We start from the raw sequence: 71,057 nt of genomic DNA on the forward strand, positions 1-71,057 counted from the left end.
GTTACCTATTTGGGGACAGGAGTTCAGATGGCGCCGTCGTTGGGCAGCTGATGTGTTCAATCGCGGAACCAGAATGTAAGGAATATCCTCACAAACCAGCATCCTGGCACTTCTGGAACAGCCCCCAGCAAGCCAGTGTGCATTCTTCCAACACCATATAGGTCACAGGCAAAGAACACAGGCTGCAGAATGGCCATGCATGTATGTCAGGTATCTCTGAGGAGCCCCGCAAGCAGGAGGGGTGCTGAGGGGAGCAAAGTCCTCAATTCCAGACCAGGGGAGTCCTGGATGTGATCAGCGGGTACATCCAGGTCAAGCAGGAGGTTGGTGCCTCTGGGGACGTTCACCCGAAAGCTTTCCTAGAATGACTGGGTGGGGGGGCACCCAAGCCAGTGCACAAAGGGAAGCAGGGCAGACCTGTACCCCCCAACTGCTTCTACTCCTCATCGTGAAGTCATCGTTGGGAGGTTCCCTTTGTCAAGATTTTTTCCTTTATTGTTTTTGTTTTTCTTTGGGGGACAGTGATGCTCAGGGTTTGTTCTTTGCTTGGTGATACTTTTTCTTTCTTTCTTTCTTTCTTTCTTTCTTTCTTTCTTTCTTTCTTTCTTTCTTTTTTGGTCTTTTTAGGTCACACCCAGCGATGCTCAGGGTTAGTCCTGGCTCTGAACTCAAGAATTACACCTGGCGGTACTCAGGAGACCATAAGGGATGCCGGGGATCGAACCTGGCTCAGCTGCATGCAAGAAAAACTCCCTACTGCTGTACTATCATTCTGGCCCTTGTTTGGTGATTTTTTTTAAACTTATAGTTTTATTATTTTTTTAATTGAATCACCATAAGATAGTTAAAGCTTTCATGACTGAGTTTCAGTCAATGATCGAACACCCATCCCTCCACCAGTGTACATTTTCCACCACCAATGTCCCCAGTATTCCTCTCACCATCCCCATCCCATCCCACCTCCTGCCTCTATGGCAGACAACTGCCTTCTTACTTTCTCTCTACTTTTGGGCATTATGATCTGCAAGACAGATATTGCGAGGCCATCATGTTTGGTCCTTTCAGCACACATCTCCCATCATGAGTGATCCCTCCAACTATTATTGACTTAGTGATCCCTTCTCTAACCCAGCTGCCTTCTACCCCAGCTCATGAGGCAGGCTTCCTACTGTGTAGCAATCTTCCTGGCCCTTGTCTCTAACTGTCCTTGGGTATTAGTCTAATATTATGTTATTTATATTCTACAAATGAGTCTAGTCATTCTATGTCTGACCCTCTCTTTCTGACTCATTTCACTTAGCATGACCACGCACTTAGAATGCTTGTTGATTTTTCTTTCTTTTTTTTTAGGGGGGTCACACCCAGCAATGCTCAGGGCTTACTCCTGGCTCTGTATTCAGGAATTACTCCTGGCGGTGCTTGGGGGACCATATGGGATGCTGGGAATCGAATCTGGGTTGGCTGCTTGCAAGGAAAACACCCTCCCCACTGTGCTATCGCTCCAGCCCGTTTGGTGATTCTTAGCCATGCTTGGGGACCATACATGGCGCTGGGGATCAAGCCGGGGTCAGTAGAGTACAAGGCAAGTAAGTGCCTTGCTTCTGTGCTATCTCTCTGGCTCTTTTTTCTTTTGATATTTATTTTTATTGGGGGGGGGGGTGGATGGCAGGTCAGGCACACTCAACAATGTTCAGGGATTACTTCTGACTCTGCAGTCAGGACTTACTCCTGGCGATGCTCAGGGGACATTATGGGAAGCCAGGGATCAAACCCTGGCTGGCCACATGCAAGGCAAGTGCCTTACCCACTGTACGTTCTTTCCAGTCCCTATTTTCACTATTAAGTTGTGTCAGTGAACAGGAGTTTTACCCACATAAACAGAACTTATGAAGAAGACATCCCTATCTGTCAAATTAAGAACAACTGAGTGTCTTCGATTGCTTTACTTTATGGGTGGCATGATCACACCTTTTTCCCTTTACCCAAAAGAACTGCACTGGTTTCTAGCACCCTCTCCCTACACACTGTGTATCTGCTGGTATTTCCTCTGCAGTCCTCGCCCACACCTGTCTGGGATGTACAAGTCCGGAGTAACGACAGGATATATCTTATTTGAAAAGAACTCACAACTGTCCAAGAAGTTGATGTCCACCCAGTTAGTTGGAAAATATTTCAAACACATGAGATCCTTCTAGAGGCTGCAGAGGGCGCCTTGGAACAGATTACAGGAAAGGCGGAGGGAGGGGGCTGAGTGCTGGCCACACTCAGAATGGCAGAGGCCCTGGGCTGGGGTCACTGTCACTGAGTAGAAACAAAAGAGGCACTGTTGGGGGTCACGGGGTTGGGGGAGGGACTTCTAGTGAAATGTTTAGTATAGAACTCATGAGTGCGAGTAGGCCAGCGAGATGTCTCAAAGAGCTGTGTGGGGGGGAGGCTACATACCCAGCGAGGAGCAAAAACCAAGCACTAAGCAGAAGGTCTGAGCACTAAGTCCCCCCAAAAAACCAGCACCACAAGTGTGAGGGTGTGTGTGTTGGCAGGGTGGGGGGAAGGGGGGATTAACCCTGCAAATCTGCAGGGGCAGAGGAAAAAGAGTATAGGAGGGAGTTGGAGGTAGAAAAGGACAAAGGAGACCATGGGTGTACGGTTGGTAGGCACGGACTTACTTGGGCAATCATCAACATCTGGAATCAGGTAGCCCCAGCCAGTCCCTGTGCTCAGCTCTGTGAGTGGCTGGTCACCAAGCCTATGGGATACAAAGGGTTCCCTGGACTGACCCTTGGAAGAGGATATGACGGATCAAACCAGGAGGCCCGGTTAGTGTTGGGTTAGTGTTTAAGAAGTCAGATTCATTCTTGTTGGAGTACGTGGCAGATGGAGGACCGAGTTCAAGCCCCCAGCACTGTAAAATAAAGACCCCACAAATTTGGTGTCATTAAAAAAATATGGTATTTATTTCAGAGAGGTACCTTATGCCACTGCTGTTACATGTCATTATAAAAAAAACAAGTAATTCCAGGTGGGTGGCATCTAGCCTTGCTGGTTTCCACCACTCCTGCTCCCCAGCCTGCCCCAGCCCCCCTCCCCCCCCCCCCCACTTACCTGAACAGGTTCTAGACTCCTGCTTCCACCAGGAAATGTCGATTCATATCGGACACAGAAGAATAAGATCGCAAGCTTTAAAATTTAACAGGCTGGATGTGGCCACAAAGTAGATGATTCCTTCCAAAGGCCCTGGGATTCCCGTCACGCTCGGAGCGCAGTCCACGTCCTCTTCCTCAGCGGCCCGAGGAAAGCTTGCCACAAATTGCACGGGCGCGCGTGCACGCAACCTATGTAAGCAGACACAGATGCACGTAATACACACGCTGGCACGTACATCATATACACACGCACGCACGCACGCACGCACGCATGCAAGCACACACAGTACGCAAACGGGCACGCACACACTGCACGCAGACGGATGTAGGCACGTCCCTCTCCGCCCCCCTCTACCCCATCCAGTGCCATCGACCCCAGTGCCACAGTTCGCCCCGGAAAACCACTGTTCCTGCTGCACGCCTTCCGCATCTGCCTGCCTGAAATCGGCTTTCTGCCTTCACCACGGCCGGCCTCCAAATGCTCCGGAACCGGTGCTCCCCACTTTTGTTCTCTGCAGCGTAGCACGGGAACCACCGCTGTAGATTAGCTGGTTAGGCCCGAACCAGCAGGCCCCGTCTGCAAGGAAGGCCTGGGCCACATCTGCGTGGTGGTCGTTATCTCACAGCACCTGGGGCAGGAGGGACACAGGAGGGATCTCAGCAAACAGTTCCCATTAGCTTCACCCCCTCCTCTTTGGACCCGGGCCCTTTCTGCCCAATCACAGGAAGGGGGCTCGGCCGCTCCAGAGTCCCACTTCCGCTGGAGCCAATCAGACAGCACCGCCGCTTCGCCCCGCCCCGCCCCGCCCCCCTCAGCACGTGTGAGCACAATCAAAGCTTGCCTCCGTTAAACCTCTTTATTTAGGGTAAGACAAAAGAAATGCAATGCGGCTGTGGGCCAGTGAAACCCTGAGTGGTTGAAATGTGACTTTTGCATCTTTCCACATGTCATCTGGTTCTGTTCCCGAGGCGCCTATGAATACCCTTCCCCGATATGGGCAGGCATGGACCGAGGTGGGCCAGGCTTCCATGCCTGCCCTTCCCCAGAGCGGGACAGTGGGCTCCTGACTGATGAACCGCAGTCAGCTTCGCTTCCAAGCTATGTCAGATAGTTTTATTTGTTTATTTGGGCCACACCCAGCGATGCTCAAGGGTTACTCCTGGTTCTGTGCTCAGGAATTACTCCTGGCAGTGCTGGGGACCATATTTTATGTCAGGACCTTAACCCAAATTGGCAGCGTGCAAGGCAAATAACCTTCCCTGTTGTACTATCACTCCAGCCCCCACAGTTTATAAGATAAAATGTTTTCCTGATGCCCTGTATAAAGCATTGAGACGTAGAACAAATCTCCACAGCTGACCATCAGCTTTTTGCCCCATTTTATATTTCTTGAAAAACCCTTTCTTTTCCATTAATAATCTTTATTGAGTCTCTCAAATATCAAACCTGTACAAACAAATATGCAGATGCCAGTGGAAGAAGGTAGGATGGGTCTGAAGGGAACAGGGTGGGACTGAGTTGTCTTTTTTTTTTTTAATGTTGGGGGCCACAACAGGTGGTGCTCAGGAATCACTCCTGGCAGGGCTGAGGGCCAGATATGACTGTGACAGAACCCAGGTTGGTCTGCAGCATGCAAGCCAAGCACCTTACCTGTTATACTATTGCTCTGGCCCCCTAGGGTCTCGTTTTTAGAAGAAAACTGCTCTACAGTTCACTGAGAGGTACACAACTCCAAGTAGTCGTAAAAAAAAAAAAATCACAACTGCAAGATCTACCTGGGTAAACTGCATGCCACGTATTTATATGCTATATAGGATAACATGTTTTACTCCAACAAAACTGATTAAAAAAAACATATACCAGGTACTGGTCACCTGTATCAGGATATATTCTTCTCTTTTAGTTTTTGGGCCACCAGCAAGCAAGGGTCACCCTGGCAGTTGAGCTGGGCCCTCCAGTATGCAAAGCATTCACTCCAACTGCTGATAGCTAGGTTCAGCACCTACATTAGCCCAAGGCAAGATCTCCGAGGTGGGTCCAAGGGATGAACCACAGTGCACAATAGCACGACTGGGTGTGGCAGAAACCTCAGCTCTCCTTTCGGGAATCTTCCTATCTTCCATTTCCCACCCATATAATCAGCTACTGTTCCCTACATTCCCAGCATTCCAACTAATTCAGTGTCGGGGCTGGAGCAATAGCACAGTGGGTAGGGCCTTTGCCTTGCACGCGGCCAACCCGGGTTCGATTCCCAGCATCCCATATGGTCCCCTGAGCACCGCCAGGAGTAACACCTGAGTGCAGAGCCAGGAGTAACCCCTGTGCATCGCCAGGTGTGACCCAAAAAGAAAAAAAAAACTAATTCAGTGTCTGCCACCCTCCTCAGCCTGTCTGATGCAGTGCTGGCAGCACAATCTGACTAAGTGGGACCAAATTAATCCTGTGGCCAGCAAATAAGAGGCTCTGACCCATAAGGGGTCCTAAAGCTACGATGGTGAAAAGGACAAAGTGCAGAATAAACTCCCTGCCACTCTAGGCAAACAAGGTCACAGATTTGCAGACAACTCACTCACAGCTGCTTCCCAGGGACAGAATAACATGCAGCTTGTGAGGGGTGGGAGGAGTGTTAGGTGGTAAAGGTGACCATGTGTGCCAGTTCCAGTTATCCTCTCACCGATGTATTTCTTTAGCATGATAGACTTGGGCTGGAGCAATAGCACAGTGGTAGGGCGTTTGCCTTGCATGCAGCTGGCCCAGCCAAGCCGGGTTCAATTCCTCTGCCCCTCTCAGAGAGCCCGGCAAGCTACCAAGAGTATCTCGCCCACACAGCAAAGCCTGGCAAACTACCTGTGACGTATTCAATATGCCAAACACAGTAACAAGTCTCATGATGGAACACTACTGGGCCCACTCAAGCAAATCGATGAACGGGAAGACAGTGACTTTATATTTGAGGTGACATTATGAGAATCCTAAATTGTCCTATTATATTGGGCTGGAGTGATAGCACAGCAGGTAGGGCGTTTGCCTGGCCTAGAGTTCGATTCCTCGTATTCAATATGCCAAACACACACAATAACAATTGTCACATGGAGATGTTACTGGACCCGCTGGAGCAAATCGATGAACAACTGGAAGACAGTGACAGTGATAGACTTCCCTGAACCACAACTAAAATGGGATTTATCCTCTCCTCAGGAATTCAGGCTGTGGCCAGAAGCATCAACATTTTTTCAGCAACTGTGCTAGATTATTCCTTTATGAGTCTGGGATGTGTGGTATTTAGGTATGACAGAAATAACCAAGGCCCATTTCTCTAGAGACGAGCTTTTCCTTCCTATGTGGGTTCAAGCCTGTCTTCATGGCTTTAAGGAAGCCAGATGCCCCAGACTCACTGTTGTCACCTCCATCTCAGATCATCCTCAAACCAAAAGCAAATCCTACTAGTTCTGGCTGGAACTGAGGTTGTCACTGCAGAGTCCATAACTCTAATGATTGTACCCTGGGAACAGTTCATAGTAGATAGCCAAGTCGGTACTGGGAGACAATCTTGAGATAAAACAGACCAAAAGCAGCCCTGTCACCAGCTTGCAAGCTTGCAGTGTCACCCTGAAGCAGTAGGTCATCTTACATGCCCGCCAGTAACAGCAGCCACTTCCAACTTGGCCAATTCAACATGTGGGCCCGTGACTGCACCTTCATCCCCTGGACACTGTAGACCCATTTCATCAGTTTCCTGTGGGCCCCATCTTACAAGGCACAAGCTCATGGATATAACAATTTTACTATGAACAGAGTATTTTTCTTTCAAGTTCAGACTTCGTTGCTATTGTTGGAGACACACCTGGCAGTGCTGATGAGTGGGAGGTACAGTACTGCAGGTCAAATCCTGGACCCTTAACAAATCCAAAGCAAGTGCTGTTCCACTGGGCCACTCATCCCTGGCCCCCACCAGCTGGGATGATGGACCTTGAGCACTTCTGCACCCCGTCCACTTGCCGCATGTAGTTGGAAAATGAAACTCTTCCTTTTCAAACTCGGGTAGTGTATGTGATGCTTGGGGTCACTGCTTGTCAGGACCACCCATGGGTCCTTCAGACAGCTGCCAGGGGCAGGCACGCTTCCTAGGGAACTCAGGCTTTACAGTTCTTTTTCTCTCATCCCAAGTTGAAATTCATATTCTTGAAAAGCTTTAATTTTAAACTGATATTGCAGTTTCTTCCATTCTCTAATGGAAGAATCCTAAAATCAACCTCCACCTCCCACCTTACAAGGCAGTGTTTATTTTTACATACATTTAAGAAACACATAATACAAATTTTAATTTAATAATTTAGAATATTACAGAAATTTTAAATGGGTAAATCTGGTCTTGAGTAGGAAACATAAAAGTAGTTGTGTTAATGTGTACCTGTTGTGTATCTGTTACACTTCCCTGCAAATCAGTCTATGAAGGAACACACATTAATGGCACACATCTCCTACTCAAACTCAAGATTCCCAATATATCTATGTTAAATATAAATGATGAATTTGGCCTGTATTTATATACTACAAAATAAAAAGCAACACATTTAAAGCACCTTATTTATACAAGCCAAATTTTTACCAACTAATATTTTAGGGCCATACCCAGTGATGCTCAGGGGTTATTCCTGGCAGTTAGGAATTACTCCTAGCAGTGCTTGGGATGCCTGAATTGAACCTAGGTCAGCCAAATAAGTGCCCTTCTCAACCAAGTATACTGTCACTTTCACACCACTTTTAAGGTTTTAGCCAGTACCACCGGATGCATAAACTTGTTGTACAAAATGCAACTCATTTGACTACTAAATATTGAATAAAGATCTAAGAGGCAAGGAAAAAATCTTAGTGGGTCAGTTGTCTATTTCTTTGCTTTGGGACCACACCCACCTCAGGGCTCAGGGGCTGCTCCCAGAGGATTATAGACTGTCCCTCAGGGAGCAACCTCTGAGCACCAAGCCAGGTGTGGCCCCAAAACAAAAAGAAATAGATGATCCACTAAGATCTTAACTAAAGGCCAAGTGAAAAATCAGCTTTGATCAGCTGAGATTCCACAATCAAGGATTTGTGGAGACATGCATGACGAACCATCACTCACTTCTGGGCACAGGTTACCAGCCGGCACAACTTGCTTAATTTCTGATTTTGAGGTGGAAGTTCCACTCTCCATTTCTTATTTCACATCATTCCATATTGCCCCCCATCCCACAAAACACAACTGCCCACAGGGTACCACAGCTGGCACATACCTGCATGGACCATCGAAATAACATTAGCGATTACAGTGTACTTCAATTATTTCAAGGAAAAAAAATCTTAGCAGGCATTTCACTGTTTTTGGTCAAGTAAAATCCAACTTGCTCCAAATCCAGATAACGTAATTCTGCTTTGAAGCAGTGAGACCAATACACCTGTGACCATTGCCTGTGACCCTGTAAGAGTCTTGGTAATGGGCCTTGCATGTGGTCTACCTGGATTCAATTCCTGTCACCACAATGGTCCACCAAACTCAGCAAAAGTGACCCCTAAGCTGGGTATGCCTCACAGAAAACATAACAAAAAGTCCTAAACTACAAAAACATACAATGACCAAAATGGTTTTTTGTTTAAAAAATGCACCTTGGTTCCTTTAGAAGTCTGCATCCAAGGTAAAAGAATTATCTGTTGGACTTGACATCACTCCCATCCTCTGATACTCGCCTACTCTCTTCTCAAAGAAGTTAGTCTTCCCTTCCAGCGAGATATTCTCCATGAAGTCAAATGGATTTTCTACTCTGAAAACCTGCAGAGGTTTACAGCAAAATATAAATACAGAATACCAGTTTCCGAAGAATGAGAGGGACATGAAAACATTACTTTACCTTGCTAAAACCCAGCTCCAGCAAAAGTCTGTCAGCCACAAATTCAATATACTGTTTCATCAATATGCAGTTCATCCCAATGAGATTCACAGGCAAGGCCTCAGTAAGGAACTCCTAGGGACCAAAGTATAAGGTATTCTCAACAAAACAGAAGTCCAGAGATGGGTCCTTCAGCAAGCAGGAAATCTTTTATAGGTTACCTGTTCTATTGTAACAGCACTGAGGATTATTTCTTTTACTCTCTGCTCTGAAGGTTTGTGTATTAGATGTTTGAACATCAGGCAAGCAAAGTCACAGTGTAAACCCTGGAAGAAAAAGATTTCAGATCAGATAAAACCAAGACTTCTATCATTAACACAGATGAGGAAACAGCTTTGTTAGCACTCTCCTTATAGATCTTACTTGGCCAAATTAATTAGACAATTGAAGGGAAAAGAACTTCAGCTGCTGAGCAGGTACCCAGGGCCTTCTTATACCACATAGATGATAAACACAACAGGGCAGGGCTGGTCCTCCCTAATATGTTGTAAAAGACAAGGCTGGGAGCTCTCAGTGCTAATCTTATTACTTTCCTGCATCTCCCCAGCAGGGAAGGCAAAATTTAGTAGTCAAATTTTTATTTCAAGGATACACCCAACCTTGCTTTGGGCTTATTTCTGGCTCTGATCTCAGGGACCACTCACTCATGGTAGGGTTCTGGGGGCCATATCCAGGTCAGCCACATGCAAGGGAAGTGGTCTGCCCACTGTATCACAAGCTAGTGCTCAGAAAATCAGTAATGCAATTTTACATATTTATAAGCCTGAGTGCCCAATAGCCCTGAGAGTTCTCCACAAGAAGGAAGATCGTCCTAACAAGGGAAGATCAACTACGTTGGTTGATCCAGCTGTGCTCCAAGTAGAGAGGCTCCCTGCCTTTCAAAAGAAGCTTACACTAGAAATCAGGGCACCATTCACCTTCCTATAAGGTAGAAATAATAAACATACAATGGATCAGAATGTGTTCTCATTATCTGAGTATCCACATTCTTAGCAACTTTAAAGTTGCAACATCCTGTAAAGCACCACATGTCTAAATCTGTTTCTCTAATAAGACAAGTAAAATGGCTTCAGTGAATTCAAGTGTTTCCTATTGCCAATTCATGTTGAATTCACGTGTAAATGTAGAGCAATCTGTTATCTAGGTGTCACGTGCCACTGAAAGTAGACTCACCTCATCCCTGCTAATAAGTTCATTGGAAAATGTGAGGCCAGGCATCAGTCCTCTTTTTTTCAGCCAGAATATCGACGCAAAAGAGCCAGAAAAGAAGATCCCTTCCACTGCCGCAAAAGCCACGACACGTTCTCCTGTTTAGGAGTTAGTATCAAGTTATTGTCAAGAACTAATTTTCATGTTCCTAGGCAGCATGAACAAGCCTATGAGAACACGTAGAAAAGGCTCAGGAATAAAATTGGACTAAAAGCATCCTTACCATAGGTAGCCTGTCTATCTCCAATCCAACGCAAGGCCCAGTCCGCCTTCTTCTTGACACAAGGCATTGTTTCAATAGCATTGAAGAGATATTCCCTGCAGGTACACAGAACATTAGCAAACACAACCCAGACCTACCACAAGTTTCTAAGAGACCTGGGACCAAGGCTAAATTGGGACTCAAATTGAAATGTTTAATGGCTTCCTTTATTCTAATGCCCTATAAAGTCTCAACATCCATTTGTTTTCATGCAAATCTAAATGCTTTGTTTAATAAGAAACAAGGCATTTATATTACATTTAGGCTACATTCTGAGAAACTGTCCTTAAACTTTTTCTTTGTGGGAGTCAGGGTTATTACAAAAACCTAGATTTATAGCTGACTACACTCACCTAGGCTACATAGAGGCCACTGTCATTTGTTTGTGGAAATGGCACTATGCAGCCATATCCACTAAATTCTAATTCATATTGAGCACCCAAATCTACAACCATAAAATTCTTAGTCTAGGGGTAGGAGCAATTGGACAAGGAAGAGGAAGGGTGTTTGCCTTGAACAATTCCTGGATGCAGAGCGAGGAGTAACCCTGAGTATTGCCAGGTGTGTACCTCCTCCCCCCATCACCAAAAAGCAAAATACAAACGACCTCTTAGTCCATTACATCATTGAGTATGAACTGGCTCAATCATTTCATTTAGTGAAATGATGGGAGTCAACAGGCCCTGGTAGCTTCTTTAACCGTGAACCAGTGTTACTACCTCCATCTGCTGTACTATCACTCCAGCTCAAAAGCACTTTTAAAACTACCATTTCAGCCAAGCTGCTGTGCGCCTCAATTAGTATCAAGGTTCACTGCTGCATCTACATTATTTGAGGTTATTTTCTGTTCTAGAACAGGTTCTGTTGAGATAAAACTACTTCTATTTTGCATCCTGTACTCAACTCTTCATCCCACCCCAGCCTCAGATCTGCTTGGAGTAGAGGTTAGACCCAGAACTCAGTTCATCATACAGAGCCTCTAGGGACTCTAGGGATTTTTTTCAAAGACTTTAGATGGGTTGTTCAATGAGATAGATACCTCCACCTCCAAAACTGACACAACCTCACAGCTTTTCATTGACTGGAGACTTAAGGTGATTTAAAACCTCTTCCTCAGGGCAGACATAACACGGCCAAGGTATCTCCGATATTTTACGTCTCTTTTCTACCCATGTGAATTGAAAAACTGGCATTACAGGAGGCGTCATTAGGACAGAGGACACTCAGGTGTTGAACTGGTGTGTGCATGTAATTTATCCTGAAGCAATATAGTTTATGGCACTCCATAAAAATAAGAAAACCCTGGAAATGAAGTCTCTAGTGACTTGGTGCACCCAAAATACATTCAAGTACTCACCTTTCTTTGGAATCTTTAATGTAAGTATCAATGAGGAGACTGTACATTTCAGAGTGAATGTTTTCCATGGCAATTTGAAAGCCATAGAAACAGCGGGCTTCTGTGATCTGAACTTCTTGGCTAAACCGCTCGACCTAGTGATGAAAAACAAAGTTCAGCCTGAAGAAGCCCTGTCCTCAGTATCTGACAGTTTTTGCCTACTCCCACCACAGACACAATTTACAGTTCAGAGAACAGGCTTGCCTCTATTTTTGTGTGAGTTCTGTGAACACTCAATTCATTTTTTTTTCTTTTTGGGTCACACACGGTGATGCACAGGGGTTACTCCTGGCTCTACACTCAAGATCGACTCAGAGAGAGGTGCTCAGAGAGACCCTATGGAATGCTGGGATTCAAACCCAATCTGCGCTGTGCTATTGCTCCAGCCCCGACTCAATTCATTTCATTCCTGACTTATCATCCTGGGTCGGAGGACGCCTGCCCCTCTGAACCAACCACAGGCTTGCTGGGGAGCCAGAGCTCACCAGGTTCTCATTAACAATGCCGTCGCTGGCGGCGAAGAAAGCCAGGATGTGCGAGATGAAGAACCTCTCGTCTTGCTTGAGGGCGTCCCAGTGCTGGATGTCCTTGGAAAGGTCCACCTGGGGGTTGGGGGAGATCACGGGGAGTCGCGTTGAGGAGGCAAGGATGGAGAACCCATCAGCCCGGAGCTCCCCTGATGCAGAAACCGAGCTCCCTCCCCTGACGCGGAAGCCGTTGCCCGCCACAAGCAGCACCTCCTAGTGGGCGCAGCGGCGCAGGCGACTCGGCGGGCGCGTTGGAACTCGCGGGCTCCACATGCCCCCTGGCGGCCGTGCTCCCCGACACCCCGACAGACACCCCGCATCCCCGCATCGCTCTCTACCTCCTCGGCAGTCCAGAAGGACGCCTCGGCCTTCTTATACATCTGCCAGATGTCGTGGTACTCGATGGGGAAGACGACGAAGCGCCGAGGGTTCTCTCGCAGCAGGGGCTCCACGGCGTCGGCGGCTTCGGGGGCCGGCACCTTGGCTTTCTGGTGGGGAGAAGGGAGAGGGTCGGAGGGTCTGGGGAGCGGGACACCCCATCCCGCCCGCAGCAAGCGAGGGTCCACAACAGGGTCCGGCGGGCGGGCGTACTACGGGGGGCGGGTCGGGGTGCCCTTGGCGGGAAAGGGGTAGGCGGCGCGAACGCCTCACACACACAATACGATTTTGGCGCGCAAATCCCGTGGCGCGCTCCCTCACGGAGAACCCCTCAGAATCCCTTCACGTAGTTCCCTCAGGGAAGCCACGGAGTCCCCTCAGGGAGCCACGGAATCCCCTAATAGTGCCACCGAGTCTCCTCAGGGAGCCACTGAGTCACCCCATAGAGCCACGGAGTCCCCTAATAGAGCCACCGGGTCCCCTCAGAGAGCCACAGGGTCCCCTCAAAGAGCCAGAGTCCCCTCATAGAGCCAGAGTCTCCTCAGGGAGCCACTGAGTCCCCCCCATAGAGCCACGGAGTCCCCTAATAGAGCCACCGGGTCCCCTCAGAGAGCCACAGGGTCCCCTCAAAGAGCCAGAGTCTCCTCAGGGAGCCACTGAGTCCCCCCCATAGAGCCACGGAGTTCCCTAATAGAGCCACCGGGTCCCCTCAGAGAGCCACAGGGTCCCCTCATAGAGCCACCGAGTCCCCTCAGAGAGCCAGAGTCTCCTCAGGGAGACAGAGTCTCCTCAGGGAGACACTGAGTCCCCCCCATAGAGCCACGGACTCCCCTAATAGAGCCACCGAGTCCCCTCATAGAGCCACAGGGTCCCCTCATAGAGCCACCGAGTCCCCTCACAGAGCCAGAGTCCCCTCAGAGAGCCACCGAGTCCCCTCAGGGAGCCACCGAGTCCCCTCACAGAGCCACAGGGTCCCCACATAGAGCCACAGGGTCCCCTCATAGAGCCACAGGGTCCCCTCACAGAGCCACCGGGTCCCCTCAGAGAGCCAGAGTTCCCTCAGAGAGCCACCGAGTCCCCTCACGAGCCGCCCTCATCGACTCTGGCCCTTCTGGCGTCCCCCTCACGAGCCCTCCTCAGCTCAGCGTCCGCCTCTGGGGATCCCGGGGTCCGTCCGGGGTCCTCACCGGCTCTTCCGACTCCTGCAGGATCCGTCTCGCCGTCTTGCTGGCCAGCACACGGGTGGCGCTGAGGCTCGGGGGCTGCGGGAGGGAGACGCTCCGTGAGGCGGGAGTATGGGGACGCCGAGGCGGGGTCGGGGAGGGCCACCCTGGTCTCCCTCCCGTCGCCACCCCGGCCGCCGCCCGCCCACCGTGTTCTCCTTGTCGGCCAGGCTGAGCTTCTTGAGGGGCGACGTGCGCAGATGAGGGGGCCGGCTGTTGTCGGCCAGCGGGGTGAGCGGCGCACGAGGGAGACGAGTGACGGAAGTCATGGCGAGGGACGCGGGTTCCGAAGCGTTGGGTCCGGCCGAGGGAGACTATGGGGATGCGCAGGGGTCCTGGCGGGCTCCGACCACGCTTCTTAAGAGCCCGCGCAGGGGCATGGCGGGATTTTTCGGGGCGGAGCGAACGTGCTCGCCCCCGAGCGCGCCAAGGTAAGTTCGAACTCGGGCGGGCTCGTGCCCGGTATCCCCAGACCCCATCCCCGGATGCTGCGCCGAACCCGGCAGGTACCATGGGCCCCGTTAAGAGAGCGATGGTCCCAGGGATTCCCACCAGCCCAGAGATGAGCTCCCTACTGCCCCCCAAGGTTCGGGACGGCGGGATGGTGGACGCGGGACGGGGACGCGGGCGCGCGAGTGCGCGCGCTTCGGAAACCCGCCGCCCGTTGGTCATTGGTTGAGACCACGTCGTTCCCGCCAGCCTCGAAGTTAAAATTAAGTCCAACCCCCTAACCCGCTCCGAAAGCCGGGAAAAAGTGGCGGGTTTCCGCAGTTTTGGCCGCAGTCGGGGAAGGGGAAGGGGATGCTTGGTACCAGGTACCCCGGGAACGCGCGGGCGACCCGGCGGTGGGGGCCGGTGAAGGTGCATCCCGGATGGGGTAAGTGCCCTCCACGGCGCGTTTGAGCCCCTCGAGGGAAGCCTTGCACTTGGGGGAATGATTGTAAATTAGGGGCAGAAGACCCAGGAAGGTTGACACACACGCCCTGGGTGCGGTTACCTTCCCCTGAGCCTAGAACCAGGAGTAGCCCGCAAGGTGTTGCCCTAAACCGACCTACCTCCCCCTCCCCACCCGGAGGTCATATGTGAGCACGGTTGGGGATCAAACCTGGGTTTACAGGACCAGAGCGATAGCACAGTGGGTAGGACGTTTGCTTGGCACGAGGCTGACTGGGGTTCGATTCCGAGCATCCCATATGGTCCCCCAAGCACCACCAGAAGTAATTCCTAAGTGCAGAGACAGGAGTAACCCCTGAGCATCGCCAACTGTGCCCCCCCCCAAAAGAACCCCAAACCTGGGTTTACTGTGTGCAAGGCAAGCAAGTGTCCCCCCACCCCTCCTAGCTACAAATGAGGATTTTTTTGAGGGGCAGTTTCCCACTGAAAGTGTCTGCACACAGCCTGAAAGCTCAAAGAATGAATGAATGAATGACTTGGACTTGGACTTCATTACTCTGTGGGCATCAAACCACCTAGGAAAGAGTTTGAAATCTATGGTCCAGGATATAGAGAGATATAAACTAGATATACAAGGATATAAACAAGATATACATACTGGGAACATTGGTGGTGGAGAATGGGCACTGGTGGAGGGAGGCACTCAATCATTGTGTGACTGAAACATAATCACGAAAGTTTGTAAGTCTATAGCTGTACCTCATGGTGATTCATTAAAAAAAAATTTTAAATGAAAAAAATAAGTAAACAAGACATACAGAGATATAAACTTTTAACTAGGTTTCCATTTGTGTTTAGTTTTCCAGAACTCCTCAAAGAGGCCTGCTTTGCAAGTAGAAGTTGGCCAGGAACGAATATTTAACCTGGTCCTAAAAAGTCCCAATAGCTACTAACTATTGTCAGGGATGTCATCAAGTCACTAAATTTGGGGTCTCTGTCAGATATAAAGCATTACAGAGGCGGAGGTGGGGAAGACAAGGAAGACACTCACTAGTTCCAGCTTGCACTTCCTAAAATTCCTATGGCATTTTAGGCTTACTTCAACGCCTTGTTCTCCCTGGAACATATCTCTCACTTGCTTGACTCTGTCTCTTTGCATTTTCCACTCTGGAGAAGCCCACAGATTCTCTTGAACACATACTTCTCTTTTTTCCCCCTCACATCTCAGCAAGTTTCACTCACTAAAAACTATGTTGCTTCACTATGGAAGAAGGGAAAAAAAGTCCTACTTGGCATTCTTAAGTATGTTCCAGTCCTTGCCAAGAGTGACCTCTGAGTGCAGAACCAGGAGTAAGCCATAAGCACTTCCGGGTATGGGCCCAAAGACTCCAGAGAAAAAAAAGTAAAAATATGCTCAAGCAAGATGGCCAGCGATGCTCACAGCTGGATCACATTCAGCACAGAGAGCGCACCATTTAAAAGCTTTGGTTTACTGCTTATTTTAAATAAAAGCAACTCCCAGCATGGTCATTTTCCACTTTCCAGCTCCAGAAAAGGGACCCTTATTCAAGAACTACTCTGGGGTTGAATGGACCATTATCGAACCTGTCACAATTGCCCTGGTCGCATTCCAGTCCCCCCCCCCCCCCCACACACACACCACCATGCAAGGTTCAATAACTGATACCCCCAAATGTCTAACTGCTGGACAGCCATGGTGGCGGCGCTTTAGGTTGGACTTTTACAAGTGCTACGTTTCCCCCTCCACCCACCAGTTGGAAATCTGGCGCCAAAAGGCAGAAGAGGCGGCACTTTTCCTTCCTCCCACCTCCCATCTGAGTCAAAGGCATAAGCCCGGCCCCTGCCCCTGCCCCGGTGGTTCTTACACTGTCGCCGGAAGGAAAGAGCGGCTATGTGATTGTGCCGGACAGGTCCCGGGTCCTCCAGGACACGCCCGAGCTTCGGGTTCCCTGCTGCCTCTTCATCTGGGGTGCCTCGGGGTCGTCGTAGCAGAAGGGGGCTCTGTGCACCCGACCCTTCCTCCCGATGAGCGTAGCCCCCCACCCTTGAGAAAACGGGGACACCCGGGCTGTCCCAGGCACAGAGGTCCCAGGGGACGGGTTCTGCGGTTTCCTCGCTGATTGGCTCCTCGGGGCCTCAAGCCCCGCCCCTCCGGCATCCCACGCCTCCGGCATCGGGTGCCCGCCTGACAGCAACTGCCTGTTCAGCTGAGTCGGCAAAGCCTGCGCTGAATTGGCACAGTTCTCAACTTTATCTACCAGCTCCCCTCATCCAACGTGGGGGTGGATTGGCATCAGCATCCTCACGCCCAGCCTACTAGGCACCTGTATTAGGTAAAGTTAGCCGCTCCAGCCCGGCCCGGTTCCCAGGCCGCCGCTGATTCGTGGCGCAGAAGGTGACCCATGGCCTGCAGGGTTGCTTGATAGAGATGCAGCTGGTGCGCACACGCTTAGTTTTGGGGCTCCCCGCACACCTTGCTGCAGGCGCAGCAATCACTTGACATGCCAGCGGTCATCGGCAGCAGATCTTGCACGGATCTTGCTGGGCGCTGGCAGGTGGCAGAGAAATCCAAACTGGATGCTGCGGACTCTTTAACCACAGAGCCACCTGACAGTCCCTGATTTACCCTTTTGAGGGCGTGGGGTTGGGGGCCCCACAAGCAGAAGTGCACAGGGGTTACTTCCAGCAAGAAGCTGGAATGTTCTGGAGACTACAGGATCAGGCATCCAGTCCAAGCCTTCTAAGTACTTTGAAAGGAAGTATGAAACATAGCGCCAGAAGAATCAGGATGGAAAATACTGTTAAGTGATATTGTTGCACCCATGTTTGCTTGAACTCAATGAAAGCTGCAAAAACTAAAGTAGGAAATGGATAGGAAGCTTTATTCGTGCATCATTCACTGTGCAGAGGATCAGAACCTCCAGCCTACAACAAATAACTCAAAGATTAGGATCATGTTTTAACTAGGTTGTGCTGAGCAGGAGGTTCTCAGGACTCACTCCTGGCTCTGCGCTCAGGGATCACTCCTATTGGGCTCCGGCAGCCATATGGGATGCCAGGGATGGAATCCCTGTCAGATGCATGCAAGGCAAGTGCCCTACCCAGTGTACTACTGCTCTGCCCAGACTACAATCACATTTATATCCTAAAACTACATTCCAGTGTGTAGTAAAACAAAGCGTCGATTAAAGCATGCAATATTAACTGCAATGAGAGCTAAAACCATAGTGAGCAGGTAGGGCATTTGCCTTGCACATGGCCAGCCCAGGAACTGGCACCTCATATGGTCCCTGGAGCCCACCAGGAGTGATCCTGGAGCACAGCTGGGTGTGGGAGAGAGTAAGAGATTAACTGCAACCTGTAGTAAAACATTGCTCATATTCAACAGATATGGTTATAATCATTTGATCAAAAACGAAGAACTAGTTTTACACTACTCAGGGTCAGAACACACCGTCCTGTAACTTAGCAGGGAGCCAGCTCAGATGGTGGCTGGGGAGGTCCAGCGGCTAGCGGGAGTTACAGAGCCAGCACAGAATTACAAAGTTATCCCAGATGGGTACCCATAAATCTCAAGGACAGACTTTTTTGTTGTTTGTTTTTTGAGCCATCCAGGGCAATACTCAGGGATTACTCCTGGCTCTGCACTCAGGGATCCCTCCTGGCTTTGATCTGGGGTGCTAGGGATCAAACCCTGGTCAGCTTTGTGCAGGCAAAAACCCTACCTGCTGTACTATCTGACCCCAACAGTATGTACATGAAGTTTTCTATCACTTCACTTAATCACTTAATCCCCGTTATTCATTGATTTACTCGAGCAGGTGCCAGTAACGTCTCCATTCATCCCGGTTGTGTGCTAGCGTAGCCCAATGGCATCTGTTCGTTCTAGGAACATGCAGAGCCTCAAACCGATCATTCAGGGTCTTGACGAAGAAGTCTGACCATCTTGTAGGTGGGCGTCCACGCGATCTTTTGATGTCCCGTGGAATCCAATCAGTAATGGCTCTAGTCCAGCGGTTGTCTGTAAACCTCATTACATGTCCAGCCCATCTGATTTTTGATGTCTTGGCAAATGAGACAGCGTCCCTGATTCTTGAGCGTTGACGAAGATCAGAACTCCGGATTCTATCTCTCATTTGAGTGAATCGTGATATTCCAAGCATAGCTCTTTTGATTCCTCTTTGAGAGGCCCGAATAGCGTTCTCATCCTGTTTTCGTAGGGCCCAGGTCTCTGAGGCATATGTTAATGCAGGAAGAACAGTGAAATCGAAGAGATGTGCTCGTAGCTGGAGGTTCTTTGTCCTCTTAGTTATTTCTTCAACGCTCTTGAAGGCATTCCAAGCCGCTCTCTTCCTCCTGCGCAACTCAGGTGCCAGGTCATTCATCATGTTGATTTCTCGACCTAGGTATATATAACTGTTGCATTCGGAGATGGTGGTTCCGTTGGGAGCGAATGGAGCGTCAGGAACAAGGCTGTTTCTCATAAACATTGTCTTCATAAGATTCAGCTGTAGTCCAACCTTTCCACATTCACGGTCGAAGTCAGTCAGCATTTGTGCCGCTTGGCTGATGTTTGGTGTTATTAGAACGATATCATCAGCAAAGCGGAGGTGGTGTAGTTGCCGACCATCTATCTTCACTCCCATTCCTTCCCATTCCAGTCGTCGCATGATGTTCTCGAGGGTGGCACTGAAGAGTTTTGGTAAAATGGTATCACCCTGCCGAACCCCTCTCTTGACATGGATGATTACTTCTTTGTAGAATGGTGAGATCCTGGTAGTGAATCCGTAATAGAGCTCACGAAGGATCCTGATGTATTGAGTTTGTACTCCCTGATTGGCTAGGGCTTCTATGACTGCTTCCGTCTCAACAGAATCAAAGGCCTTCTTTAAATCAATGAACGTTAGACAGAGCGGCATCTTGAACTCCTGAGAAACCTCAATGAGCTTAGTAATCGTGTGGATATGGTTGATGGTACTGAATCCTTTTCGGAATCCGGCTTGTTCACATGGTTGTCCTTCATCTAGTGTTCTGCTAATCCTATTCAGGATGACTCTAGTGAACAGTTTGTAGATGACAGACAATAGGCAGATTGGGCCATAGTTGCCAATGTCATGGATGTCTCCTTTCTTGTATAGTAGTATAGTCCTGCTGGTTTTCCACTGGGATGGAACCTTGCATTCAGACAGGTAGCGTGTGAAGAGCTGAGCCAGTGTATTGATGAGTACTGATGGTAAGTTCTTCAGGTGTTCAGGTCTGAACCAAGTTTTCTATAAAATTCAATATTATAGTAGTCCAACATGTTGTAGCACTGTAGCACTGTCCTCCTGTTGTTCGTCAATTTGCTCAAGTGGGCACCAGTAATATCTCCATTGTGAGACTTGTTATTACTGATTTTGGCATATCGAATACACCACGGGGATCTTGCCAGGCTCTGCTGAGCAGGCGGGATACTCTTGGTAGCTTGCTGGGCTCTCCAAGAGGGACAGAGGAGTCAAACTCGGGTCGGCTGTGTGCAAGGCATATATATATGCATATATATAATATATATAATATATGCATATATATAATAATATCAGCGTAACATAAAAGAACAAATGGTACAATCCCACTTATGTGAGGTACTTAAAGGAGTCAGATCCACATGGACAAACCTTTCCCAGGAAGGGGAGTTTCCCCATGGATGGATTGGGGGAATGGGGGCATGGGAGGGACCTCTGTGTTTGAAGGTCTCTGTGTTTCAAGCCCAGAGTTTCAAGTCCAGAGTTTGTTTATTCTCTACTGACCAGTCAGCTTTCTCTTAACTCTTTACCGAGTGTGTGTGTGTGTGTGTATAACTAACTAACTTCACAATCACAAATCATCCTGTTATTCGTCGATTGCCTCGAGCAGGCCCCAGTAACGTCTCCTTCATCCTAGCCCTGAGATTATAGTCAAGGCTCTTTAGGAGAATGAGACCCATCATTGTTACTGGTATTTGGCACATTTGGTACGCCACGGGGAGTTTGCCAGACTCTGCCGTGTGGGCAGGCTACATTTGGTAGCTTGCCAGTTTGTCCAAAGTAGGAATGAGACAATAAAGGTAAAGGTAAAGGCCCTCCCGTTGTTCGTCGATTTGCTCGAGTGGGCCCAGTAACGTCTCCATTGGAGACTTTGTTGTTACAGGAATGAGACAATAAGATGTTATAATAAGATGCTCAACCCTCTCCCCTCCAAGGGGCCCCGGCGAGGACAGCCAGGCACAGGGGCAGGAGACTGCACTGTTCTCTTCCGGGAGCTGGTTTTTATAGTCTCTGAGTCTTGGCCATTGATGGGAGTACACGGCGCCAGGGGGCCAGTTGGTGGGTGTGACCCCCGCCTACTGGAATTTGGAGGATCTGGGTGGAGGATGCTCAGCCCCGATCCGAGTAGGCTTGGAGATCTCGGCCCCGGAACCCGCGTGGCTTTGTCCCTCTGCCAGTACCTTCAGGTGTGCGGAGAGTGGTCTCAGCATGGTGGTGGCTGGTCCTGGAGGTCTCCGGCTGCCGTAGCCCTGGCCGGGGCGGGGAGGAAAGCTCAACCCGCTCCCCTCCAAGGGACTCCGGGAAGGAACACCGAGGCGCGGGGGCAGAGACTGCACTGCTCTCGTCCGGGATCTGGATTTTATAGTCTCTGAGTCTTGGCCGCTGATGGGATTACACGGCGCCAGGGGGCCAGGTGGTGGGTGTGACCCCCGCCTACTGGAATTTGGAGGATCTGGGTGGAAGATGCTCGACTCCAATTCGAGTAGGCTTGGAGGTCTCGGCCCCGGAACCCGCGTGGCTTTGTCCCTCTGCCAGTACCTTCAGGTGTGCGGAGAGTGGTCTCAGCATGGTGGTGGCTGGTCCTGGAGGTCTTCGGCTGCCAGAGCCCTGGTCGGGGCGGGGAGGAAAGCTCAACCCGCTCCCCTCCAAGGGACCCCGGCGAGGACAGCCAGGCGCAGGGGCAGGAGATTTACTAATTTACCAGGAATAAAGAGGCTACAAATCTCTTTGCTCTCTAAATCCAATGGGGGAAAGGAAGGCTTGCCTAGGGCTCTGGTGGGCAGCCTCTAAGGCAGACTTCTAAGTGGGTTGTCAGTCATATCCTGAGAAAACTCTGGAGGGGAAGGAAAGGGCCTCTGGGGCACTGAGATAAAAATTCGCCAGCTAGTCATGCTATCCACACACATTAGCTAAATAATAACTCAGGAGAAGCAAGTAAGTAAAGGCCCTCCCGTTGATCATCGATTTGCTCGAGCGGGCCCAGTAACGCCTCCATTGGAGACTTTGTTGTTACTGTGTTTGGCATATCGAATACGTCACGGGGAGCTTGCCAGGCTCTGCCATGCGGGCGAGATACTCTCGGTAGCTTGCCGGGCAAAAACCTGGCAAACCCAACCTGCAGAGAAGATGCCAACCCACCTTCTTGAGTAGATCCATTTCGACTACCTCAGGGTGGTAGGAAGCAGAGACCTACACTGGATTTGGTTCTGAATCCCAGGATCACTTCTCACCCACCAGACAGTAATGCTTGGAGGACTGGCTAGTACTGAACCAGCTGCATTACTGGTACACAGGGCATTGTATGTGGGCCTCCTCAGGACCTCCTTAGGGTTCCTCAGAATTTTGAAAGCACTGGTCCTAGGGAAGTTCCATGCTTTGCAGTTAGTCGCTCCCGCTGACCTCTCTTGGTCTCTTGAAATAGAAAACTAAAGCTATTTGAAGACATGTAATCTTCAGTCCCCTCCTTCAGTTCAGTTCCAGCCTCACAATCACTGTTCCAACTTTTCCTGTCTGCCATTTACCAATATTCTTCCATGGAAGTGAAACAGAAGCAGCCTGTCTCCCCACAGGAAGGGCAGTGGAACCACCTGACCACCACAAGTAGGGCCAGGGGTGGGAGCCGTGACTCATTAAGTCAGCCCAAGCTTTAGTTCCGAGAAATGCTGGCCATTGTGTGAGGCTCTGGACGTGGTTAATACCTCCCCCTCCCGCTCCTCCCATTCTCCTGCCCCAGGCAGGCTGGCCAGGAGGCCTCTGACTACAGGCTTCCTGCCCCAGGCTGTTGACCAAGCTGCCTCTCCAGCTTCTATTTGTCCTTTTTGAGTAATCCTCCTGGGTGGGGGAGGAGGCAGCAGCACTGAGCCAACACCTCTGCAGGGTGGTTTTGGGTATACTGGAGGTGGGTGGGTGAGGTACTGGGTCTATATCTGATGGTGCACAGGGGCTACGCCTGATTCAGTGTTCAGAGGTTGTTTCTGGCAGTACCTGGGACCAGGTATCACGGCCCTCCCGTTTTTCATCGATTTGCTCGAGCGGGCCCAGTAACGTCTCCATTGGAGACTTTGTTGTTACTGTGTCTGGCATATCGAATACGTCACGGGGAGCTTGCCAGGCTCTGCCATGCGGGCAAGATACTCTCGGTAGCTTGCCGGGCTCTCCGAGAGGGGTGGAGGAATCGAACTCGGGTCGGCCATGTTGGCTGCATGCAAGGCAAACGCCCTACCGCTGTGCTATCGCTCCAGCCCAGGTAGTGCTGGGAATCAAACCCAAGCCTCCTGCTTGCAAAGCATGTACTCAATCCCATGACGATATCTCCTTGGTCCCAGGTGACCTCCATGAGGAGTGAAGGTGAGACATCTCAACCTAGCAGGCAGGAACCTTCCAGAGAATTCCCCAGACAGAAGTTAAACATGAACTTGTATTGGACTGGGTTCAGGCAGAGTACAAGAGATACAAGACAAAGTTTGGGTCCAGAGCCCCACCTTGGATTAAAGGAGCAGGACTTCTTTGAGAAAGACCTTTCAGTGTTCTGAGGGTACTAGTAGCATTTGCTAGGAAAAGGACAAAGCTCAGGGGTAGAGCAATGATCTTGCATGTGTGAAGCCCTGGCTTCAAGCACCTGACACCAAACACACACACACACACACACACACCACAAAACACACACACCTTTGAAGTTTTTAGTGCTGTTGATGGCAACTTATTACTGGACTTGGACCTAGATCAGACCATCAGCATGGCCCCTTTCATCTGTCAGTTTCAGAACAATCCCTTCCTTTGCTCCAATACACTTAAGCTAAAACTTCATACAGGTGGCCCCTGACATACATTTTTCCACTTGAAAATAGTGTGGAGGATAAACTACAGTATAATCCTCTCCCCGCTCAGCTCCCAGTGGGTGTTTCCAACTCACCACATATATGACCCTATTGGGACAATTGGTAAGGAGTTTCTGCATCACTTATCCGGAGGTGGACAGGAAAGGGTTACGAAAGCGGCCCTTAGGACATGCCAGCGGAGCTTCTGACTTTGGGTGTTCCTACAAAGTGACCACAGCCCTGTTTCTCCCAGTGAAGCTCAGATATGTTAAACTGGGCTCTCATGGAAGAACTGCTTTCTAGGACTGGAGAGAGAGGCATGGACATTTAGGTGTTTGCCCTGCTGGTGGTCTTTCTGGGTTCGATCCCCAGCACTGCATATGATTCCCCAAGCACTGTTGGGAGTAAACCCTGAGCACAGCCAGATGTGGCCCAAATACCATAATTAAATACTTGCTTTCTGGTGCCAGTGATATGATTCTGCCATAAAGCATGTGCCTTGCGTGTCTGAGAGCTGGATTCAATTTCCAGCACCACAGAAATAAATAATTACTTCCTACCCAGGAGACTTTAGACTGTGGTCTCTAGGCTGGCAGAAGAAATAATTCCAGGACATGCAGAGCCAGAGGAGGAAATGGTTAAGTGCCTTTGAAGGCCATTTTTTAGGGTGACTGGAGGTGCAGCTAGGCCTCAGTGCCGGGCTGGGACGGCCCCAGTATTTGCATTAAGACATACTTGTTTCTGTTGCTTGGAACCTGAAATCCATATACATCAGTATGTTTGTTACGTTTCTTTTAAATTCTTGGTTTGTCTCCTCATCTCCAGTTTTGATGGTACTTGTAGTCCACTTTGTTGTTTTTTCTTTTGAAGCAGTTTTACTTAATCCTGTGATCTTCAGTTTCCCTGAGGGAAGGGTCAGTCCTGGAGAGGTTGATCCAGTGACTTCACCCTCTACACAGGCTTCTGGAGGTTTCACTTTCAGCTGAGGGTGGGGGGTGGAGGGGAGGGGACACCTTCCCACATCCGGATGGAAAGTCAGTGACTGGTCTGCTGCAGCTGTAAAACAGGCATAAATAACCTTATCTAGAAATGGGGCCAAGAGATAGTACAGCTGGGAGGGCGCTTGACTTGCAGGGGCCAACCCAGGTTTAACCCGGGCACCCCATATCATCCTCTGAACCTGCCAGAGTAATCCCTGAGCACCACTGGGTGTGACATCCCCCCCCAACACACACACCAATATCTAGAAACTACTTAATCTTTTTTCCCCTTTTGTGCTGGGGAGGGGACGATCAACCAGCCAGTGATCTTCAGGCTCAGGACCGCTCCCAGCAATGCTGAGACCTGAGGATATGATGCCACTTGATCTCTGCCAGGGAGCACAGGGGCCACTGACAATGCTCAGGAGCCTTGGGGACTACACCTGACAGTGCTCAGTGGGCCATGTGGTGCTGGGGATTGACCCCAGGTCCCACATGCCTCTGATCCCTGCGCTCACTCTTTGGCCCCTCCGTGAGACTTTTTTTCTTTTCTTTTTCTTTTTGCATCACATCCAGTGATGCTCAGGGGATTACTCCTGGCTCTGCACTCAGGAATTACTCCTGGCAGTGCTCAGGAGATTCTATGGGATGCTGGGGATAGAATCTGGGTCAGCCACAGACAAGGCAGATGCTCTCCTCGCTATCCTATCACTTCAGCCCTTCCTGAGAATCTTGTGAAGATTAAACGGGCTCGTTCAGGGCCCAGGGGTGGTTCAGCAGCAAACACTCAGCCTGCCTTGCTAATGTGATGCCACCCGTTCCCTTCCTGACCCTGCAGCTCCGGGGTCTGGTACCTCTGACCCCACAACGCAGTTCTAACTCCAGCGCACAGCCAGCCAAGTGCTAGCATTGTTGCTAAAGGTATGAGACCCCCGCCAGGTGTGTGGCCCCTCACGTCCGCATGCATGTGCCGCACTGCTAGACCCCAGAGTCACTGATGGATGGAGTGTTTGCAAGCCCGGCTCGCGAGCACCCAAGCATTAGATGATAGCAGTTGCCGTTATAAAGTATCTAAGCAATCCTCACAAAAACCTTCAGGTCCTCTCCAGTCTCTTCACGAGTGCTCCAGAGAACTTCTGTGTATTTCTGTGTGTTGGTGGTTCTTGGGGATCAGAAGGTGCCTGGGATAAAACAGGGGGCTCCAGAATGCCTTAAAGATCTCCAGTCAGGGCCGGAGTGATAGCACAGTGGGTAGAGTGTTTGCCTTGCATGCGGCAGACCCGGGTTCGATTCCCGGCATCCCATATGGTTCCCCCAGCACTGCCAGGAGTAATTCCTAAGCACAGAGCCAGGAGTAACCCCTGAGCATTACTGGGTGTGACCCAAAAAGCAAAAAAAAAGAGAGAGAGGCAGCCCTTTGAACTATTTCCCTAGCCTTTCCTTTCTATTATTTTTTTTCTTGATTTTTGGGTTACACCCAGTGGTCCACAGGGTTATTCCTGGCTCATGCACTCAGGAATTACTCCTGGCCATGTTTGGGAGACTATATGGGATACTGGGAATTGAACCCGGTCAGGCCGCGTGCAAGGCAAACGCCCTACCCACTGTGCTATCACGCCAGCCCCTCCTTTCTATTTCTTAATGAGTAGAATTACTGGATCAGATATGTTTTAATTTTTTTTTTTAATAAATAGGGACCACACCCAGCTGGGGGATTATGCAGTGCCACATACCCAATTTAGGCATGTTCTGGGCATGTCCTTCACTAGGCATGAGTCACTTCTGTGGCCCTGTGAGGTTAACTATTTGGGGGGGGGTAACTCCCCCACAGTGCTCATCTGGTCCGGGGCTCCACTAGGAGCTACTCAGTCAACCGGGCTGATGATTCAATGCTTAATTAAGGTCAAAGATGCTGTAATGTTCAAGGTCCACAGGACCAAGGACCCCAGTGGCCCCCTGATGTTGCTTGGGGACGGATAGGAGCACAGCTGGGCCTCTAGGCTATCCCTGCAGGGTAGGGGACCCTGTGGGGTGAAGGGTCGAACCTGGGTCCCCATATCCTGTGCTCTTTCCTCAGCCCTGAGTGTCAGCATTTCTTATCCCGCCCACACGGCAGAGCCTGCCAAACTCCCTGTGGCGTATTAAATATGCTGAAAACAGTAACGACAAGTCTCACAAAGGAGACGTTACTGGTGCCCGCTCAAGAAAATACATGAACAAGGGGAGGACAGTGCTACAGTGCTGTTTTTATTTTGGCATGGATTTGGGGGACCTGGGCGTACTCCTTGTTCTGTACTCAGGGGCCACTCCTGGCAGTGCTCAGAGATCCGTATGTGGTACCAAGCACTAGAACTGGGGTTGGCTGTGTGCAAGGCAAATACACGCCTTACCTGCTGGGCTCTCTCCAATCCTGGGGAGAAGCATTTACAATGCAGATAGCTATTCTCAAGCTGCCTGTTAGAATGCCGGCCAGATTACACCCCAACTAGCAATAAATGGGAGGGCCCCTTTATCTATATTCCTACCAACAGCCTTCTGTGAATGGAAGCGAATCCTTATCTGGGTTTATTGGTTATTATGGAGACTGAAGTTGCACGTTTATCTCATGTCAGTTTTTAATCTCTGAACCTTATCCAATTATTGATAGGGCTATGATTTTCCTACCGAGAAATAGGAGATCCACTCATTTTAGATGTTCTGGTTTGTGTGTTGCAGCTAACGTTCCCACTTCTCATTCATCGCTTTTGATAAACGACACATGTTTTTAAACAGGTGGAGAAACGGTACTTGGGGCCAGAGAGGTTGTACAGCAGGTAAGGCCCTTGCCTTGCACACAGCCACGTTGGTTCAAGTCCCAAGCACCACATATGGTCCTCTGAGTCCGTCAGGAGCAATCCCCGGGCACAAAGGCAGGAGTAAGCCCTGAGCACTGCTGGGAATGGCCCAAAAACAAACAAGAAGAAGAGACAAGAAGCACAGTCCCTACAAGAGTACCCAGAGCTCCTCTGTGCCCTTTGCCCCCCACTCCCTCAAGCTTGCCCAACCAAAGGAGGTTGTCAAAATCAGGAAACTGACATTGGTACGACACTGTTAAGTAAACTACAAACCTCATTAGGATTTCACCAGTTCCTCTATGTGCTGCTGGTGGGTGCGGTGGTGGACATGTTTTTATTCCAGTGCCCGAAGTCGAACCCAGGGCCCCACAGGCCAGGTAGTTTCTATGCCACTGAACTACAGCTCTGCTCCCATACATGTTTTCTTTTGAAATTTCATCACCTAGAGACCCGAGAAGCTTCACCACATCAGGATGCAGAACCATCCAACACCACAAAGAACATCCCTGGGTCATTGCTCTATAGTCACACTCCCAACCCTGAGTCAGGCAGCCGGCAGTCTGGTCTCTGTCACTCTCACCCTGTTGCCTGGGAATGTTAAGTGGATGCCTTCACACCGTGAGTCACCCTCTGAGATTTTTCTTTCTGTCAAATGCCTTGAGATGGACCTGCATGGCTGAGGATATCTGTAGCTGGTTTTTGACCACTCTTGCTCTATAGTCTTCCATTATAGTAGTTCTGTAATTGATTTAAAGTGTGCCCTAGAGAATGCCCTGCCACAGAGGCAGGGTGGGATGGGGGGATGGGGGGTGGGAAGGATACTGGGATCCATGGTGGGAAATGGGCACTGGTGGAGGGATGGGTGTTTGATCATTGTATAATTGAAACCCAAGCACAAAACTTTGTAAGTCTAACTGTACCTCATGGTGTCTCACTAATAAAAATTTTAAAAAAAGAAATAAAAATAAAGTGTGCCCTTCTTCTTCTTCTTCTTCTTCTTCTTCTTCTTCTTCTTCTTCTTCTTCTTCTTCTTCTTCTTCTTCTTCTTTCCTCCTCCTCCTCCTCCCCCTCCTCCTCCCCATCCCCCGCCCCCTCCTCCTCCCCATCCCCCTCCCCCTCCTCCCCATCCCCCTCCCCCTCCCCTCTCCCTCCTCCTTATTATTATTATTATGGTAATGCCAGAAATTGAACTCTAGTTGGACCTGAATTGCTGAGTTTATCTGTAGTGGTCTTTGACCACTCCTGCTCTTTGATAGTCTTTCATTATAGTAGTTCTGTAATTGATTTAAAGTGTGCCCTAGAACCTTCTTATTCTCCTCCTCCTCTTCCTCCTCCTCCTCCTCCTCCTCATCCTCCTCCTCCACCTCCTCCTCCTCATTATTATGGGAATGCCAGAAATTGAACCCAGGTCTTCATAAATGTAATGTAAGTGCTCTACCACTATATTACACCATAGCCTTTCATTCGCTGTATCACTGTCATCCTGTTGGTCATCGATTGCCCCAGTAATGTCTCCTTCGTCCTAGCCCTGAGATTTGATTTTATTTTTATTTATTTATTTATTTATTTTTGCTTTTTGGGTCACACCCAGCGATGCTCAGGGGTTACTCCTGGCTCATGCACTCAGGAATCGCTCCTGGCGGTGCTCGGGGGACCATATGGGGTGCTGGGAATCGAACCTGTGTCAGTCATGTTGGCTGCGTACAAGGCAAACGCCCTACCCGCCGCGCTATCACTCCAGCCCCCTAGCCCTGAGATTTTAAAAAGTGCTACATTCGAGGCTCTTTCAGGGTGAGGAGAATGAGACCCAGTCTTTCATTATTATACTTTTTTGTGTTTTTTGCGGGGGTGGGGAGGGTGGGGAGAGCCACACCTGGTGGTTCTCAGGACCTACCCATGCTGCTCTGTGCTCAGGGATCACTTCTGGAGGGCTCAGGGGACACATGATCCCCCCGGGCACCGCTAGGAGTAATTCCTGAGTGCAGAGCCAGGAGTAACCCCTGTGTATCGCCAGGTGTGACCCAAAAAGAAAAAAAATTTGAGGAGCTTTCATGTATCTGGCTATGCACCTAAGATCAAACACTTGGTTTTGGTGGGGAAGATGGGGGTGAGGTTGTCTCCCAGACAGCATGTGGACAGCACCGGGGATTGAACTCACAGCCTATTGCTTGTGGAGGCAGGTGCCTTTACTGCTGAGTACCCCCCCGCACAAGGCCCCCCAAATGGTGAGGATGATAATGTTAAGTGAAACAGGGAAGTGGAAAAAAAAATTCTGGCTGGTTTCACTGCTACGCGGACTATGACTGAAGCAAACAGGCAAAAATAACCAAGCTTACTCCTAGGTCTGGTGAGAAGGATGGTGGGTACAGAGAAAAAGAGAATCAGGGGAAGGAGGAGGAGGGGTCTCTCGGGGTGTGCAATAGCCCTGGAACTTTGGTTGTAGGAGTGATGACAATCACTCATGTACAGAGGTGAGACTAAGCCCCGGACACGCCATAGTCATCAACAGACCCCAGTCCTAGCCTGCTCAGGGAACCACATGGGATGCCAAAGATCTAAGACAGGTTGGCCCCATCCCATGAAAGACAAGCACCCTACGTGCTATACTGTCGCTCTGGCCCCTTCCCCAAAGTCTTAGACATTTGTCATCAGGTTGAACTCTTGTTCCCTTTCAGCTGGGTGCGGGGACCTTTCCGAGTTCCCTCCCACTCAGCAGCTGTTGGCAGGCGGGAAATGTGCTTTCCCTGGTCCCTGTCACAACTGCCTTTTTTCTTTCCTGCTCTCTTTCATTTTGGGGGGTGGAGTGGGGGTATGCCTGGCGGTGCTCAACAGACCGTGTGGTCCCAGTGCCGGAAATTGAACCCCAAACCCCTTGGGCCTGTGCCTGGGGTGGTCAGGGGTTCCCATGGGTGTCGGGGCTGGGGAAGTCTTTCAGCGCTGGCAGGGAACCGGCCACCCACAGGCAAAGCCCACCCTCCAGCCCTCTGGGCCATCTCCCTGTCCCAAGTAGCGGCTTGTTTTTCTCATTCCAGCTTTGTGACACCGGCTCAGATCCTCTGACGCGCCACCCTGACCTGGCCCTGGCCAGTGCCTTTTTCTCTAGAATGTGCGCTCCTGTTGGGCAGCTCCCAGCAAGCCCTACGCCGCTACACCCCCATCATGTTCTTGAGAGATATTCATTGAATGATTGCCAGCAAAGCTCATGGATGATCTTGGCCTCAGTTCTCCAGCGAAGGGAAGACTTTAGAAGACTCTGCTAACGTTTGATAAAAATTCTTCTTTTCTGGGCAAGGGTGGGAGGTCAGGGGCTCCCCAGTGGTGCTGTGTTTCAAGAGCCATTCTGGTCATACGCGGCCAACCAGACTGGACAGTTCAATGCTCAGGTTCAACAGTGCTTGGGGGCTTCCAGGACTGTACCTGGGGGTGTCTGGGGTGGGGTCAAGATGAGGCCTGGAATACCAGGGATCCTACTTGGGTCTTTGTGTGTGTGTGTCCCTGAACTTGACACATTTTTTCTTCTTTTCTTTTTTGGCTTTTTTTTTCTTTTTTTTGGTGGTGGGGTGGCATACCCAGTAATGCTCAGTGGTTACTCCTTGCTCTGTGTTCAGGAATTGCACCTGATGGTGCTTGGGGGACCCTATGGGATGACAAGGATGAATCCTGAGTTAGCTGCGTGCAAGGCAAATGCCCTACCCACCGTACTATGGCTCTCTGCTCTCCTCTTTTTTGGTTTTTGGACCACACCTGGCAGGGCTCAAGGCTTACTTCTGGCTCTTTGATCGGGGATCATTCTGGTAGTGTTTGGGGAATCACATGGGCTGCCGGGGGCCAAACCTAGGTCAGTGGTATGCAAGAAAGCACCTTGTCTGCTGTACTTTTACTCTGGCCCTGTCATGGTCTTTCGTCTTTTTATTGCTCTATAGAACCAAAGGATTGTTTAGGTTTTGCATCATTCCTAAATAGCATTGTTTTGTTTTTTCCGTAAAGAATCTTGTTAATTTTTTAGTTTGTTTTTTGGGAGGGTTGTGCCACACCCAACAGTGCTCAGGGATCAGTCTCGGTGGTGCTCAGAAGACAGTATCTCGAGGATCTGGGGCTCGAATCTGGATCAGCCACATTTCAAACAAGTGCCCTACCCAATGTACTAGTTCTCCAACCCCTGTTAATCTTTTGCTTTTTTTTTTTTAACTCTTGTAATAGTTGATGGAACAAAATGTACGTCAGTGGTGAAATGATGAGGAAATGTACACAATCTGATTTTTAAAAATCAAGTAAAAAGGGCTGGAGCGAGAGCACAGCAGGTCGGGCATTTGCCTTGCACGTGGCCCACCTGGGTTCGATTCCCAGCACCCCATATGGTCCCCTGAGCACTGCCAGGAGTAATTTCTGAGTGCAAAGCCAGGAGTAACCCCTGTATATCGCCAGGTGTGACCCCAAAGAAAGAGGGAAAAAAATCAAGTAAAAAGTGCTGAATGAGGAGAGAGATGTGGAACCGTTTCTCTGAACACTCCAAGGCACGGCCATGTTCCAGCACTGTTCTGAGGCCTGTGTTGCTCTTTCCACATTTCCATGGATTCCAAGCTCCGTCAAGGCATCATAGCCCCATGATACCCACTGTCTGATTTCATGATTATTCATTTATTTTTGGTTTGGGGGCCACACTCAGCAGTGTTCAGGGCTTACTCCTGGCTCTGTGCTCAGGGATCACTCCTGGTGGGCTCAGGGGATCATATGGGATGCCGGGTCAGCTACATGCAAGGCAGCGTTCTACCTGCTGTACAAATACTCTGGCCCCCCAAATTTTGTGTCCTTGGTTTTGAGTTCTACCCTGACTGGTCTTGTGAGAAGGTCGAGAATATGGAGCCAAAGAATTTTCTAGACAGGCCGGAGGACATGCTCTGCAGGGTCAATTCCTGGAACCAGGGTGAGATATAACCATCTTCACACACTTTCCTCAAAGGAAACTTTTTTGGATCTTTTTTTATATTGGATTATGCATAACAAGCAATACAAAATAAATTACTTAGGACTTGCTTTTTGGGGCAGGCATGGGTGGCGGTGGGAAAATTCAAAATAATGCTGGTGGGAAGGAATAATGGTGGTGGATTGGTGTTGGTATATTGAATATAATTATCGTGAGCAACCTTATGAAATTATATTTTTAAAAATCCTGGAACCATACGGTGGCCTGCGCACTGACATGGGGGTGACCTCTGAACACCAAGCCTGAGTACTGCCAGGTATGACTTTCCCCGAAAGGTTAATTATTTATATAATTTTATGTCAATTTTGGGCTTCTTTTCATTTCCACTTTTTCTTTGTGTATGTGAGTGGCTGGGGGGAGGTTGGGCCATACCTGGTAAATGCTCAGGAGGCGCTACTCCCAGTTTAGTGCTCGGGTATCCCTCCTGGGAGTGCTCAGGGGATGGAACCTGCGTGCAGAGCCTGTGCTGTAACCCTCTGAGCTGGGAAGGACCCCCAGCGAGTGCTGATCGGGAATAGCTCCTGAGAACTGCTGGTTGTGGCCACCAACCCCAAACAGGAAAAAGAGAGAAAAAAACTCCGTGGGGTGGGGGCTGGAGCAATAGCACAGCAGGTAGGGCGTTTGCCTTGCCGACCCAGGTTCGATTCCTAGCATCCCATATGGTCCCCCTAGCACCGCCAAGAGTAATTCCTGAGTGAAGAGCCAGGAGTAACCCCTGTGCATCGCTGCATGTGACCTCCCCCCCCAAAAAAAAAATCCGTGGGGTGGTCAGACAGGGCCTGGTGTATGGTGGTCCCTTGGGAGGACTGAAAGCAACTCCAGGGTTCTCCAAGCACTGGGCACCCACCCAGTCACTCAGAATCCCCCGAGACAGCATGATGAGCCTGAGGCCAGGCCTGGGACTGCCCTGGAGGCTTATCTGGTGGTGCTTGCTAGCAGCCTGGGAGGGGGAGATTAGCCTGAGAGCTACAGACAGGGCCTGGCACAGTCTTAGAAAGCTGCAGGGTCATACTGGGGCAGGCTGACATCCTCCCAAGCAACAGGAGACACCCCCTTGCCCCCAAGGAAAGGGACAGGAAGGGGTTGGGGAAGGGCTCAGGTGGGAGGGGAAGCAAGTGCAGGCACCCCAGCAACCCTGACTCACCCATTATCTTCCCGAAGCCCAAGCAGGGTCAACGCCCTTGGGGACCCCTGCCTAGAAGGTTCCAGACCAGGTCCCGCCTGTGTGTGGCCCAAAGGGCCTCAGGGCGCATGACCTGGAAGTTTCCACTGGGAAGGGGCAGCCCACCCAGGGGAGACGTGGGGGATGGTGCCCCCACTGGCTTTCACCAGTGCTTGGCGCTGGGAGGATGAAGCCTGAGGAGAGAAGCCTGAGAAAGAAGCACTTGCGAGGGAGCTGAGATGTAGAGCTTGGCAGAAATGGAGGTAGACTCCAGCGACAGACACTTCAGCGAAAAAGGCGTTGGTTTTTAGACTGAAAGTTCCCAGAGCATCTATCTCTCCTACCAGGCTGCTCTCCGCGTCCCTTCTTCCGGGGCTTTTTAATTTTTTTTTGTCTGTCCTCCCGTTGTTCATCAATTTGCACGAGCGGGCCCAGTAACGTCTCCATTGTGAGACTTCTTGTTACTGTGTTTGGCATATTGAATACTCTCGCTAGCTTGCCAGGCTCTCCGAGAGGGGCAGAGGAATCGAACCTGGCTCGGCCAAGCTGGCTGCGCACAAGGCAAATGCCCTACCGCTGTGCTATCACTCCAGCCCCCATTTTATTTATTTCATTTATTTATTTTTGCTTTTTGGGCCACACCCGGCAATGCACAGGGGTTATCTCCTGACTTTGCACTCAGGGATTACTCCTGGTGGTGCTTGGGGGACCATATGGGATGCTAGGAATCAAACACTCTGCCCTACCCGCTGTGCTATGCTCCAGCCCCCTTTATTTATTTATTTATTTATTTATTTTTGCTCTTTTGATCACACCTGGCAATGCACAGGGTTTACCTCTGGCTCTGCACTCAGGCAGTGCTCAGGGAACCATATGGGATGCTTGGAATTGAACCCGATTCAGCCATGCAAGGCAAACACCCTACCTGCTGTGCCCCTTTGTTTGTTTGTTTGTTTGTTTTTATTTAGCTATACCCAGCGGTGCTCAGGGTTTGCTCCTGGCCCTGCACTCAGGGATCACTCCTGGTGGGACCCAGGGGACCCTATGGGGTGCTGGGGATGTAACCTGGTGGGCCGTGCGTAGCAAATGCCCTAGCCAACATCGTTCTCACTCTCCGGCCCTGACCCCCTTTTCGACGCCCTCCTTTGGCGCCCTTTAGGCCCTGGCTCAGCCCCTGGATTGCTCACATCTTCCCTGAAGCCCCACCCCTCCTGCCTGCTACACCTGCTGAGAAGGGGTGTGGAGAAGAGAATGCCCAGCACTGGCCTGACATAAAAAACAACCCTGGAGAACGAGAAAGTCAACAGAGTGAGAAAGATGTCACCAGTATCTAGAGTCAGCTTGAGTGGAAAAACCCAATCAGCATCCAGTTCTTTAAAATCTGAATTTGGGGGCCCGGAAAGACAGTACAGCTGGTAGGGCACTTGTCTTGCATGCAGTCAACCCAGGTTCGGTTCCTGGCACCCCATATGGGTCCCTGGAGCCCCTCCAAGAGTGATCCCTGAGCACAGAGCCAGGAGTAAGTCCTGAGCTCTGCCAATAGTGGCCCGCAAATTAAAAAAATAAATAATATCTAAACTTTTAAACTGGAGAGTTTAAATATAGGGATTATGATGCTTGTTTGACATCGTACTAATCTGGTTTGAATTCCTGGTAGTGTTTACAGTCCCCTGAGCACTGTGAGAGGTCATTCCTGAACACTGCCAGGTGTGGCTCCCAAACCCAGCGGTTTATTCTGGGCTCTGGCTGGAGCGATAGCACTGTGGGTAGAGTGTTTGCCTTGCATGTGGCTGACCTGGGTTCGATTTCTCCATCCCTCTCGGAGAGCAGCCCAGCAAGCTACTAAGAGTATCCTGCCCGCACAGCAGAGCCTGCCAAGCTCCCCATGGCGTGGTTGATATGCCAAAAACAGTAACAAGTTTCATAATGGAGACATTACTGGCGCCCACTCGAACAAGTCGATGAACAATGGGACGATAGTGCTACTATTCTTGACTCTGTGCTCAGGGATTACTTCTGACAGTATTCTGGGGACCATATGCAGTGCTGGACTGAGCCCAGGTTGGTAATGTGCAAAGCCCTCCCTGATACCGATCTTGGGTATATAGGACTTAAGTACTGCCCCTGAGTTCCAACCCTGGGCTCAAGACTCCTTTAATCTGAGCTCTTCTCAGGGCCCCAGTATTTGGGGTGGGCACCCCAATAATGCTCAGGGGTTACTCCTGGTGCTGAACTCAGCAATTACTGCAGGTGGTGCTCAGGGGACCATAAGGGATTCTGGGGATTGAACCCAGGTCAGCTGCATGCAAGGCAAACACCCTACCTGCTGTGCTATGGCTCTGGCCCTGCCCCAGTGTTTTCGGATTTTTGTTTGTTCTTGTTTTATGGGTCACAGCTGACTGGTGCTCAAGAACTGCACCCAATTCAGTGCTTGGAGTTACTCCTGGGGGCCACCTGGTGCCCGGGGTGGAACCCAGGCCTTCAGCATGCAAAGCATGTGTTCCAGCCTACTGAGCATCTCTCCAGGGACCCCCAGATGCAGCTCATTTGTTTTTGCACTTCAGTAGTCCTTAGATACTTCCTGAGTGAGGAGAGTCTCATGGGCCATCAGTGGAGAAGACCTTCCCACAGGTGAGACCATGTCAGGATTCGTATGGGCGTGGCCAGGCTCAGGTTGTGTGCTGTCTGATGAGACCCTGCTGCTCTGATGCTGCGGGTTCTTTGCCCCCCAAATCTCCTGCCCACCATCTGCACACATCAATATGCCTACATATGCTTTGCTATATATACACATGCAAAATCTGCTTTTTGCCTTATTGGTAGAGTGTATGTGTTTGTGTGTGTGTCTCTGCGTCTGTGTGTGTGTGTGTGTGTGAGAACCCAGGGCCTTGCACACTGGATTGTGTGCTCTACCTCGAAGCTGCAAGACTGGCCTATGGATACACTTTCTGATGCCACAGCCCATCTGTTCCTCTGGGGGCATCAGTGGATCATTGTTCCTTGATCAGAGCTGGTGCCTGTGATCCACACTCCAAGCCCCCCACACCCCACCATCACCAAGGAGCTCCCCAGGTTGACCAGAGCAACGAGCTGTGTCTTTGTGTTTGTGAGCAGACAAAAAAGTCTTCCTAAACCTTCACGGTCAAGTCCAAACCCCCATCCCAGGCGGTCACCTGAAGGACAGATTGAGGTTCTGGGAGTTCTGCTCCCCAACTTGAATGGGGATCTGGTCCGGGGACATGATGCCACTCATGGTCACCAGGGGGAGCCCTCGGCCCTCATGCTGTGGACCTTTTTTTTGGGGTTTTTTTTTTTTTTTTTTTTTTTTTGCTTTTTGGATCACACCTGGCGATGCACAGGGGTTACTCCTGGCTCTGCACATGGGAATTATCCCTGGTGGTGCTCAGGGGAGCATATGGGATGCTGGGAATCGAACCCAGGTTGGCCGCATGCAAGGCAAACGCTCTACCTGCTGTGTTATTGCTCCTCCAGCCCTCTGGGCTGGTTTTCCTCCAGGTTCTGGGAGGAACAGAAATTCGCCACTTCCAAGGCTGTCTGGGCACTGTGGTGGTGACACGACATGGACAGGACTGAAGACACCTCAGAGAAGGCAACTCAGGCTCCCCTCCGGAGGCTAAGCTCTGTGACACACCATGGCTCATTCTATCATCACACCGCCACACGTTTTTTTTTTTTACCACACAGGAGACTTTGTTTTGTATGGGGGGGGGTCATATCTGGTGATGCTCAGGGGGTTACTCCTGGCTCTGTGCTCAGGAATCACTCGGGCAGTGTTCGGGGGACCATATGGGATGCCCGAAAGGCAAGTGCCCTACCCGTCGTACAATCTCTTCAGCTCCAACACGAGACATTTTTATTCCTTCTCCCACTCACTGGCACATTTGTTGGGGATTAACATGAGCTGGGTACTGAAGGAAATTGACCCATGTCCAGCTCCTTCCTTGGCTGGACCATGTGTCCCTGGGAAGCCATATATATCATCCAACACATCCTCACTGTGGCCCGGCCGCCCTGCGTGTGTTGAGTAGGACCTGGTGTGTGTGTGTGTGGGAGAGGGGAGGCAGGGTGGCGATGGAGTCACTGACACCTGTGGGATAACATTGGGTTGTCCTTGCTCCTCCTGCAGGGAGCTTAGGTTTATTGGGCTATTCCCACAACAGTGCCCCTGAGGTACACCCAATTCCACCAAGCATTAATCATCCTATATTGCTTTTCTCTTTCTTTTATGTCACTTGCATGGTTAATTTAGCACTGTCCTTTTTCTACAGACACAGGAAGACAGTTCATGCTATGCCTTGTTACATGGGAGTTAATTGACTCCAAAATAATATTTACTCCTGGGCACCCATATTTACTTGACTTAAGCCTCAGTTGCCCTAAGTTCCTAGAACTCTAAAAGTAGGGTCCCAACGAAGGGACTGGATAGACCCAGGGAAAGCTGTAAGCCACCCTGGCCTCAAAAGGGGACAAGCAGGACTGGAGCAAGAGCACAGTGGATAGGGCATTTGCCTTGCACTCGGCTGACCCGAGTTCGATTCCCAGCATCCCATATGGTCCCCCAAGCACTGACAGGAGTAATTTATGAGCGCAAGCCAGGAGGAACCCCTGAGCGTTGCCGGGTGTGACCCAAAAAGCCAAAAAAAAGGGGGGGGGACAAGCTAAGCACCATAAGTATGATAAGTTAAGAGCACGGTGATGTGGAACAAACTCTGTCATGACCCCAAAAGAAGTAACTGAGTAAGGACCCTGCTGGGGTTAGGAAAGACTGACCTGGCCTGAGGACTGTGGTCTGGTGAGATGTCCACAGGAAGAGCCAACCTTTAAGCTTAATATATCTCTTACTGTGTTCATACAAAATGACATTGCAAGAAATATTACAAGAAGTAAATTCACTCTGATTGTTTAAATGGGTTACTTACTGACGGAAGGAGAAAGCAACGTCTGTTTGTTGTTATGTTATGATAATGTTCAGCCCCACGGTTGTGTATCCCCACCCTAGATGATTTCTATATAACTATGTCGTAGGGGCTAAGAGGGAACAAGTAAGTCGATGACTAGAAGGAGGATGAGAACTGAGACTTTGAGGACTTTGGGACTTTGGGATTAGAAGGAGGACTAGATGACGACTGTGACTGGAAGTAGAGGACTTTGAGGTCTACGAGACTAGGACGATGGAACTATGATGACTGGGACTAACAACCAAAACTACGACTATGATTGCACCATAAGGGGAGAGATTGAACCATGCTGGGGAGGAGAAAGAAATAAACGATGACCAACCTGGGGCCCAGGTCCTGTTTCTTCGTTCCCCTGGTCCTTCGTCTGCCCGTCGCTGTCGTCCGGCCAGGGAAAGTGTTCTCAGCCACCAGATGCCCGCGTCCTGCATGCCCCACCACGTGCTTTTTCTATGGAATCTCACATTTTACCATCTCTGTTTTCATTACGGTGCCTCACCTCATTGCATTTGCCTCCCTCCCACTTCTCAGGTGCTATTTTCTACAAACATCAAGTCCACGGCAATGCCACCTGGGGTGAGTCATCCAATTGCCTGGACTCACTCCATGCCTCGTTTCCATAAATCTCACAGTATCTCACACTTTTCCATTGTCATTAGGTCCATGATGGAGGTCTGTGCTCAGCCGTCTTTGACATCAAGAAATTGTTCTGAAGCACCATCCACAGTGAGCGCCCGTACCAGACAGCAAACTAAATTGAGAAATGTGTGTGCTGAGTGTTTCTCCGGCCACCCCCCCATCCCCGACTTTCATCCTCTCCTGACAAATGGCAACATCGGAATCAAGACAGTTGATAACCCTCCTGCGTGTTCTAACTGCTGGAGCAAAATGAGAAGCCAGACACATCTCATTCTAATTCAAAAGCAGGATGTGATCAAGCTTGGAAAAAAAGCAAATGCGGCCTGAGATACTTCAAACCACACAAAGTACCCGTACTCCAAGATTACCATACCACATCTGCTAAGATTCAAAGTAGGAGGCAACCAATCTTAGAGGGAAATATATATATGTATATATGTATATATATATTTTTTTCATCGATTTGCTCGAGCAGGCCCAGTGACATCTCCATTGTGAGACTTGTTACTGTGTTTGGCATATCTAATATGACATGGGTAGCTTGCCAGGCCCTGCCATGCGGGCAGGATACTCTCGGTAGCTTGCCAGTCTCTCCGAGAGGTGTGGAGGAATCAAACCCAGGTCAGCCTCATGCAAGGCAAATGCCCTACCCACTGTGCTATCGCTCCAGCCCACATTTTTTTACACATATACAAATGTGCATATATATATATATAAAATAAAGCACATAAGGCTCAACCATTAACAACATGCTAGTGACCTCTTATAGAAGGGTTTAATGGCCCCTGGGTGAAATACAACAATCTCCACATTCTTTCCTCTAAGGATACTTTTTGGTAGCATTTTCAGCGTTTTTTTATAACAAAAATACAAAATGTATTTATTTCAGTTCTGCTTTGGGGCAGAGATTGGGGTTTGGAATGGAAATATCCAAAATATGGTGGTGGTCCAGAAGATGTAATGGTGGTGGGATTGGTGTTTGAATACTAAATGTAATGACATATTGTGAACTACTTTATAAAATTTAAAAATGTAAAAAAAATAAAGGCGTGTTGAGCACCAGCTACCCACTAGCCCCCCAATTGTGACTGAAAAGCAAAAGTTCTTTTATTTGGGGACGGGAATAGGGGCACATTTGAAGGTGTTCAGGGCTTACTGCTGACTCTGTGCTCAGGGACCACTCCACCTCTCCAGCCCCAGGAAAAGTTGTTGAAGGAAATGAAAGTACCACTTCCGGGAAACCCCAACAGGTATCGAAGCCCAACAGCCTGTTGTTGCCATGGAGAAAATCTCAGAGTTTTGGACTAAAAATCAAACCTGAACCAGAGAGATAGTACAGTGGGTAGCGCTCTTGCCTTGCACGCAGCCACCTCCAGTTTAGTCCCAGGCATCCTCTACAAGGACACCTAACCCCTAAACATTGCTGGGTGTGGCCCCCAAGCAGACAACCTCCCAAACAAACACTAAAAGACAAACCAGCCACTGCATTTCCCCAAACTGAAATAGAACTTGGATAATTTAACTAATCTATTAATTTAACTAATCTCTCTATATAATATATCCCTATTCAGTCTCGGCCCCCACAACCAGCGATAAACAGGGGTTACTCCTGGCCCTGCACTCAGGAATTACCCCTGGCAGTGCTCGGGGGACCATATGGGATGCAGGGAACCAAACCTGGGTCAATCACATGCAAGGCAAATGCCCTCCTCACTGTACTATTGCTCCTGCCCCAATCCACACATATTTGGATCCGTGGCGGGGGCAGCAGGAGAGAAGGGGAGAGGATGGCGCATGTGGCCACCCTGTAGTACTAAGGGACATCTGGCTCTGTGGTCAGGACTGACCCATTGTAGTGCTGGGGGGTGGGGGTGGGAGCCGAGAGTGAATAGGGATGGGTAGTGGGCAACTGAGTACTTTAATTCCTGTGCTGATCTCAATTTTTGGTTAAGTAGTTTTGAGAGAATAAAAAAGAATTTTATTGAATTTTTTTTTTGGCTTTTTTGGGTCACACCCGGCGATGCACAGGGGTTACTCCTGGCTCTGCACTCAGGAGTTACTCCTGGCGGCGCTCAGGGGACCATATGGGATGCTGGGAATCGAACCTGGGTTGGCCGCGTGCAAGGCAAACGCCCTACCTGCTGTGCTATCTCTCCAGCCCCTGAAAAATAATTTTTATAAGGTCCGTTTGCAAAACGGAAAATCAGCAAGGTGCTTCTCTTTTGTGTCTGAGTAAGGGAAAGAAAAGGCTTTGAACATTTTTTCTTGACGTGAAACGAAGAAACTGTAGAAGTAGAGAAATAAAGGTGACTTTCAGATGCAGTTTCTGAGTCTTACAAAAGAAGGGACGGAAACGAGGGGAAGTGCTGATTGAGCCACAAGAAGTTTTTCACTTTGGGTTTCAAAACTCAACATTATTGCCTGCGGCTCCAGGTGAGAAGGTTGTTTGTTAGGTACGAGGCAGAAATAAGTTACTAAAAAGCTCAGGGAGTTATTATTAACTTTCCTTCCCTGAGTAAACTATTTCTTCTGGAACTAATGGGTGAGACTTGGAAAACTTTCAACCAAGCCAAGGGTCAGCAAACCTGTTCTGCAAAGGGCAAATATTTCAGGCTTTGAAGGACGGTCTCCAGCAACGCTCAGGCCTGCACAGAGAACCAAGGATGGTGCAGTCCAAGGGGCTGGGTGGGCTCAGGAACACTCATTTGCAGAGCAGGTAGACGCTGCCTCGCGCTTGCCCACGGGAGGCTTCAAAGCCCTGATCTAAACCTTTGCGGTGTCAAGCATTCCCATTAAAAAAAAAAATTTTTTTTCCTCCTTTTTGGGTCATACCACGAAATGCCCAGGAGTTCCTCCTAGCTCTGCACTCAGGAATTACTCCTGGCAGTGCTCAGGGGACCTTATGGGATGGATACTGGGGGTTGAACCTGGGTCTGCTATCCGCATGCAAGGCAAACAGCCTCCCCAGTGCACTCTGACTCAGTCCCAAGCATTCCCATTCCTTTGAGTAAAAGGCAGCAAAGGCACCAGTAACCAGTATAACTTTTAAAGGAACAAGGACATTTTTAAATTACTTTAAGCTATAAAATTATTGTGACACTATGATGATGCCCAATTTTTCTTTGAGGGGGGGGCGTTTATTTCTGGGCCACCCACAACAATGTTCAGGGCTTACTCCGGGCTCTGCACTCAGGAATTACTCCTGGCGGTGCTCACCAGGGAGCATAGAGGATGCCAGGACTCAAACTCTAGGCTGGGTGCAAGGCAAACGCCAAGCCTGCTGCTGTACGGTCTCCCCAGGCTCCAGGAGAATTTGTGATTTTCACACAGATGATGAAATGAGTAATGCAGCTCCACCTACCGGCCAGAGGCCAGATGACAGTGTCGGGATCCAGGATCTGGTTCCGCCTGCACAAAAAACCCTCTTCCCCCCTCTCCCTCCCTCCCTGGCACTCCTCCAACTCCGCCCACCCCGATTCTTTTCTCGCCTCCCTCTCCTCTGCTTTCACTGGCTGTGCCCACTGTGCCCACATCCGCTGTGTGTCCCAGCGGGATGCCGTGGCTTCCTTTAGAGGAGGAATAGGCCTCAGGCCCCAGAACTCTGTCTGCAGGAAGACAGAGAAGGACCCAGCGGCCTCAGCAACACGTTTAACTTTGAAAGACACAGGGAGATCCTCGGGGCGAGGAGCAAGTGGGACGGTTTTGATCGGGCCCCAGAACGAACACGCCCCCTACCCCCCCAGGCTCCACCTCATTCTACGGACAAGCCAAACCCCAGGTGGTCCTGGCTCCAGTGACAATGCCTACGCCTCTGAGTCTTTTTTTTTTTTAATCCGTCGGGTTATTCACCTAATTATATAGAATCTCATGAGGATGATTGTGAGGATTATGCCACTCTATCAGAATATGTCCAGGATTGTTTGGATCATCTTACAGAACAGCCTGGCAGCTTTGAAACTGAATTTGAACCATTTGCAGAGACCTTGAATAGCTTGGTTATTAGCTATATAGCTTGGTTATATAGCAGGTGATGGTTTGTAGGAGCTGGTGGAGCTCATCTCTCAGCAGGCCACATCGATCCCAAATTTCTCTTATATGGGAGCTCATTGGTGCAATTACCTGTCCCATCATCTCACAGTTAGTCTGGGGCTGGAGTGATAGCACAGCGGGTAGGACATTTGCCTTGCACGCGGTCAACCCAAGTTCGATTCCCAGCATCCCATATGGTCCCCTGAGCACCGCCAGAAGTAGTTCCTGAGTGCAGAGCCAGGAATAACCTCTGAGCATCGCTGGGTGTGACCCCAAAAGAAAAAAAAATCTCACAATTAGTCCACTGAGTGGCAACTTGCATCAGTTGCTACCGCAAAGATGTTGGACTGACTAGGAAGTTAAAGACCAAGCTGCAAAAGGGGAATGAAGTAACCCGGAAGCATTTTCATGTGTTTGTGCTCTTTTTCTGAGAGAATTTTTTTTAATCTGGAGATCAAGGGAACAAATGGTTTCAAGAGCAGCTATTCTTCAGGTTAGTCTTCGGGAGTTGCTGAATGCCCTCTTTTCTAATCCTGTGGATGACCACTTAATCTGTGCAGTAAACTTATTAAAGTTGACAGGATCAGTTTCAGAAGATGCCTGGAATGAAAAGGGAAGGGCTGATATGGAGGAAATTACTCAGAGAACCGAAAATGTTGTCCTAGATGAACATTGCAGCAGAGATGTGAAACAGATGCTCCCGAAGCTTGTAGAACTCTGGTCAAGTAACTGGGGTAGAGTTCATGCAACCTCAACTTACAAAGAAGCAGCACATGAAAATAAGCCTAATTATTTTATGAAAGAACCAACATTTTATACTTCTGATGGTGTTCTTTTCACTGTAGCTGATCCAGATTACCAAGAGAAATATCAAGAGTTACTTGAAAGAGAAGATTTTTTTCCAGATTATGAAGACAATGAAACAGATTTATCAGGGGCTGGTGATCTGTACTTGGATGATATTGATGATGAGATGAACCCAGAGATAGAAGAAGCATATGAAAGGTTTTGTTTGGAATCAGAGCGTAAGCGAAAACACTAAAGCCAAATCTCAGCGTATCAGTTTTATAAAGCAGTTTAGGTTATTGTGATTTAGCAGTCCACAGGAAAACAAGAAAATGTGTCATACCAAATCAAGGATATTGAGGGGCCAGAGAGATAGCACAGCAGGTAGGTTCGATTCCCAGCATCCCATATGGTCCCCTGAGCACCACCAGGAGTAATTCCTGAGTGCAGAGCCAGGAGTAATCCCTGTGCATTGCTGGGTGTGACGCAAAAAAAAAAATCAAGGATATTGAATTATGTTACTAATGTATGCAACTTTAATTTTGTTTAACACTATCTGCCAAAGTAAACTTTATTCCCTATAACTTAAAATGCACATATATGTAAAATAGTTTATTATGTACAGCTGATTCCACTGTTTTGCTGCAATAAAATCATTTTCGAAATAAACGTAGAAGGTAAATTTTGCTAGCTGGCTAGAAAGTTATCCCTTAAATTCTACTTTCCTTGAGGGAAAAAGTTTTATTTATTTATTTTTTTGCTTTTTGGGTCACACCCAGCTGTTGCTCAGGGGTTACTCCTGGCTCTGCACTCAGGAATTACTCCTGGTGGTGCTCAGGGGACAATATAGGATGCTGGGAATCGAACCCAGGTGGGCTGCATGCAAGGCAAACGCCCTACCCACTGAGTAACGCTCCAGCCCCACTGTCAATTTAGTTTTACATTGATGTCTCAATAAATTTGCTTTCAAATATGAATCACAATCATTAGATTCTTTACCATTAACGTTTTAGACTTTACTGTATCATTAACAACTGACTTATCTACCCATCTGCTATCTGATACCAGGGATTTTTAAAATGTCATTTAAAAAAAATTAGAATTCCCAAGTAAACAACTAAGAGTCTTTATTGAGAATTTGCAATTCTAGAACTACTTTTTTTTTTTTGCCTAACTTCATTTTCTTCAAACCTAGAGCATTTTTTTGCCTTTCATTTTCACTTTGTAGCATGAGTTGTGTTGACTTTTTTACTGGACAGTTTTACAATACTCATGTTCTCATTGGCTTTTTAATTGATACACCTTTAAGATCAGTTTTCTAATACTTTTACTATAATGTAGTACCACCTTGACCCTAGTATTTTTTTAAATAAATAGATTTTATTTGGAGGGTTTCTCAAGGTGCAGAGGGGGAGAAAATGCAAGAGAGAGAGTAGAGAGAGAGTAACGTACTCAAAAGAGAATGCAGGCTTCTCCAAGGGCGGAGAGAGCCTCTGCACACATACCAGCATTTGACACAAAAGCATGAAAGTATACATCGCAAGAGGGGAGATGTGGGCGAAACATTTGCTCAGCTGCCACATGTGCTCAGCCGCGTGGGCACAAGCAGCACATGGGCTCAGGCAGCATATGCGCTGACCCTAGTATTTTTATGTAATATCAAATCTTTTTTCTAACTAACTAAAAAGTAAACCTTATGTACAAAAAGGATTGCTTGTAAATATGCATGTAAATAGTTAATTACCCGCTGTTTTACATCTGTGGTACATCTGTGTCTGCTAATACAGGTGGCTCTCTCTCTCTCTTTTTTTTTTTTTTTTTGCTTTTTGGGTCACACCCGGCGATGCTCAGGGGTTACTCCTGGCTCATGCACTCAGGAATTGCTCCTTGTGGTGCTCGGGGGACCATATGGGATGCTGGGAATCGAACCTGTGTTGGCCATGTTGGCTGCGTGCAAGACAAACGCCCTACCTGCTGTGCTATCGCTCCAGCCCCGGCTCTCTCACTTTTCTATTTGTTTCTTCAGTCTGAATTAAAGTTAGACTTTGAAAATTAAAAAAAGAAATAGAGAAACAGGGAAAATTTTAATTACTTAGAGATTGTGTGTGACTACCATCTTAGTCAGGATTCTCTAGAGCCACACAAACAATGACACAAGGGCTGGCACAATAGTACAAAGGGTTGGGCACTTGCCTTGCATAAAGCCGATCCTCACATGGTCCATAGGAACCCCCCAGCCCTGCCAGGACCCCTGAGCATAGAGCCAGCAGTACAGCCCTGAGTACCACTGGGCGTGGCCCAAGAAACAAAATAAAATAAAATAAAATAATGAAATAAGAGCAAGAGAGATACTCAGATACTCTGGACATTCGCTTCTTCTGCCGGAGGCCCAGGGTCATTCTCTGGTACCCACAGTTTTCTGTGCACTGCCAGGAATGACTCTTGGACACAGATCCAGGAGCAGTTCACAAGCACCAGTAGGTATGCCCACCCCCCAAAAAAAAACTAACAAGAAACAAAACCACCCTTCAGCAAGAGTCTCTGGGCCAGGTGCAGGAGGAAAGGTACCTACTGTGGGGGCGACAGTCTTCACCCTCTTCCAGTTCCCTTCTGATCTGACACTTGAAAGCAGAGTCTTGAACTGTGTCTTTCTTTGGGGGGGGGTATGGGGTGGGCCACATTCAGCTGTGCTCAGAGTTTACTTCTCACTCTGTGCTCAGGGGCCACTTCTGCTGGGGTTCCAGTGACCGTATGTGATCAAACCTGGGTCAGCCTTGAGCACGGTCAGCGCCTCACCTGCCGAACTATCTCCCCAGCCCCCACAGCTGTCACATTAAGCATGAAGATCCGATAAATTAAGGGAAGTCTGCATCAAAAATCCCACTTTCCACCTTCTGTTTAAGTGGGATAGAAACTTTTTTGGGGGTTGGTTCAGGGACACACCCAGCAATGCTCAGTGCTTACTCCTGACTTTCTGCTCAGGGATCACCCTGGCAGTGCTCGGGGTACCATATGGGATGCGGGGGAATGAATCCAGGTTGGCTGAGTGCAAGGCAAGCACCCTCTCGGCTGTGGTATCTCTCTGACCCTTAGAAGCCATTTTTATTTTACTGTACACAATCAGAATCTTCTTGCAATGTGCCTGAATGATTCAAGTGAGCCATGTTATTAAAACATTACAATTCTTGGATTTAAGTTCTCTTCTTTTAAAAAATATCTATTTCAGGGCTGGAGCAATAGCACAGCAGGTAGGGCATTTGCTTTGCATGCAGCCAATCTGGGTTCGATTCCCAGCATCCCATATGGTCCACTGAGCACCGCCAGGAGTAATTCCTGAGTGCAGAGCCAGGGATAATCCCTGTGCATTGCTGGGTGTGACACAAAAAGAACAAATAAATAAATAAATAAATAAATAAATCTATTTCAACAAAGAAAGGGATGAGACAAAGTCCAATAGGAATTGAGACATGGTCAATAGGACTGGGAGTGGGGCTGGAGCGATAGCACAGCGGGTAGGGCCATTTGCCTTGCATGTGACCGACCTGGGTTCGATTCCCTGCATCCCTTATGGTCCCCCAAGCACCGCCAGGAGTAATTCCTGAGTGCAGAGCCAGGAGTAACCCCTGTGCATCGCCAGGTGTGATTCAAAAAGCAAAAAAATAAAAAAAAAAAAGAACTGGGAGCTGAGGGGGAAGGGAACAGTGGGCAGAGGAAGGTGAGGGGGGAAGGGAAAAGGGGATACCCCTGAGGGATCTTGCCACACTGGTGGAGAAGCAGGTGCAGCTGCTTCAATCAGGGCCTTCAACCTTCTTATAAAACATGATGACTCAGTTAAAAAAAATACATCTGATTTCTTTTTTGATTTTTGGAGAGGAGTAGGGCCATACCCAACTGTGCTCAGGAGTCACTTCTGGTGGTTCAGGGTACCATATGGGTATGGGATGCTGGGAAGCGAACCCAGGTTGACTGCCGACATGGCAAACGCCCTCCCTGCTGTACTATCGCTCCAGTCCCCAGGTTGCAACTCTTCAGCTGTCCTTCATGACCAGCGTTCACTCGTCCTACCATCTTCTCTTCACCTTCATCACTATGAAACTCAGCACAGAAGCTCTGTAAGAAAATAATTCCCATTAGATGGGATACTGCTTCCCAAAGATATCAGCAATAATTAATAGCCTGTGACTCTCAAGTTACTTATTAAGCATGAAAAAAGAAACATGGCCTGTCTCAAATGCTATCACATTCCACGTGTTAAACTTAAAAAAAAAAAGTTTTGTTTTTCTGAGGTGAGGGCTCCCCAGCAACGCTTGTGTGGGGCTCAGGATCTACCCCCCCACCCCAGTGATACCCAGCCTGGCTATGTGGGCCAGATGGTTCCATGTCAGTGCTCAGTGAGGTGCTGCTACTTGGGCCCAGTGGTGCTAGGGGACCCCTAGGGTGGCCGCTGGCAGTACTCAGGGGTCCTGTAGATGCTGGGGGACAGAATTTGGGTCTCATTAATGCATAATAGCTCTACCTCTTTGGGTTATTTCCCTGACCCAAATGCAGACACATTCCAAGCTGAATACAGACACTACCTTTCTGCCTTTCTGCAATCCCTCATATGCTTCTTTTGTACTTTGCTCTAACCTGAGCATAGAAGCAAGGCAAATGCTCTTCCCAAGGCCCCATGCAGATCATAACATATGACCACTACAAAAGCACTCGAGACCTGTCAGAATGTGGGATGGTGTCGGGACGGCGCAGGGAAAGTGGAGTAGATCCCAGAGGAAGGGCACTTGAGTGGGGCTTTGGACACAGAAAAGGTGGGGAGGCAGTTCATTGGAATGAGGCGTGCCCCCCTGACTGAGATCACTGAGCACCAGCTTTATTTCCAGATGCCAGAGCAGTCTTCTCACCAAGAAAACAGCACTCTGCTGAGAGGACCAACAGCATCAGTTCTTTGTCTCCTGAACTTGAATTTGTTCAGTGAAACACAAGTTTTAGTGGCCTGAGTGATAGTACAGCAGGTAGGGTGTCTGCCTTGCACACTGCCTGCCCACCCCGGGGTTTCCATCCCCAGCATCCCATATGGTTCCCTGAGAACCACCAGGAGTAATTCCAGAATGCAGAGCCAGGAGTAACCCCTGAGCATCGGTGGGTGTGGTCTCCAAAAAAGAAACATAAGTTTTATTTTTCAGGAGTTAAGTAGGAAGTTCTCAAGTGGGCCAGTTCTCTCTCTCTCTCTCTCTCTCTCTCTCTCTCTCTCTCTCTCTCTCATCATCATCATGTGGTCTCTTTGTATAAAGATGTGCTTTACAGAGAGGAGGAGCTAACAGGTTGCTTTCTCAAGGGTGGGGGTGGGGGTTAGACCCCATTTCCAGTGTTCTTATGCTCTTGGAACTTTGCTAACCTTTTCCAACAAAGAGATTATTATTTATTTTTAGAGACCATCTTTCTGGGCATTAGTCATGTGGGGAAACTTAGGTCATCTGCATTCTGCATAGTATGAAAAGCGTCTTATACAATCGATCTTTTAAAAAATTTTTTTTTTTAATTTTGGGGAGCCATGTCTGGCAGTGATTGTGGGCCAATATGTAGTGCTGAGATTTGAGTCGTGTTGTAGCCACAGTCTCATGCTAAGCAAGTGCTCCTTACTCTGTGCTCAAGAAACACTCCTATGGGGCTCAGGGGACCATAGGGGGTCCCAGGGCTCACATCCAGATAGCCACATGCAATGCAAGCACCCTACCGGTTGTACTCTCACTCCAGCTCCAGCCCAGTCTGGGTTTTTAATTTTTTTTCTTTTTTATTGATTCACCATGAGATACAGTTACAAAGCTTTCATGTTTGAGTTTCAGTTCATACGATGATCAATCACCCTTTCCACAACCAAAATCCCAGTATTCCCCTCCCCATTTCCAACCCTCCCTGCCTGTGTGGCAAACAATTTCCACTATACTCTCTCTCTCTCTCTCTCTCTCTCTCTATGATTATATTCAATATTTGGCGTTCGCCTTACAAGCGGCCAACATGGCCGACCCGAGTTCGATTCCTCCGCCCCTCTCAGAGAGCCTGGCAAGCTACCGAGAGTATTCGATATGCCAGACACAGTAACAACAAAGTCTCCAATGGAGACGTTACTGGGCCCACTCGAGCAAATCGATGATCAACGGGAGGGCCTTTACCTTTACCTTTATTTTGACACCAGACCCACCACCGTTCAAACCTGCCAAAAAGGCAACGCTAGACAGTTTTGTATTGCTTGTTATGGATAACATATAATGTGTGCTCTAGGAATTCCATTGTTGACAACATTGACGAGGAATACGATCGACTGGTTCAGCACTTCCATGAATGTGCGAGGAATGCCAAGAGAGAGATAGCCACAAAAAAACGCCTGTCTTCGAAAACTCTTGAGCTAATTCGCCAGTGTGGTTTGGCGCATGCCTCAGGCAACCACAAGCTAACGTCGGAGCTCGCAAAGCAGTGCAGAGATGCAATCAAGGAAGACCTCAAAGAGAGAAGAGCAGAAGTACTGGTAGATGCGGCAGAAGCCGGGAAAAGTATTCGTAACGCCCGCCTGTCCTTCGCCAACTACAAGACCAAGATGACTGCCCTCCGACGTCCTGATGGATCCATCACATCCTCCAGAACGGCAATGGAGAAGATTATCCATGACTTCTACTCAAATCTCTTCGATAGCCATGTCCACTTGCCGACATACCAAATTCCACAGGATGGATATGTCGTTCCCAACGTTCTCCCTTCCGAAATCCGACACGCCGTTTCGTCGGTAAAGAAACAAACAGCACCCGGCCCAGACAAGGTCAGACCTGAACACCTGAAGAACCTGCCATCAGTACTCATCAATACACTGGCTCGGCTCTTCACTCGCTACCTGTCTGAATGCAAGGTTCCGTCCCAATGGAAAACCAGCAGGACCGTACTACTGTTCAAGAAGGGAGATATCCATGACATTGGCAACTGCCAGATCTGCCTATTGTCTGTCATCTACAAGTTGTTCACTCAAGTCATCCTAAATAGGATTGGCAGAACACTAGATGAAGGACAACCATGCGAGCAAGCAGGGTTCCGCAAAGGATTCAGCACCATCGACCATATCCACACGATAACCAAGCTTATTGAGGTTTCTCGGGAGTTCAAGATGCCGCTCTGTTTAACGTTCATTGATTTAAAGAAGGCCTTTGATTCTGTTGAGACGGAAGCGGTCATTGAAGCCCTAGCCAATCAGGGCATTCAAGCCCAATACATCAGGATCCTCCGTGAGCTGTATTGCGGATTCACTACCAGGATCTCACCATTCTACAAAGAAGTGATTGTTGATGTCAAGAGAGGGGTGCGGCAGGGTGATACCATTTCACCGAAACTCTTCAGTGCCACCCTCGAGAACATCATGCGACGACTGGAATGGGAAGGAATGGGAGTGAAGATAGATGGTCGGCAACTACACCACCTCTGCTTTGCTGATCACATTGTTTTAATAACACCAAACATCAGCCAAGGGGCACAAATGCTGGCCGACTTTGACCGTGAGTGTGGAAAGGTAGGACTACAGCTGAATCTTACGAAGACAATGTTTATGAGAAACAGCCTCGTTCCTGACGCCCCATTCGCTCTCAATGGAAGGACCATCTCCGAATGCAACAGCTATGTGTACCTAGGTCGAGAGGTCAACATGACAAATGACCTGGCACCCGAGCTGCGCAGGAGGAAGAGAGCGGCTTGGAACGCCTTCAAGAACATCGAAGAAATAGCTAAGAGGACGAAGAACCTCCGGCTCCGGGCACATCTCTTTGATTCCACTGTTCTTCCTGCATTAACATATGCCTCAGAGACCTGGGCCCTACACAAACAAGATGAGAACGCTATTCAGGTCTCCCAAAAAAGAATAGAAAGAGCTATGCTTGGAATATCACGTTTCACTCAAATGAGAGAACGAATCCGGGGTTCTGACATCCGTCGACGATCAAGGATCAGGGACGCTGTCTCATATGCCAAGGTGTCGAAAATCAGATGGGCTGGTCACGTAATGAGATTTAAAGACGAACGCTGGACTAGAGCTGTTACAGACTGGATTCCGCGGGATGTCAAAAGACTGCGTGGCCACCCACCTACCAGACGGTCAGACTTCTTCGTCAAGATCATGAACGATCGGTTTGAGGCCCTTCATGTTCCCAGAGTGAACAGATGCCATTGGGCTACACTAGCACACGACAGGGACAAATGGAGACGTTACTGGCGCCCACTCAAGCAAATCTACGACTAACGGGAAGTTAAGTGATTTAAGTGAATAATTTTAGAATTGAAGAGATCTTTGGAGAGATCTCTGCAGCAAGTTGCTTGGTTCCGAAATTCTTGTGTGTGTCTCTGGATCATGGCTGTGTAGGAGCTTAATAAGTAGCCCCAGGGGAGGGTGGGGGGGAAGCGTTTGTGGGCATCATCTCAGAGTCCCATCAGGGTGGGGGGAAGGAGAAGGGCTAGCTCCTCCCCTGTCCTTGAGGCCTAGCATTTGCCACTTCTGCTCCCGCCTACCTGGACTTTTTTGGGGGTTCTAGAAGATGGTGGCTGCTGGGATTCCTAGGGGCTAGGCGGAGGGACGGCACCTGATCCCATCTGGAATGATTCCAAGATTCGTGTGTATGTCTCTCCCAGTTTAAATTTAGTAAAGCCCTATCTGATTAAGCTGAGTCTCCTAAAGAAGGACATTTACTTAAAAACCCTTTACAATGCTGGGGACCAATCCAGGGGCCTTACACATGCAAGGCTAGCGCTGTGTCTCAGAGTGGCATTGCAAACTAGCCTATTTGAAGTACACTTGTACAGTGGAGCACAGGCCTTGACATTACTCTGTGAAGCCTAGCAAGCCAGACAAATCCTGGGAAATAGGAACCCAGAGCCAGAAAAATCAACTGGCCTGGAAGGTGGACAGGGGGAGCTGAGCGGAAATATGTTTAAACCATCAATAACATGATTAGACTCAACCTGGCAGAAGTCAAACATGTTTTCCTTTAAATGATCAAACCCAGCTGAACTTAGTTCAAGGAAAATTCTTTTCCGTCTTAATGTTCTTTTCCCAGGTTTAAAGAATTTTAAGACATTGTTTTCTTAAAGAGAAAAATATGAGGCTGGAGCAATAGTACAACGGGTAGGGTGATTGCCTTGCAAACTGGACCTGGGTTTGACTCCTGGCACCCCATTGGACCCCCTGAACCCCGCCAGAAGTGACCCCTAAGTGTTGAGCCAGGAGTAACTCCTAAGCATCATAGGGCATGGACCAATAGCCAAATAAAAAGACCATCCCAGAGAGAGAGAAAATTATGTTTCTGGCTTTTCTCCTAACTCTGGATGGTTCAGAAAACATTGAAAAAGAAAGAGAGGGAAAGGAAGGAGGTAGTGATTCAACATGAGTGATTCAACAAGTTCTGAGTCTCTTGTTAATAAACATGGGCTTGAAATCCATACTCATTCTATTTTCTTGGGCATTACATTTTCATATCTGCGTTGGAAATAACGAAGTAATATAATTTCAATTCTGGAAAGTTTAGCTAAGATTTCAATGACCAGTGTTTCTACAACCCATTGTGGATTCGGGTTAATGTGAAGTTAAGATAGAGCCAGGGATATCTGATCCTCCTACTTTGGAAAATGGAAAAAGAATGGGGCCAGGCAGAGGAAAAAATTAAGATGAAGTGAAAGAGAGGCTCAGCCAACAATAACATCAGTGGGTTCGAATTAGCTTCGGAGCATTTCCTGCTCTGATCTGGGAGCTAATCCACATGAGTAATATTTTTTTCTTCCTTAAAAAAAAGAAAGAAAAAAAGAAATTCAATGAGCAAATGTTAGAATTAAATATGACCAATATCTCTTGGTATTTCCTTCCCTCTTTCCTTGGGAGTTGTGAATGCCTTCTCTTTCACTCGCTTTTAAAATGTTTTCTTTCCCTAAGGTGCCAACTTTTCCAAGCAGGTTTTTGCCAAGGTCCTGCCCTGCCACCCGAGTTGAGTCTGCCCATGTTAGAACTCAGGAAGTTCTTTTTTTAATTTAATTTAATTTTATTTTTATAAAGTTGTTCACAATAATTCATTACATTTAATATTCAAACACCCACCCTGCCACCATTGCACCTTCCAACCACCGTAAGAGAAAAGTGTGTGAAGGTTGTTATATTTCATCCTAGAGCCATTAAGCCCTTGTATAAGAGACTACAAACATGTATGTTAAACCCAAACAAATGTGTGCTACTCTTGGTACATCAGTGGGGTAGAGTATGAGAGGTCCAAGAATTCTGAGAGCTCCAGGAATTAGCACAGCGGTAGGGCGTTTGCCTTGCATGCAGTCAGCCTGGCCCAGCCGGGTTCAATTCCTCTCGGAGAGCCCGGCAAGCTACCGAGAGTATCTCGCCCGCACAGCAAAGCCTGGCAGGCTACCCGTGACATATTCAATATGCCAAACACAGTAACAACAAAGTCTCACAATGGAGACGTTACTGGGCCCGTTTGAGCAAATCGGTGAACAACAGGAGGACAGTGCTACAAAATACGATTATAGAGCAGATTCACTTGTGGTTAAGGCCTATCTCACTCTATTCCGGGAGCTTTATTTCAGAGTTTCTGGATCTTGGTTTGAGATTATATGGCAGCAGGGGCAGCTTGTGGGCGTGACTACCGAGTATTGGAAAACTAGGGAGCTGGGGGGAGGAGGCCCAGTCCCGCTCTGAGCGAGCTTGGAGATTTCAGTCACAGGTCCTGCATACCTGGGTTTTTCTGCAGGTTCTCTCATGGGTGAGGCTTGTCCAAGCCTGTGGAGAATGGTTCTGTTGGGGAAACTCAACCCGTCCCCCTCCAAATTGCCCAGATCTCAGGAAGTTCTAATATGGAAAGATGTGAAGGGAAGAGGTAAAAGGAAGGTGCAGGGTCCTGGCCCCCTGGGGAAGGTGGAGGTGGGGGCTGGGGTGAGCAGTTCACCCCTTCTCAAGGGCTGTGGCTTGGTGTATCTGGGAGAGCAGCGACAATAGATTTGGATGTAAAGTGGCAGCCTACAAGTGATACACAGAAGTTCATGGAATTAATATGTACAAATAATGAAAGAGAATTTTTTTTTTAATCCTGTTTATAATTGTGCCTCAGAAAATCAGGTACCTCAGAATCAGCTTTAAACTGAACAGGTGAAAGACCTAAAAAAACCCCAAGCAACAGCAACAAAAAAAAAAATCAAAAGACTATAAAACACTACTTCAAGAAGTAAAAGCAGCTATGAGGAAATGAAGATACATCCCCTGCTCACGAATTGGGATTAACATTGTCAAAATGGCTACACTCCCCAAAGCATTAAATTGATTCAGTGTGGTTCCTATAAGGATAACCACGACATTTTTTTAAAGAAATAGATCAAGTTCCCCTGAAATTCACATGGAACAATAACTCCCCTGAATAGCTGAAGCAATCATTGGGGAAAAAAAAGATGAGAGGAACCACTTCCCAAAACTACAAGCTGTATTACAAAGCAGTAGTAATTAAATCAGCATGGTATTAGAATAAAGACAGACTCACAGGTCAGTGGAATAGAGTTAAGTATCCTGGGATAGACTCTCAAATATATGATCAGTTAATCTTTGATAAATGGGGGAAAAAAAGCAACTGGGGGGGATGACGGGAGGGAAACTGGGATCACTGGTGATGGGAAATGAACACTGGTGGAGGTGTGGGTGTTAGATCATTGTAGGACTAAGACCTGATCATGAACAGCTTTGCAAACTATGTATCTCACGGTTTCTCAAAATAACAAAGTTCTTTAAAAAATGAAATGGAGCAAGGAAAGCCTCTTCAACACGTGGTGTTGGGGAAACTGCTCATCTTCATGTAAAATAAATAAATAATTTGTTTCTAAACCCTTTTTTAGTGCTATGCACAAAAGTCAAATCAAAATGGATTAAAGACTTTGATATCAGACCTGAATTCATAAGGTACATAGACCAATCTCTCCATGAAAATGAAGCATCTTCACTGACCAAGCAAGTGGGGCAAAGATAAACAAATGGGACTACATTAAACTAAGAGACTTCTGTGCCTCAAAAAAAAAAAAGTGACCAAGATACAAAGACAGCCCATGGAATGGGAAAAGTTATTAAGTTATTTACAATACCCAATCTGAGTCTCCTGCCCCTGCGCCTGGCTGTCCTCTCCGGGGCTCCTTGGAGGGGAGCGGGTTGAGTTTCCCTCCCCGCCCCGACCAGGGCTCTGGCAACCGAAGACCTCCAGAACCAGCCACCACCATGCTGAGACCACTCTCCACATGCATGAAGGTACCGGCAGAGGAACAAAGGCATGCGGGTTCCAGGGCTGAGATCTCCAAGCCTACTCGGATCGGGGCTGAGCATCCTCCACCCAGATCCTCCATATTCCAGTACGCAGGGGTCACACCCACCAACTGGCCACCTGGCGCCGTGTAATCCCATCAACGGCCAAGACCCAGAGACTATAAAACCCAGCTCCCAGAAGCGAATGCGTCCGCGCAACATCTTATTATCTCATTTCTACTTTGGACCAACTGGCAGGCTACCGAATGTAACCTGCCCACACGGCAGAGTCTGGCAAACTCCCTGTGGCGTACCCAATATGCCAAATACCAGTAACAATGATGGGTCTCATTCTCCTAACCCTGAAACATAAGTGGTCAAAATACACATGAAAAAATTCTCTACATCATTAATCATCGGAGATGCAAATCAAAACAATAATATATCTCACACCAGAGACTGGTACATGTCAAGAACAAGAACAACCATGCTTGCACAGATGCAGGAAGAAAGGGCCTCTCATTCATTGTTGGTTCAAATGCCAACTGGTCCAGCCTTTTTGGAAAACAATATGGGTATTCCTCAAAAAATTAGAAATTGAGCTTTTATATTACCCAGCAATGCCACTTCTGGTAATATACCTTGGGAGCCTAAAAAACAAACCAAAAAAAAAAAACTGCAAAAAATCCATCTGTGCTCCTCTGTTGTTTGCAGCACTCACTATTCACAATAGCCAGAATATGGAAACATGGTACTGGTACTGAGAACAGAATTCTGGAAAAAGAAACTATGGTACATCTATACAATGGAACACTATGCCGCCACCAGGAAAAATGAAGTCATGAAATCCATTTCTAAATGTATGTACATGGAGAGTATCATGCGGAGTGAAATGAGTCAGAAGGAGAGGGACAGACAGAATGATTGCACTCATTTGTAGGATGATATAAAAACATAGTATGAGACAACGACAGTAGAACTAAGGGCCAGGAGGACTGGTGCATAGTTGGAAGCTTGCTACAACTGGTGGGGGGAGAGGGTAGTTAGGATAGAGAAGGGACCACTATAACAGTGATAGTTGGAAATGATCACTCTGGACAAGAACTGAGTGCTGAAAGTAGGTAAAGGGATATACATGATAACCTTTTAGTACCTGTGCTGCGGTAGCACAGCGGTAGGGCGTTTGCCTTGCATGCAGCCAGCCTGGCTAAGCCAGGTTCGATTCTTCTGCCCCTCTTGGAAAGCCTGGAAAGCAACCGAGAGTATCTCGCCCGCACAGCAAAGCCTGGCAAACTACCCATGAGGTTAGCTTGGTAAGTATTCAATATGCCAAACACAGAAACAAGTCTCACGATGGAGACGTTACTGGGCCCACTCCAGCAAATCGATGAACGGGAGGCCAGTGACAGACACAGTGACCTGTACTACAAACCATAATGCCCAAAAGGAAGGGGAGAGAGAGACAGAGACAAAACCAGAAGTATCTGCTACAGAAACAGACTTGTGAGGGGGAGGAGAGAGGGAAGGGGAAGGGAAACTGAGGACACTGGTGGTGGGAAATGTACACTGCTGAAGGGACCCGTGTTGGAACACTGTATGACTGAAACCCAATCACGGACATCTTTGCAATTGTGTATCTCACAGTGGTGATGCAATAAATGAAAAATCCAATGAGCAAACGTTAAAATTAAGTATGACCAATACTTTTTGGTATTTCCTCTCCTCTTTCCTTGGGAGTTGTGGATGCTTTCTCTTTCACCCTCTTCTAAGATGTTTTCTTTCCCTAGCTAAGGCGCTGACTTTTCCCCGCGGGTTTTTGCAAGCATCCTACCTCACCGCCCAAGTGAAGAACTCGGACGCGAGGGGAAGAGGGAAAAGGAGGGGTGTGTGTGTGTGTGTGTGTGTGTGTGTGTGTGTGTGTGTGTGTGTGTGTGTGTGTTTGGGGGGTGGGGGTGCCAGCCGGGGGGAAAGGTGCTGGGGCGGGTGGCTGGGTGGCCCCTTCCCCGGAGGCCGGGACTGGATCTCGGGGTCCAGACGCGCGGTTGCTAAGAGCTCACGCCCCTTTACTGCTCCCTATTGGGCGGCGTCTGGGGAAGCGGAGCCCGGGGCGGTGGAGCTGCAGACCCCGAGCCCGAAGCTCCCGCTGTGCCGGGCTTTGAAGCCCCTCCAGAGCGCACCCCCCACCCCCCAACGCTAACCTGTGCTCGCTTGGAGGGGCGCATCCGAAGGTGCAGGCGGGGCCCCCCAAGCCCTCCGGCCCGAGGGGCACCGGACAGGGGGCGCGGCTCCCGGGCAGCGGGTGCGGACCGGGTCCCCGCGCGGGGCGGGCCGGAGCCTTCCGGGCCTCCCGCCCCCTCGGGCCGGGCCCTCGGCGCACTGGGTCGCGGCCTGCAGGCGGCCGGGCCATGGGCAGCGGGAGCAGCCGGAGCGGCCGGGCCCTGCGGCGGCTGCGCGGCTCCGACCGTCCCCCGGCGGGGCGCAGCGGGCCGGCTCCCGAGGCCGGAACGGCCCCCGAAGAGGCGCGGGATGGGGCGGCGGCGGCGGCCGGCGGCGACCCCGGCCCCGCGGCGGCCCCCGACAGCGGCGATGACACGCTGCGCCTGCTGGACCAGCTGCTGGCCGAGTCGGCCGCTTGGGGCTCCGGGGAGCCCACCCCGCGCCGCCCGGCGCGACCCCCAGCCACCGCGGGCGCCGGGAGCCGGGTGAGTGAGCGGGACCCGCGTCTACCTCCCCACCTCCCTTGCTCGGGGACCCCGCGCGCCCAGATCGCTCCCGGGGCTACCCCGCACCCGCGTCCCTAGCTCCCGTATCTGCGTGTCTCCTGCAATTGGGGGTCCCCGCGCGCCCAGATCGCACCCGGGAATCCTCCGCACCCGCGTCCCTTAGTATCCGCGTCCCCCAGTCTCCTGCATTAGGTGGGGAGGGGTCTCCGCGCGCACCTGGGTGTTCCCCGCATCCGCGTCTCCCCACCCCCGTATCTGCGTGTCTCCTGCGTGCGGGGGAGTCTCCGCGCGCGCCCGGGTCTCCTCGAACCCGGCCCTCCCTCGCACCCGCCTCTCTCCCCGCACCCGTCTCTTCCCCGCACCCTGGGCCTCCGAGCCAAACCCTCCCCAGCACCTGCGTCTCCTCCTTCTCCCGAGCCGGGAATCTCCGGGCCAAGGCCCCGAGCGCCCGCACGCAGGCCCGCGCGGCGTCCGGACCCGACACCCCGCGCCGGCCGCCTCCTTCTCCGCCTCTCGGGGCGCCCTCCGGGGCTGACGCTCCAGTTCTGCGGGAGCCACGCAGGGAGCGTCCTTTAGAGGGCGGGGGACGGAACCCCGGGCGGAGGAACGAGGGAACGCCTCGACTTGTCCTTCGCTTGGGGAACTGCGCGGTTCCTCGGTGCCTGCACTCTCTCACCCTCTCTCTGACGCTCTCCCCATCCGGCATCCCCGGAGACCCCCTAGAGGAGGGGGCTGGGTAGGCCTCAGATTGCCCGCAGAGGTTCCCAAGGCGATTGTTGGAGGACTATCCGGCACCCCAACAGAGGTGACAAGTGAAAAATCTAGGGCCTGAGACATAGTACCCCAGGTACACTTGGCTTGTAGGCAACTGACCTGGGTTTAACCCTCAACACCCATGTGGTCCCCTGAGCTTCCCCAGGAGAGATCCCTGAGCGCAGAGCCAAGAGGACGCCCTTCAGTAGCATCAGGTGTGAAACAAGAAAAGAGAGAAGCAGATATGTCCATGAGATTCACTGAGAAATGTATATATATTAAAGTTGCCTTTAATAAGTGTGATAACCTAATAGCATCCCTCCACCCACACCCACACCCCGTCTGCTCTTTAATAAGTATGGGTCACCCACCATGGAGGGGAAGTTTGTATGCGGGAGTTTTTCTGCTGTGCAAAAGTTTTTCTGTTGTACATGTGCAAATATAGCACATGTATTACAAGAGCATCTAAGGCAATAGTGTCTTCCAGGTAGAAGGAATAAGCCGTTTTTTTTGTTTTTTTGTTTGTTTTTTTGCTTTTTGGGTCACACCCGGCAATGCACAGGGCTCACTCCTGGATCATGCACTCAGGAATCACACCTGGCAGTGCTCAGGGGACCATATAGGATGCTGGGAATCGAACCCGGGTTGGTCGCGTGCAAGGCAAACGCCCTACCCGCTGTGCTATCGCTCCAGCCCCGGGAATGAGCCGATTTTTGCAAAGATTCCGCCTTGTGCTAGAAAAGGGAGGACCAGGGCAAATCTGTCTCATGTGCCACCCTTAGCCAGATCTGCACAGCAGTTATAGCTGCACCTGCTATGGCTGTGAAGGTGGAAACAGACCCTCAAAGTACTCACTCAGCTGGAAAGCTGGTCCCAGAGGCTTTCAAGGTGAGTTATACGATAACTCACCCTTGCAAAAAGCTGTTTTTGAGGCTGGAGAGATAGTACAGGGGTTAAGGCCTTGCAAGTGTCCAACCTTGGTTCATCCTCACCATGTATGGTACCCCATCAGAAGTGACCCCTGAGCACAGAACCAGAAGTAAACTCTCAGCACCCCAGGGTGTGGTCCCTAGAAACAAAAAGGTTTTGTTTTTGGTTTGGGGGCCACACCTGGCAATTCTCAGGGCTTCCTGCTGGCTCTGTGCTCAGGAATCACTCCTCGTGGTGTGCTGGAGACCCTATAGGATGCCAGAGACTGAACCCGGGTCAGCCGTGTGCTGAGATGCTGAGATAGTACAGCTCACCAGCTGTACTCTCTCTCCAGTTCCACAGAAAGATTTTTTTTTTTTTTGCTTTTTGGGTCACACCTGGCAATGCACAGGGGTTACTTCTGGCTTATGCACTCAGGAATTGCTCCTGGTGGTGCTCAGGGGACCATATGCGGTGCTGGGAATTGAACCCGGGTTGGCCATGTGCAAGGCAAATGCCCTACCTGCTGTACTATCACTCCAGCCCTAAGATTTTTTTTAAGCCACTAATCTGAAGACAGTGACCATCTGTCTGCCTCAGATCTAAGAGCAGAAATTTAAGTGTTGACAAGGAGGTACATGATCTGTCTAGGCAACACAGAAGAGCAGAATCTAGTGCTGACTCCCGGCGCTGAAGACCATGCCAGGAGGAGTGGGTGGGTGAGCATGGAGGCACCAGAGAGAAGTGCTGTTCCCCACAACCAGAACCCGGACATCCGGTCAAGGCCCCAATTACCCCCCGAGCCACCCTACATCTGAGTTGGTTCAGAGGATCTGTCCAGTTTGCCAGCAGTTGAAAGGGTGTTGTGGGTCGGAGAGGAATGAGAGCACTGAGCACCTGCTTAGCCCATGGAGCCCCTGAATGGATGGGTGCGATACCCCCCCCCACACACACACATCACAGTTGGATGGAGCCCCTCATGAACATTGAGCAATGGACTATGGAGTCCAGGGTGCTGGAGCAGCAAGCGTCAAGCATGAGGCAGGGGACAGGGTGCCATGACTTCCTAGCCTTCTAGCTCATGGGTTGAACTTAATCCTATTGGTCCGGGGCGAATAGGGGGAAGTTCTCGGGACTTGGATTTTTGGGGAATTTTTTGTTGCGGGGTCACACCCAGAAATGCTCAGGGGTTACTGCTGGCTCTGCACTTAGGAATCACTCCCAACAGTGCATGGGGACCAGACGGGATGCCGGGGATCGAATTCAGGTCAGCTGTGTGCAAGGCTAATATCCTACCCTCTCTGCTACCTCTCTGGACCCAGGGCTTGTTATTTAGCATCAGGGGGAAAAATAATTCAGACACATGAAAGAAAAATGGAAATGATTTCCCAAAGGCAGGCAGGCTTTCCTCGCACTCCAATCCCCTTGTCCCTAGAAAGCCTCCATCGTATCAATTCCTGTCTCTGCCCACCTGCATTTGGAAGATAGCTGGTGACCGACCGGAGGGAGGAGCTGCCAGGCAGGAGGCCAGGGAGAGCTGGTGGCATCGGCTGAGGCTTTGACGACATGGTCTCCCAGAGCCTGTCCTGATACCAGAGCTCAGCCATGGCTGCCCTCATGCGGGGACTGGAGCTGATGGAGGTGACGCAGGCGGGATGTGGCTGACACACTCTCAAACCATGGGATACTGGGGCGGAGGGGGCGGGGGGGCTTTGTGCTGCCTGAGACCAGGACAGACCCTCGCTGGACTCTGCACAGGTGACCCCGCAGACTTTGCACTGGGCAGAGGCTCACCCCGCCAGGTGCCAGCAAGGAAGCAGCCTCTAGCCCCGGCCCGCCAGGCCTGTCTGTGTCTCCCTTGAGTGACCCAGTTGTTCAAGATCAAGGCACCAGAGACAGTGCCCACCTTTCCGTCTTCCAGGTCTTCTTCCAGAACCTTGTGTTCAGGTCAGATGCCTCCGTGCCAGGGTCAGGGTGTCCAACTCCCCCCGCCCCCCACCCAGCACACACAGGGGCTGTGGTGCCCAGGTGGAAACAGACTGAGGAGAGCCCAGTAGTCTTTTGGGGGGGCGGGACGGTTGTTTGGGGACTACTGGCTATGCTTGGGGCTTACTCCTGGCTCTGCACTCAGGGATCACTCCTGGCAGGGCTCGGCAGACCATATGGGGTGCTGGGGATGGAACCCGGGTCGGCCACGAGCAAGGCAAACACTGCAGCCCGAACCCATTCATCCTGGAGCTAGTTTAGTACTCACTCCATTTCCGTGCCATGGAGGTTTGAAAGAATCATGCACAAATATAAGTGCACTTTTTTTTATGAGGTGCTAAAAACTCTAAAAGGGTAGTTGATTGTTCTTTTTTTTTTTATTTAATTTTTATTAGTGAAACACCATGAGGTTCAGTAGTAGACTTACAAATTTTTGTGCTTGGGTTTCAATTATACAAAGATCAAATACCCATCCCTCCACCAGTGCCCATTTTCCACCACTGCAGGTCCCAGTATCCCTCCCACCCCCCATTTCCCCCACCCCACCCTGCCTCTGTGGCAGGGCATTCCCTTTTGTTCTCTCTCTCCTATTGGGTGTTGTGGTTTGCCAAAGAGACATTGAGTGGCAATCATGTTTGGTCTATAGTCTACTTTCAGCATGCTTCTCCCATCCTGGGAGGATCCTCCCAACACCCCAAAAAGGGTAGTTAATTGATCTTTACCTTCCATCCAGGGCTGGAGCGATAGCACTGTGGGTAGGGCGTTTGTCTTGCACGCAGCTGACCCGGGTTCGATTCCTTTGTCCCTCTCTGAGACTCCGGCAAGGTACTGGAGTGTATCGCACCCACACGGCAAAGCCTGGCAAGCTCCCTGTGGCGTATTCGATATGCCAAACACAGTAACAAGTCTCACAATGGAGACGTTACTGGTGCCCGTTCAAGCAACTCCAAGAACAATGGGAGGACAGTGCTACAGTGCTACCTTCCATCCACCTTTTTCAGCTCTCCCAGGTATTCCTAAAGGCAAGGCCCAATGAATGTGTGGGGGCAGTAGGACAGAGGTCTCAGTGGCTGTTTTTTTTTATCCTTTATCATTTTTATGGTACAAGGTTCCCCTCTCCCCCCCCCCCCACCATCCGTCCCCCAAGCCCCCTTTATAGTCGCTTGGCTCTTTTTCCTGCCTGAGAGGAGTTGTGTGGGGGACAACGGTCAAACAGCGCCCCCTCGTGGTAAGAGCTCTGAATCAGCTCAACAGGGTTCTGAAAAATCATTGCCATAGTTGGGACTTTTAAGGGACCAGCACCAGATCCTTCCCCCTGTTCCCCTTGTGTGTGTTAAGTGTTCGTAGCACAGAGCAAAAAGTGCAGTGAAACAAACCTGAGCTTCAAAGAGGGTGATTTGATTATTTTTATTTTATTATTATTTCTAGGTGGGGGTGGAGGGTCTTAGGTCACACCCAGCGGGGCTCAGACTTGCTCCTAGCTCTGTGCTCAGGGATCACTTCTGGTCATCATACTTAAGGGATCATGTAGGGTGCCAGGGATCAAACTGGAGTTGGCCACATGAAAGGCGAGCGCCTTGATCCCCGTGCTATCTCTCCGCCTGAGAAGAGTAATTTTAAAGAGGAAGAGTTATAAAGAGAATGGTTAGTACAGACAGCAATGTGGCTGACTGGAAGTATCCAGAGAGAAAGGAGTGTGACTCCTTATTTCTGCCTCTGGGTCTGCTGTGCAGAAGACATCAGTGCTTGCCTATGGACAGGGCTCACAGGTTGCTGCCAGGGCCCCGGGAAGGATGCTAAGTATCTTGATTGGGGTGAAAGTTTAATAGGTTTGACAAATGGTTTAACACCATGAAGCATTATTTATTTTTATTTGTTCTGTGCTCAGGGCTTACTCCTGGCTCTGTGCTCAGGGATCACTCCTGGTGGGCTCAGGGGACCCTAGGGGGTCGAACGTGGGTCGGCAAGCACCTTACCTGCTGTACTATCACTTCAGTCCCGTCCGAGTGTTCATTAAACACCTGCAGGTTGTTCCTCATCAGCTACATCATGAATACGCAAGCATAAAGCATATATACCTGTAAATCATTTAGGAATGAAGATAGAAGGGGCAAACTCTAAATAGGAGAAGGATATAATACCTTTTGGTAGATAAAATATTCCGAGTCCCTTCCTTCCTTCCTTCTTTCTTTCTTTCCTTCCTTTCTTCCTTCCTTCCCCATACTTGGCAGTGCCCATGGTCTTACTCCTGGCTCTGTGCTCAGGAATCACTTCTGCGGGCTCAGGTGACCTTAAGAAATGCCAGGATTGAACCCGGGTTGGCTGTGTGCTAGGCAAACGTCCTAAACACTCTACTATCTCTCTGACCCAATATTGAGAGTCACTGTCACTGTCCTCCTGTTGTGCATTGATTTGCTTGAGCGGGTCCAGTAACGTCTCCATTGTGACAATTGTTACTGCGTTTGGCATAAGTATTTTCTAAAAAGGACTCTGGGATTCTTTTTCTCAAACTAAACAGTCTTGTAAGAGGAAGCTTGATGCTCTCCTCTTCAAACTCCTTGTGTTTTCTGCTTCCCACCCAACTGTGCTGTGGGTTTTCAGGCTTCTTGGACCCTCCCCTCCTCCCCTCTCTTCCTTCTACCCCCTCCCCATCTTCCATCCTGCCCATCCAAGCATCCAAGCTCACACACAGGCCCTGAGCTTAGATCTCGCAAGGCCCCAGAGTTTCACCAGAGTCCACGTGGCCAGAGCACACTGGGTAGCAGCAGCTCGCGCCTATGCTATGCTCAGAGTGGCCTCTAGGGGCTGCTGTGTCTCTGCTTCAGCCACGACGTCTCTGGGAGCTTCTCCCACCCGCCTCCCTCCTGGAAAGTCCTGTAGCACTGTAGCACTGTCCTCCCGTTGTTCATCGATTTGCTCGAGCGGGCCCAGTAATGTCTCCATTGTGAGACTTGTTACTGTGTTTGGCATATCGAATACGTCACGGGTAGCTTGCCAGGCTCTGCTGCGCGGGCAGAATACTCTCGGTAGCTTGCCAGGCTTTCTGAGAGGGGCGGAGGAATCGAACTTGGGTCGACCGAGTGGGTCCCATGCAAGGCAAACGCCCTACTCGCTGTGCTATCACTTCAGTCCTTCCAGAAAGTCCAGATCAGGGAAACTGAGGACAGGCCCACTCCTTCAGCGTGTGGGCACAGGAGACAGCCTAGCAGACCAGACAAGGCTGCCTTCAGGAAAGCTGCAAAAGAACGAGCACGACTTTTCTTTGGGTCCCCATGCGGGGCCAGGTGTGTGGCTAACCCTGTGGGGCCTGACGGTGGGCAGGGAGGGACCAGCCTCACACCCTTGCACCCTCGGAGGGGAGCCCCAGAGCCACGGCAACCCACACGCAGGTTGGTCCTGCAGAAGCCAAGCTGGTCACTGAAGCTGTGGGCTCCCGCAGTAGCAGCGGTGTCTGTGGCTGAGTGGAAAGCCGGCGTGTCCACCTGGTTAATCAGCCTTGACAAGGATGGAAATGCAGGCCCGGGGCAGGTGGGGGGCAAGTCACGGAAGGACCAGTATGTCACATCTCGCTGAGATGAGCAGCACAGAGGTCAGAGGGTGGCAGGTGGTGAGAGTCCTCCGCCCACCAGGCATATCTTATCCTGACTCCTCCTCCTCCTCCTCCTCCTCCTCCTCCTCCTCCTCCTCCTCCTCCTCCTCCTCCTCCTCCTCCTCCTCCTCCTCCTCCTCATTCTCTTCTTTTCCTTCTCCTCCTTCTCCTTCTCCTCCTCATCGTTTTTCTTCCACACTGGCAGTACTCCTCAGGGTTTACTTCTGGCTTTGCACTCAGGAATCACTCCTGGTGATGCTCATTGAACCCCGGTTGGCTGTGTGCAAGGCAAGCGCTCTCCCCCACTGTACTATTGCTGCAGCTCTCCTTACACACTTTTTGTTTTGTTCTAGTCACACCCAGATGTGACTAGAACAAAACTCCAGAGGTATCCTGAGACTAGAAGGGAGGGTGGCAGAGACCTCCAACCTGTACTGATGATACTCAGGGATCACAGGTGCAGCCATACATTAACCTTTGTACTGTCTATCTGGCCCATAAAAACAGTCTCCCCTCCACCCCAATCACAACAAAAAAAATTTTTTTTTAATTGATACAGCCTGGTGGTGCCCAGAGGGGCCATATGTGGTGCGGGGGTTGGAACCAATTGCCTTATGGGACAGCAAGTGCCTTAACCTTTGTACAGCCTCTCTAGCCCTGGGACAAATCTTTTTTGTTTGTTTGTTTGTTTGTTTTTGTTTTTGGGTTACACCTGGCGATGCACAGGGGCTACTCCTGGCTTATGCACTCAGGAATTACTCCTGGTGGTGCTTGGGGAACCATATGGGATGCTGGGAATCGAACCCGGGTCAGCTGCGTGCAAGGCAAATGCCCTACCCGCTGTGCTATCGCTCCAGCCCCCTGAGACAAGACAAATCTTTAAGATATTTCACAACCTCCATATTTAGTTATATGTCCCCAAATGGGGCTATGCCCCACAGTTTCAGGAGCTTCTTGCAGGACTGAGTCTGGTGACTCAGCTAAAAAGTGGTTCAGCTCTTCACCTCAGTGTTCATCAGGCACTTATTGGGGGGGGGGGGCATTGTCCCAAAGGCGAGGTAGCCACTGGATGTTCTCTTATGACAACTTTGAGGTAAGGTCCCCATCAAGCTGATGAGTAAACTGAGGCTTGGAGAGTTTCTTGGTCCACCCACAGGCATAGCACCGTTAGCGGGAAACTAGGACATTTTCCATACTATTTTTATTCTTCCATACACATTGCAATATCTTTTTGTTTGTTTGTTTGTTTGTTTTTGTTTTGTTTGTTTTTTGGCTACTCCTGTCTCATGCACTCAGGAATTACTCCTGGCGGTGCTCAGGGGACCATATGGGATGCTGGGTATTGAACATGGGTTGGCCGCATGCAAGGCAAATGCCCTACCTGCTGTGCTATTGCTCCAGCCCCCGTTTTTTTTTTTTTTTAAACAAATATTCTGGCATTGCCTGGCACTGAACCCAGAGGCCTCCCATATGCATGTTACAGCAGAGCTTCAGCCCCAGCCACAATGCAGGTGTTAAAGCCAAGGTGGAAAGGACCCGGCAACTTGACATTGAACTCAGTTCAGGAAATAATTAGTACCAATTGTTTGCCCTGCTGGGAGATCTGTGAACGTGGGAAAAGGGAGGGAGGATGAACTCCTGTGAACAGGTTAATCGTGTGAACAGCATCGGGCTGATGATGAGAAATGCTCGTGGCTAATATTTATTCAGTATGTACCGAGTGCCAAGCACTGTGGTAATCACTTTCAACTATCTCACAGTAAACTTGGCCGCAGATGAGAAAATCACTGATTAGAGCGCCTAAGAAACCTGTCCAGAATCACCCAGTGAGGGGAGCTAGGTCAGCTTCTTGCAAAATGCGTGCTCAGGCCAGGGGGGATAGGAGGTGGGTAAGACACTTGCCTTGCAAGTGTCTGGTTCAATCCCCAGCATCGCATAGGATTCCCTGAGCCCAGAGCCAGGAGTGAGTCCTGGCAGTGCTTGCGGAACTGTGTGGTACTAGGAATCCAAATAGGGCTGGCTGCAGTTCAAGGCCCCAGGAGTGAGCCCTGGCAGTGCTCGCGGGACTGTGTGGTACTGGGAATCCAAATAGGGCTGGCTGCAGTTCAAGGCAAGTGCCTCCTCTCTGGACTAGCTGTGCAACCCTGATGCGTTTTATTGATTTTTGTTGGTTTTATTGGTTTGGGGGCCACACTTGGTGGTGCTCAGGGATTACCCCTGACTCTGAGCTCAGGGATCACTCCTGGTGAGCAGGGGGACCATATGTGGTGCTGGGGATTGAACCTGGGTAGGCCATGTACCAGGCAAACACCTTATCCTCTGTAATATCACTCCAGCCCCTATGTTTTCATAGTTTATTTAGGATTCATATTCTCTCTTGCATTTCTGTCTTTTTTTTTTTTTTTTTTGCTTTTTGGCTTTTTGGGTCACACCTAGCAATGTACAGGGGTTACTCCTGGCTCTTCACTCAGGAATTATCCCTGGTGGTGCTCAGGGGACCATATGGGATGCTGGGAATCGAACCCAGGTTGGCTGCGTGTAAGGCAAACTCCCTACCCGCTGTGCTATTGCTCCAGTCCCAGTGTCTTTTTTTTTTTTATGTAGGGGTACTGCTATTTATTCAGCCGCTGATTAGCTGATTGAATTGGGCATGAACTCCACCTTACTTTTTTTTTCATAATTTTATTTATTTTTTTCTTCTTATATTCATTTATTGAATCACTGTGGGAAAAGTTACAAAGCTTTCAGGTTTGAGTCTCAGTCATACAATGATCAAGCACCTTTCCCTTCACAAGTACTCATTTTTCATGACCAAGAACCCCAATATACCCCCCATCCCACCCCTCCCAATGCCTGTGAGGCAGATGATTTCTACTTAACTCTTCTCTACATTGATTACATTCATTATTTCGACAAAAGATGCACCATTATTGTTTAGAATCCCCCCCCCATCAGGATTGCTGAAAAGGCATTGTGAAATACTTTATTTTCTATAGCTGGTTATGAGAATCATATAATGTTGCGTGGGATAGCGGCCGCGCGATTTTGGATTTCTGCAAAGAGTCAGATAATTACGAGTCTGGTTTCTGTGCGTGTGGTGTTATGGCTGTGCTGGAGAGCTGCCCGTTGGGGCCAACTCGTGACCTCGGTAGGGCATGAAGGACAGGCTGGTACCGCCCCCTTCCCATGAGACTGCAGTTTCATACCTGGCTTTCCAATAAGCTCTGAAGATTTCTGTGTCTTTTTGTGTTGTTTTCAGAGAGAATTTCCCTGATTGATCTTCTAGCTAAATAATTATTTTATTTACTTATTTTGATTTTGGGGAGCCACACATAGTGATGCTCAGGGTTTACTCCTGGCTCTGCACTCAGGGAGGTGCTCAGGGGACCATATGGGTATGCTGGGAATCGAACTCAAGTCAAGTCAGTTGCATGCAAGGCAAACATCCTACCCACTGTACTATCTCTCCGACTCCAATAATTCTGTATAGTGGTATCTTTTATTACATGTAAAATGATTACGATCTCATCTGATCTTCATTCCTGGTTTTCACTCGGCCTTCTAATGAATATGCTGCCAATAAACTTCACTTTTTTCAGAGAGAGAGAGAGAAAGAGAGAGAGAGAAAGAGAGCAAGAGCGAGTGAGCAAGAAAGAGAGAGAGGGAGAGAGAGCACATTATAAACTCATCTACTGAGCTTTCACTTTCTCTTCAACGCTGGGATCGAACCCAGGACCGCTCACCTGCAGGCAGGTGCTGCCTGCCATTCGGTCCTGGCCCGGGAGCAGTTCATTCCCGAGCCCAAGCATGAACCATCTTCCTTGAGACCCCGCCCTGCCGTCACACACAGCTCTTCTCTCTGGTAGGGAGAGGAGTCTCTTTCTCCACAGAGACTTTGGTTCCTGCCTCCTTTGGTCCAGCACCGCTGGGCAGACACCGAGGGAAAGAGGCAGCCTTTTGATGTCTCTTCCTTTTGTCTTCCTCCAGGTGACCCCAGAAGACGGCCTGGGAAGTGGCAGTGTGCGAGTGCTCCAGTAAGTACAGAAGTGCAGCTCCCTAGGCTCCCGCCACCCCACCAGGCCCTGCCAGGTCCCCACGTCACCTCCTCTTCCCGTGTCAAACTCAGTTCCTCCAGGCAGGATCCCAGTGTGATGGGAAGGAACCCTCCCAGCTCCCTGCAGCTGCTCTGAGCTTTTGCCCGAAAGAGACTGTGACCCTGGTCCCAGGGGACATCTCTGACCCTCAGGGTTCCCCTTCCTGCCCCCGGTTACTCAGAAACACGAGTGGCACTTCAGTGGGCGAGTCAAAGTCCAGGAGGGTGACAGCACCCC

The 71,057-nt window shown here is 49.5% G+C and overlaps 2 protein-coding genes and 1 pseudogene across 2 annotated transcripts in view; 2 read left to right on the top strand and 1 right to left on the bottom strand.

The window, feature by feature from the left end:
• Positions 1-8,725: 8,725 nt before the first annotated feature.
• Positions 8,726-12,938, bottom strand: RRM2 (ribonucleotide reductase regulatory subunit M2). The gene is made up of 8 exons (XM_056126311.1): positions 12,801-12,938; positions 12,421-12,537; positions 11,897-12,030; positions 10,501-10,595; positions 10,242-10,375; positions 9,230-9,334; positions 9,030-9,143; positions 8,726-8,950 (listed from the first exon to the last, which is right to left on the bottom strand). Exons 1-8 carry the CDS (start codon positions 12,840-12,842, stop codon positions 8,798-8,800), a joined length of 894 nt encoding a protein of 297 aa, XP_055982286.1. The 5' UTR covers positions 12,843-12,938; the 3' UTR covers positions 8,726-8,797.
• A 24,680-nt stretch (positions 12,939-37,618) lies between these two features.
• Positions 37,619-44,783, top strand: LOC130034727 (polyadenylate-binding protein-interacting protein 1-like; annotated as a pseudogene).
• A 14,262-nt stretch (positions 44,784-59,045) lies between these two features.
• Positions 59,046-71,057, top strand: part of CYS1 (cystin 1) — a 13,123-nt gene continuing 1,111 nt past the window's right edge. The window contains exons 1-2 of the mRNA XM_056128557.1: positions 59,046-59,468; positions 70,714-70,760. Coding sequence (XP_055984532.1) covers positions 59,172-59,468; positions 70,714-70,760 — 344 coding nt within the window. The 5' untranslated portion in view covers positions 59,046-59,171. The remainder of the gene's footprint in view (positions 59,469-70,713; positions 70,761-71,057) is intronic.

This window comes from Sorex fumeus, unplaced genomic scaffold (assembly GCF_029834395.1).
Source record: "Sorex fumeus unplaced genomic scaffold, SorFum_2.1 ptg000006l, whole genome shotgun sequence".
Taxonomy (NCBI): Eukaryota; Metazoa; Chordata; class Mammalia; order Eulipotyphla; family Soricidae; genus Sorex; species Sorex fumeus.

Coding starts and splice junctions, on each gene's coding strand:
- RRM2 (XM_056126311.1), bottom strand. CDS start 12,842: ATGTATAAGAAGGCCGAGGCGTCCTTCTGGACTGCCGAGGAG. Junction 10,596..11,896: donor ATTAAAGATTCCAAAGAAAG/GTGAGTACTTGA, acceptor GTGTACCTGCAG/GGAATATCTCTTCAATGCTA. Junction 10,376..10,500: donor AGATAGACAGGCTACCTATG/GTAAGGATGCTT, acceptor ACTCCTAAACAG/GAGAACGTGTCGTGGCTTTT.